Genomic DNA, 70,992 nt, shown 5'->3' on the forward strand with positions numbered 1-70,992 from the left:
ATAACCGTTTCAATTTATTTGATATAAAGCAATTCCAAGCGAGCCTTAAGAAATCTCTGAGATTTCTTCTTTCTGTAGAGAAAGTCCTTCTGCCTGGGGTTTGCTGGAAAGAGCTCATACTGTGTCATTCTGATAGATCCAGGGCATAACTGAATTTCTAAAATAAATATGACAAGAACAACCTGAATACATTTAGAGGTACATCTCTAATTAAAACCGGGAGAGGTGGAAGGCAACTTCACATTTACAACCATAAAAATCAAAGATGCTAGATGACAGGAATTAGTCTGATACTTCTCTTAGAATCATGTTCCTATTTTCTGCAGTTAAAGACTTCAGTCTGTTCTCTGTTGTAACTGGCATCTTATTAATAGCTTGAGAGTTATATAATGTTAATAAAAAGTTAGTGTGAGATTGAAGAACAAAGCATTTTATTTCAAAGCTTCATTTTTCAACTTACAGGGAATGAGAACTTTGGTGGAATTTCAACTGATGATTTGTGGTTGCTATTCGGGCATGATCCCTTTCTAAGGAAGCTGAGATCAATCATGACAAGAATTTAACAACTGACAGGGCCAAATTCATCTTGGGTGCAACTCCAAAGTTAATGTAGTGACGTTACATTTTGGACTACAAACTCAGGATGACACAAAAACACAAAACGTGCCCTTAGCGTTGTTTTACAATAAGCAAAATGCCCACGTGGACTTGAGCTGGAGAATCAAATCTATGCACAATGTGTGAATCTTGTTTAATACAAGAATGAAATACGGATTCTGTTTATGAGAATCAGAAAACAAATTTTGTTCTGAGCTCTGCTCATCTCCTCTATTCCCTTTTATTCATTCTAAATACAATAGGAGCTGATAACCTGAATGACTCTTTTGCAAAAGGATATTCCCCAGATGAATAGGGGAAGCCTCGGGAGAGCCAGTGCTCAGCACCCACCCACCCAGGAGCAGTTCTGCTGAAAGCTGCAGGGCAAGACATGGGGAAGTTCTCAGCCAGAGAAGAGAGATGTTGGTATCTCCCTTCAAAAGTACTAAGCCTGAGAAAAATAGAAAGGAACAAATAAATTTTAAAAAATATATAGAGACCTAAGAAGAACAACAGCTGGAGTGATCAATCCTGTTTAATTGTTGACATATCTGACAAGGTAGGTAAATGCTTACAAAGAATAAATAATAGGAAAATAAACTTGTTCTCATTAGAGCAACAAGTAGAGCTGGAAAAGGTATATAAACTTTAAGCACCTCTATTTTGTTTGATTCAATACAAAGTATTACCTCTGCCCTCAGACCTTGCCTTGACTACATCCTTCAACCACCACGGCCACTGTGGCATTACCACGGATTCAGAGCAAAGACATATACAAATCCGGGAGTCCTAAAAGCCTTCCTGCCTATTCCCAAAGTCTCCTCAAGCAGGGTCTGGAATCGCAGCTCCTTTTGGCTGGAACTGCTTCTTTCTTGCAGAAGTATGAAGTTTATAATCCTGAAAACCAGACAAAATATCCAAATCTCTTTACTTTCAACTGTCCTGCACTTTGGAGTATTTGCAGGACTGAGAGAAGGATGTCAGCAGGTATCCAAAGTATTAGAGTAATAAAACCACTTTCTCTGAGAAAGGAAACAGAGATCATGTTCTCCAGAAAGATGACAAGCAGGCCTGGACAAATAAATATTCCTGTATTCTACACAGATCAAGAGAATTTTAAGATATAAGATAAATTTAGTGTCTTTGGTTCAAACACAGAAGCGTAATGATTTTTAACTGGGGTAAAAACATCCTAGCTATTACCCTACATAATTACTCTAGCAATTACCCTAGGTAAAAAATATCCTAGCACATTAACCATACTTACAGTTACGGCTCTTTTCACTGATATAAATTACGATCCTTTCCATTAATGGTACTGTAGAAATTTAGACATGAAAGCTCTCCAGGAAATCATTTGGTTTTAAGTCAGGTAAAAATGCTTTAATGCTTAAATATCTGCAATATCTTCAGTTCCAAAGTATTAATTACACTTTGAACCCAAACCAGCGTTCAGTTACGTCAATAAGGAAAGACACTACTGACTTCAGTCAGGCTTTAACACATCCACAGCTGCCTTTATTCATTACTGCAGTGCTGCCCCTCTTGAGAAGGGCACGGGAACTGCCTGCACTGCATAGAACCTACACCACAGGTCAGAGAGGGAAAAAGGTAGTATCTGAATCTGCAGCAGAACTGAAAACCAACAAATCTGAAATAAAAATAACATGTACATTTAAATATTAATGATAATTCTTCTGGTGAGTTCTCCATTACTCCATTAAGACAGCTCGAATCCCAAACAGAGCTATTACAGTTCAGGCAAGGGCTCTCAGCACCCAGCTCATGTGGTGCTGGGCCAGATTCTCCCACCAGCCCTGCGTGGGAGGTCACACAAAGCCATCGTAATGGTCACTCTAGGTCTTCCACAGTCACCAATATGCAGCCTAGAGACTCTAAAGTTACCTAAAGGAGAGCTACTCACTGGGAAAACACTGTGGGATCGCATCTGATGCCAGGCGTCCTACGCAAGGGCCCGACGGGTGCCGCGCGCAGCAGCAGGCGCCCGCGCCGCAGGGCCTTGCTTGCCACCTGCTGGTCGGCAGCTGCTCGCAGTGCTCTGCAGACGCCACCGCAGGCATCTCTCCATCCCTCCCTTCAGCGTGCCCAGAAACTCGCCTGCGTTGAGCGTGATACATCCCCTGCTCACTCGCGGCACAGCTCAGAAGGCAAGAAAATCCTGGAGAGATACCAGCTCAAGCTGCAAGGAGATCTTTGCAAAACCAGCTGTGGCCATGGATGGCTCCCAGCTGCTGCTGTAGGTTTTTTTTTTTTTTTTTTTTTTTTACCTCTCTTTCCACAATCTTGAAATTCCTCCTGTAACCAGGAGTGGGAAGGTGCATATCCCGGCTAGCCACCTTACCACTGAGACAAGGTGCATCCGAGTAGGTTGCAGCCTTACCAGGCCTCCCTGCCCACCTCTCCTTGCCGCCGGCTCCCTTGCCAAGCACTGCTGTTTATGGCAGCAACCACTGCGCAGCAGGTATCGGTCCTGCCTGTTAAGGGCATCAGGCTGAACACTGAACTTGTGCTCAGCACCGATCCCCATAAGAGTCTTTGCTGCCTAGGAAACAAGACGAGTAAAAGGACCGTGAATGCTAAGCCCTATGGGTTGCTGGCTGGAACTTAAAGACTGGTGCCTAGTGCTGGTTGAAATATTTCCTTAAAATTGCTTTTCAACAGGAAATTGGATTTAAACTTTTCCCCCCAGTTTTCTCCCCCCGTAACTGTCTACTTTGCTATAGCCGCAATCCAAGTGCTTGGATTGCTTTGTGCTCTCATTTCCCTGCATGGTCTGCAGCTGCCCTCTCCTATCGAAGGAAAGGCCACATATCCCAGGCAACACAACAGCCAGGTGCTCGTGCTGCAGCCCCTCACAGCAAGGAGGCTTCTTCCAGACCACAATGGTAAACACAGCACCACACAAGGGCAACAGCAATACTGCCAACAGGGATGAGCTGGGTTTTCTGCTAATTTAGTTCACTACTGCAATTTCCACTGAAAAAGCTTGTTTGCCTTTCCAAATGCAAAAAAAAAAAAAAAAAAAAAAAAGAAACACGAAAAACAGCTAGCCCTTCTTTTCACCAGATGACTGTGTGTGCTGATGCCTGGGACTCTGAACTTTAAGTGCCATCTTAAAAAAGAAATAAAACATGGCCTTGCATTTCACGACAGTGCCAGCAATGTCAAAGAACAACCACCTCCAATGATACCTGCTGCCATCTTTGCTAAACCACCAAGAGGAAGGAATTACTTTAGTGGCTTTTGTGTGGATAAAATCTTCTCTGCAGAAGAGGCTGAGAGCTTGTAGGTAGCAGCAGAGTGCAAGGAGCTGGTCTAACTGTCTGTGCTATCCTCACTACTAGCATAAACAGTGCGTATCAAGGCAGAAACACAAGTGTGCACCACCAGAAAGAAACTCCTGTCAAACATCATCTTTCCTAATGGCCTTTTCTAATGGCTCCAAATTCCCAACGAGACAATGCTTGACAGGGGAGATACTCATGACATATATGTTACCCTTGAGGAGAGGGAGCAATGTGCCCCTACCTGCTATGTGCAAACTGATGAGAAAGTCACGTCAGGATTCAGCCCTGCAGAACACTCATCCTGAGGCTGAGCAGAGCCACGTGTCATCAAACTCCGATTAAAATAATGAAAGAGGAAGGCACTCATAGCCACTCACAAGCAGCCGGCCTTCGGGAGCGAAACTCATCTCTGCTACCTCTCAGCTGGCTGAGAAACTTCTTCTGTAGTGAATGAAGCAACCTGCACTTGCAGGGTACAACCCCTACACCTACTTGTGGTACCTGCTGTAGGGTGGTGCAAATTACGATAAACAAATTGCAGTTTCTCCCACTGACTACAAAGGCAGCCCAGTGTGACTGGGTCAGATATGAATATTTCGAAGTGCATATATGGAAATGTGAAGATTTTAAGAATTTTACATGAGACTTACTTCAAGCTGCAAGGGGCAGTCGTTTTGCTCGGGCCCATGGGCAAGGGTGGGAGGTAGAGTCTCTCAGTGAGGCTGCTTAGTTAGGGCCTATTGGTGCACTCAACACTCTGAAAAAATTAATTACAGACCTGATTTTTTTGCTGTCAGTCTTTGTTCACTTCATTTATTGTATGCATGAATACCTACAATTTGGCAAAGCACTAATAAGCTATATTAAGCCAGCAATCCATAGGTATATCTAATGATATAAATACATTTCACTCATGCATTTATCGGTCCTCACAACACACACCTTAAGTAAAGATTGCTAGAACCACTTTATAGGTATAAAGGCACAGAGTATTTTCTTTCACTTGCCAAAGGGACCACTGCCAACCCTAGTCTGTCATCCTACAGTATAATGTCCTGGAGGCAGCCAAATGAAGTCAGCAGAAGATCAAAACTGAGCTTGTGTATCACAGTTCCTTTAAATTTTATTACAGCATTGACAGTGTGGTAGCATGTAAACAGAGCCAGTTTTTGCTTCTCAGCAATACGGATGAAGTAATTTTTGTCACTAACGTTAAAGGATGGGGAAACCTGGCAGGCAGAAATGCTCTTTCTGTCACAGATGAGGAAATGGGAAAGCATGGCTCCAGGACGGAGATGAAAGTGGGAGCTGGTTCCTGAGCTGTGGGAAGGTGCCGGGGCTGCTTGCCAAGGGGCAAAACCCTCCCGCCGCAGGCAGCACCGCCGGATGGGATGCGCCCCGGCTCCTCCCTGGCACAGACGCTCTGCCAGGTCTCTGCACCAACTGCTGTCATTTCACTTGCTGCAGTACCTGACCTATTCCATGTTGTGTCCATTTTCTCATACCAAAAATAATTCTACTGTTGTTTGGTTAGACTAAACAGAACACATAAGCCTTTCTATTCACAATGTATCATTCCTCTTGTCATTCTATGTGACTTTGGATGGAATGTGAAAAGGATTTTCGAGTTCTGCCATTAGTTCCTAAGAGAACTTGCAGCACACTGTGTATCATTCAGTTAATTTATAATTAACATGTTCTGTACTAAAGGAATGGTCTTATATGGTCCTAGGTAGTTGTATAGCATTATATATAGCAGGATATTTTTGTGAGTGAGAAATAAATGAGCTGTCCTACCATAAGTAGTAACCAGAAATTTGGAATGAAGCCCAAGTTCAGTAACCACTTATGTTTCATCAACTTCCCTGGAGCTTTACCTTTCATTGTCCCTCCTACTACTTTACTATTAAAAAGACACAGTCAGATAAAATTATTTCTATATAGATTTTAGAGTCTAGACCTAAAAGGATTTAAGAAATTTTTTCATTGTAGAACAAAAAGAACAGATTCCCCCTCCAGCTGCCCTATATCCCCTTCGACATATTTCCTATGTTCTACAAGAAAAGGCAAGCATGGGCCACAACAGTCCCGTTGTACAGGTGTCTCTAATTCCATATGAAAACATTGTTTTGTTTTGTTTATATATACATATAATCTGTTATTAATGATGTGTAACGCTGTTTATATCACGACAATTTTAGCAGACAGCATAGATCTGCAGTTTAAAATCCCGAACATGCTGCTCTAACTATAGGGAGACTTTCTCCAAGTCCTGGCTTGCAAAGCTTTGACTTGAGCTATTTAAGAAAAATAAGAGAGAGAGAAAAAAAAGAGTCTGCTTGGCAAGAGTTTTAATTAGCAGAAATTTCCACGCTAGGAATATTATTCTGCATGAGCAGAAATTGCATAGCTCTTGCCTCTAGATGCCTTAGAGATGCCATTGATTGGCCATATTCAGAATAGGGGAATTATGTGACCCAGTGCTAATTTGAATTCCTTTACCAAACACATTTTTATTTCATCATCTCAGCTGCATAAAAGAGTCAAAGTACCAGAGCTTTAAAGACTTTGAATTCCTGCTGTTCTGCAATAAAATAAGGCAAGAAATATTAGCCATCCCTGGTTGATTCTTTAATTCCTTCCCAACAATGTCAAAGTATCAGTGTCCTACAGGTTTTAGTGCAGGTTAAAGACTGATACAAAGTGGATGCTTGAATAGCAGTTTGGAGTGAGTTAAGGGGAGAGAGAACATTTTAATGGGACATCAGTCCAAAATAGCCCAGCTTGTTCCTACCTCCTGCTGCCTCTTCCTCTTTTTCACAGGACCTGGATTGTATAGAAACAGCACAGACAAAAACACCAAACGACAAAAGGTTCCCTCACACCCCCGGCAGAGGCCATGAGCGCGCTACCATGGAGAAAAAAATAAAGCATCAAAGGACGGTTTGGCTTATTTATACGCAAAGATTAATTAACGGGAGGTTTGATACTTTAGCAACTTATGTTTGGACAAATTTGTATTTGCAAATTGTTCGTCTCATACATTCAAGGGGCACAGAGCAATGTGGCCTGCTGCTAATTTTAAAAATGAATCAAACCTTTCTTTACCATGATCCAAAAACTACAAACTTGTGGTTCAGAGGCTTTCAATAGTATCTGCTCAGATTTGACACTCCAAGGTTAAAAAATCACAAAAGGGTTGTGTTATACACAGCAACAGTAGCTTTTTCCAACAATTTTTCAATTATTGCATTGTGTACCCTCCAAGAAAAGTAACTGTCTTGGCTACCCAAGAACAAGCTTTAAAAAAAAAGGCAGAATGAACAAATTCCCTTAAAACATAACACTCTCCCTTACAGGTTGTCTTTAAAACTGCTGTTCTTTACAGCAGTATTTATACCCACCAGATGACTATAAACTGTATGATTCAGAACTACCTGTGTCATGTGACGAACATGCAGGACAAGCACCATTCACTTTTAAACCAACCCCACACTCCATAAGCTATGTGAATCCCTCAGAAAATTGCCCTGCCCTTGCCCTCCTTCCCAATACACATGGAAGCATCCCAGTGATCCAAGTTCATGCCCAGCCACTTCGACCCCACTGTTCAGCTGCCTGCTCGACGTTATTAGCGGCCCTTGCTGCACCGTGGGCAAGGGCGCAGCGGTTCTTCCCAGGCGTGGGCTCGCCGGAGACCCGGCTCGCCGCCAGGATCCTTGCAAGGAGCCCTCTTTAAAGCACTGCTTTCCTAAGGAGGCTTCGCTTGCAGGAATGGAAAAAACCCGCTCCCTGTCTTGCTGCGTGCACGGGTGCAATCCTTCCTCCTCCTCATGTTGGTCCTGTAACACTCCCCCCCCCCCCGCCCCTTTTTATTCTCCTACGATGGGTTTTCTGGCCCCCACCAGCCAAGGTGCTGCCCCGCTGCTCGGTGGGTCTCGGCTCCCCAATCAGCGGCCGAGCCCTCAGCAATTGAGAGCCTCTCCCCGCTCCGCTTTAAAGCGCGGAGAAGCCCCGCTGGAAGGGGGGACGCGGCTCCTGCAGCGCCCGGTGCCCCCCGGCCCCACTTCGCCCGGCAGCCCCGGGGATTGGCCCGGCAGCAACAGCGGCGGCGGCGGGGGGGCCACACCAACCCACCCGCCCGCCCCCCGTGCCCGGAGCGGCCGCCGCCCCCTCGGCGCGGAGCGGCGGAGCCAGGCGGGAGGGAGCCGCAGACGCCGGCAGCGCCCGAGCCGCCGCTCCGCGCTCCGCTGCCGCCCGCAGCAGCGCCCATGGCCGTCCGCCTGACCTGCTGCTTCGTGCTCTGGGCCCTGGGCCCCGGCGGCTCCGGGGCGGGGGGGCGCCCGGGCAGCCAGGCCCCCTGCGCCGCCTCCGCGCCCACACTCGGCGGGCTCGCGCGGGACGCGGCCGCCGCGCACATGCTCAAGCTCTACGAGCAGTACAACCGGCGGGGCGGCCGGCCCCGCGACGGCAACACGGTGCGCAGCTTCAGAGGCCGCCCAGGTAAGCGCGCCCCGCGGGAGGGCGTCGCGCGCCCCGGCAGCCCGGCGGACGGCCGCGGGGCCCCCCGCGGACGACACGTCTCCTGCGACGCCCCCCCTCCCGCCCCTTGCCCGGCTCTCCCATCCCTTTCCCCGGGGCTTCGCCGCCGAGCAGCGCGCCCCGCAACCCGCCCCTGCTGCAGGCACGAGTGCGACGGGAGCCCCTCTCGGTGCAGCCATCGCCGCGAGACACCCTGGCAGCAGCCGAGCAGCGGCTGTCCCGGCCCCAGCTTCCCATCTCGCTCTTGTCGCGCTCGCACAATTCGCTGCTACCAACAGTGCCGCCTGCGGGGCCGCCGAGGGTTGCCCGGCGCTTCGGTCCCTCAGGCTGGGGAGACGCCTGCCGCCTGCGGGACCGGCCCGCGCTCCCCTGGCCTCACAGGAGGGTGTGAGAGCAGCGAGTCTCCTCAAAACCCATCTTCATCTGCTCTTGATACTTCAGAATGATAGCCCAGTTCTTAATAACGCTCTCCAAACTTGTCCCTTGGCATAGAAGCTCCACAAGCTCCATCTCTGGGAACTGCCTTCCTTTCCTTAGCTCCAACAGGCTTACAGAAACTCGCTGCTTAAGACTCATGTCAACGTACAGAATATCATCTCTGTAATATTTCCATGACCTTTTATTTTTATAAGCTTATTTGATAAATAATTTCAAAATTTGCTTTTTAAGTTTCATTCCCATGTAAAAATTGTGTGCAAACAATGTACAGTGTTTATTAGTAAATGCTTACTAAAGCATCGCACATTAATTTGTGTCCTCCAGGGCACCCTAGCTTTGTTTTATGTAAAATTAAAAGGCTTTAAAAAATACTCCATAAAAGAGTATGCAGCTAATAGATTTCTAGATGTTTTAATGAAGTTTAAAAGTACATCCAGGCATTTGTGAAGGAAGTAAATCTTTAGTGCTTTGGTTCAATAGCCGTCTGTGAATGAACAGGGGTGAGGAAGGAACTTCCCCGGTGGGCAGGTTATTCCACGAGATCTTCCTCTTCCTCTGGCTCTTTTGTGACCCAGCAGATAGTGGCTGCTGCCTGAACAAGGCCCTGAACCAGCTGATCTAATAGAAATACAGGAATTGTCTGTATTTTGTGTGTGTGTGGGTTTTTTTTTCAAATTTTAGTATATTAACTGAAAAATGGCTTACACATAAGCAGCTGTATATTTTTAAAACACTCAACTAGCATGACATTTAAAGAGCAGTTTATCTTGCCCACCAATACACTCTTCTGCACAACAGATCAGTAATATTTTGCCCATCTTGCAGCTCATAAAATCAAGGCATAGAAAACTGGAAGTAACTCCTCCAGGGTCAGGCAGTGGAAATAAAGCACAGCCTGCCCCAAACCTGTCCCTGCTGTGTGCCCCTCCTCACCTTCATCCCACCTATGCCCTGCAGCACAGCACGAAAGCAGAAGCTCCTCTGCAGTGTTCCCTTGTTAGAAGGACAATGTGTTATCTCCTTGCAGTTCTTCAAATTGTAGATAAACAGCCTGAAATAAACCTCAGAATGATACAAACTGGGGATAGGAGGGGGCAATAAGATAATCCTGTATCTGGCGCTATGTTTTGTTTTCTGTATCTCCTGCAAGAACTTCTAGTGTTCTCTGCCTTGAAGTCCACCATTTTCCTCTAGCAAAACATGTGGAATGTCTGTTCCTTATAAAATACAGATGATGTTTCTGATATTATTGAGATACACAAAACAGGCTAACATCTATAATTTTGTTTTCCCAAGCAATGAGCTCTTTATAATTACGCCCTTCCAAAGATCTGTAAGGCCTTACATTTTGTGCCACAGGTTAAAGACGTTTCTGTGGGACACTCGAATATCACCACTTTTTCAAGACTGCCAAGACAAGTTCTCCAAAACTGTGGAGTGTTGCTGCAAGTTTATTTTGCTCTTTGGTCATACGCTATTGAGGGCTCCTTAACTGTAACTGCCATATAGTTCTTGCAGAATCTATACATCCTATACATGGCATGAACAGTCTTGAGTATGGAGGAGAAATGTTACATAATAACTCAGTCAATGTGGAATATTATGTGCTATATAAACTTTGCATGTGTTCCAAGTCAAAACTCTCATGTTTCTCTAGCAGCACTAAACTCTCAGGAGGACAGGCTCTAAATCTACAATCAGTTCCTTCTAACTCACCCCCCACGGTGTTCACAAGAGATCGTTATTGCTCAGATAATGCACTAATACAAAAAAGGCACTTGCAAATCAGTTGAGAGTCTTTTTCTTCTGGGTGCTTCCTAGTTTTCAGGTAATTCCTTATCTTCAGAAAACAGCACCAGTTTACTGAAGTTGCACTTACATCAACACATTTCACTGGCTCTGGTCACAGCTGGTAAACAAAGCGAAACATTAAGTTATTGTCTGTCATCATCCAGAAGTATGAAACAGAGGAATTTGCTTTCATAGCATGGCCTGGCCCACTCACCTGTCTTCTCTGCCCACCTCTTACGTGTATCCTTCAGAAATCTTGCCCATACTACTAACCTGAAGGTGTCTACAGCAACTAAAAGTAGATACAATCACTAAAAATATTAACATATTTAATGCATACAGCTTACACAGTTCAACTTGGTGTAGGCCTAAAAAAAGAAAGTAACAATTCTCAGTTTACAAGTTGGTAAAGGCCTGAGTGATCTGATGAAATCTGATATACGTGACGATGCTCCAGCCGAAACTCATGTCTTCTCAATTCCTAAAAAGCCAATGCCTCCAGTTCCTGGCTTTCCAGCAGCTGCAGATTCCAAAGAACCTATTCTCTCCTGCAAAGAATCTTGGTTTTTGAGGGGTTCGTTTCATTTTGGAATATAGAACAAATTTAGCTAAATTAAAATTCCCTCTCTCTGAGCTATGGCTCCAGATTCTCTTCACATCTAAAGGCCTGGCCTCTGGTGCCTGTACCAAGTGGTGCATATGCTCACCATTCCCATCTGCACAGCCAACGGGGCAGGGAGCATTCCCTCCTCTGGAGCTTGGCGTGTGCTACTGCTGACAGCCACATTTCAGGCGTACACAAAGCTCACGAGGGAGAGGTGGCTGGGAGCCTTTTCTCTTTTTTTTAACTATGTCTTCTGAAAGGCATAGACAACAGCCTGGTGTTCTAAAGGTGATATTATGATTAGTCTTCTATTTGCTCTGGAAAATAATCCAGCGGCGTAAGAATGCATGCTCTTGTGCAATTTCTAGACTCCAAAGACTTAAATCAAATTTAAACTCTGATTGTTTTTTTCATGGTGTATCTGTGCCTAAGACTACACTTTTTGTTTGACAAAAGTCCCATCCCTGATAGAATTAAGTAGTCTCCTCACTGAACCCTGCTCCTGTTTGTTTCCTCCCTGCCACTTGAGAAAATGTATGTGGGTTCCTGCAGCAGTGCAGGTCACTCCACTCTACTGCACCAGGAAAAAAGTATGGATGGGTAGGTGGTGTGGAAACTGTCTACTTGAACACTGGTGCTTTCAGACTGTATGCGCAGGCCTGGCACTGATAAACAGCCTAAACTGCTGTGGATTTGTCCAGATGATGGTTCCGGGCAGTAAGTATTTGAAATGGCAGACAGGAACCACTGATTTAGTGGGATATGGTACCCTAAATTTCCACATTTCTAATGAAACTGTGCTTAAAAGGAAGAACATTCTGCCTGGTGGCAGTTATCAGAGCTGCCTTTAGTTGTCAGCTGCCAGCGGTTCTGTGCTTCATCCATCCATGCAGAAGAAACCCACGGGAAGTGTAGCTGGTGGGGACTGCCAGAGAGCTTCCAGGTATGTCAAGAAGGGCTGCCAGAGGGTTTGTCCATTAGCGTGAAATAAAGGTGTAAGCTTACCAGCGGAAGTCCTTGAATGACTTCCAGGTACCACACTAAGCTTCAAAGTACGCGCATCATTTCCTGGTTTTGCCACCGTTTTCCTGTGTATTCTTCAGCAAATCATCTTTTAATTTTTTTTTCATTTGCCTTATTGAACTGTAAAAGAAGATGAATAATCTTCCTTTTGTTCATGTTGAAGCAATAATTTTTGTCAGGGAGCATCTGCTATGGCACACACAGCACATGTGTGTTTGCACTTGAGGCTGATGTGATGTCCTGGACTCCACACACACAGTGAAGTTCAAAGAACAAGGTGGACACTGCCAAAAACTCAACAATAAAGAGATGATGTCTCTGTCTAGGGATCCTATCTGTACTTGTGCCAAAGGGGAATTATGTTTAAGAAGTACTGCAAACATCATGTGTTCTGTGAAACAGAATTGGTGACTCTCGGGTGGACAACACTTGGATGACACTCTTGCCTCACAGCAGTAGCATTTCGTTATTCAAAAGGACTTTGGACTCGTTGTAGTTAGGTTACTCTGAGGCTCTTCCATAGCCTCAGACAGACTTAACAGAGAAAATCAGTCTAAATGTTTCTTTTCCCATCATGTTAACTATACTTTGGCATACTCCCTTCTCTCTTGTGAATGATACAGACCTGGAGGTGAGCATAGCTGTGAAAGTTTAGTATTTATGTAAGCTGGGGACATTTGTTTGTTTGTATGTGTGTTAAAATAAACCAAAGAAAATAAAACAACTCTTGGGTGCAAAATATACAGTGAAGGCATGGTCTTCTGATTCTGGGTTTACATTTTAACTTACTAAGAGGGCTTTCTACAGTTTGAATAAGCCTGCTGTAAACTATTACTAGTATATTTTTTTTCCTGCCCTTGAAGATGGGGCAAGTGTAACCTGGAGACAAATTGTTCAACTAAATAAAAAAGAAGCTATATCCAGTAGTTGGAATAATATGCTGGGAAGGGACTGGAAACATTCAGGTTCTGAGCTCTGACATGGGCAAGTTTGTTCTGCCTCTCCAGGCTTAACTTTCTTATTAACGAAATAGACCCACAGATCCTTTTCTTGAGTGTGTGGACCGAAACTCAGCCAGAAACTGCAGTCTCTGGGCACAGATTCATCCTTTACATATGCAAAAGGTGGGCAGCATGTTGGAGACTCCTGATGTTACTGTTATACTACTATTAAAGACTGAATTTTCTTCTTCTCATTCATGTAGTTTTAAGGTGAATAACTCAGATAAGCTCAGTATATTACCTGGTTTGAAGTGGGTAAATGAAAAGCAAAGTTTGTCAATCCACTTATTTAGCAATAGGTGACTTAACTAACACTTTGGGTGTAAGTATTTATCCATGTTTTTCTTGCTCTCTCACAGAATTCGTAGCGCAGAGGCCTGTGTACTGCTTCAACCTGACATCAATGCAGGATTCGGAGATGATTCTTGCTGCCACGTTCCACTTCTACGTGGACAAACGCCCGCGGCACCGGGAAGTGTTTTGTAAGCGGTCCAAGAACTCGTCCTGCCGCCTCCTTCACCTGCCCCAGGTTCTGCGGCTCAACATCATTTTCCGAAGTGTTCCCCAGAACTCTGCCTATGGACTAGTCAAAGGGAACATCACTGTGTTTCTCCAAAGACGAGGGGCTTGGCATGCAAAGGACATTTCACACCTTATAAAAGAATCAAAACAGGCTGGAGAGCTCATTCTCTGTGCTGAGCTTGATTCTGGTGAGAAACACCAGGGTTTCCCTGAAGAGGTTGCCACTCACTTGCCTTATATACTGGTTTATGCCAATGATCTTGCAATCTCCGAACCAAACAGTGTAGCAGTCACCCTACAGCGGTATGATCCATTTCCTTCCAATGATGGAGACCCAAATCTATCCCCAAATGCTTCTAATGATACTCGGGTGAAGAGGGACACATACCTCAGTAGCTCTATTCAGAATAACGAGTTGCCAGAAGTAGAATACAGCAACAAATACAATAAACATGATATATGGGAGAATGCCTACAAGTCCTTAAAACCAAAAGCCTCACGCAAAGATCGAAGGAGAAAAGGGCAAGAAAACACAGAAAAAATCTCAAAATCTCAGGTGCTAAATTTTGATGAGAAAACAATGAAGAAAGCAAGGCGAAAACAATGGAATGAACCAAGGATTTGTTCAAGAAGATACATGAAAGTTGACTTCGCTGATATTGGCTGGAATGAATGGATCATATCTCCAAAATCATTCGATGCCTACTACTGTGCAGGGGCATGTGAATTTCCAATGCCTAAGGTACTAAGTCTTCTCACTGTTGTTAACCTGCAAGCATAGTCCAACAGATCTACTTTCAGCGATTCAGCTACTTCACTTGTTAGATTTTACCTTGCTTTGCTCAGCTTAGTAATTTGAGTGATAGCTTTTCTGCCAGCTAATGCATCAGAGTGCAGAAAAGATTTCAAGTTTTCCCATAAGTGGAGTCTGAAAGAGAGAGATTTTGAATGTTTATGCCTTCTTATGAGCACAACAGTATCACACAGGAAGGCTGAAAGAACAAAAAGAGCGTGTTGTTTTTTTGTTTTGCTTTGTTTTTAATATAGAATAGTAAGAAACAAACTATATTGAAGACTGAAGCAACACTTTAGGTAAGAAATTAAATTAGATTTCCTGATAAATCAAAAACTCTTGAAAAATACTGCCCCCTGTCAATGCAGCACCTTCTGTTTGTCACCGTAAGGAAAAGATAGCTGAACCCTACAATTCTGAGGATGGATTTTACTTCTAATTTTGCTACTATTTGCTTTATAGACAGATTAATATACCAGCACTAACAGCTTGGAGCCAAAAATCCAGAGAGTTTTATAGCCAAATCACAGTTACAGGTACACAGATCTGTGGATTTTTGCTTTGTCTGTCTAGTTGGGTTTGCTTTGGAAAAGGTTTACTTTTTGTTAGTTTATGACTTCTAAGAGAACATAGGCTTAAAATATACAGATTCACAATTGTAACTTTAAAAAAAGGTCTGTCTTCAATTGAATAATGCCTAGGGTATCAGCAGCAGAGCATAAATATAATCTCGGCAGTTGTAAAAAAAAACGTTGTTCTAGGTGTAAATTTACTAATGTGCACTTAAGTAGAAGTAGATGGCGATGGGCACAAGGGAGAGGATGTGCTAGATGTACTTAATGATCCTCTGCCTTCGTTATCACCTCATGGTATGGCTAATGTTTCTCTACCATGTAATACTGTCACCTGGCAATGCAGCCCCTTCTGTTGCCACCGTAAGGAAAAGAGAGCTGAGCCCTTCTGAGAATTCTGAACTGGGATTTTGATCACATATGTGGCTGCTAGGAGGCAGCTCCAGCAACCAGCCAGGGTAAGGTTTGTTTATGCACAACATTTAAAATGAATTGCTAATGAAGACAATCAAAATTATTTGGGCTTAGCTAACAGATCTCTTAAATAGCTTTTGACTTATTCTTGGGAACACGTGGGCAACAGCAGCCCAGGGTTTGCCATGTGAAATTATCTTTACTCCTGATTATGAGAATGGGCTCCAAGGCTTTCATGCTTCTAACTCTTCTATAAACTCATCATCTTTAAGGAAGGTCTGTTTAGCAAATACTATCTTGAGCCATCAGTCTCTTCCCGATGTGAGGACACACTGCTGAAAGCAGCTCTCGGACCATGCCTCAAGATAACATCAGCCTAAGATTACTGCCGCATTCGTCTGAATGGTATTTGATTGACTTCTGTTGCTAGGTCAGGATTCTGGTTCAGTGTCCATGAGTATCGCTGGGAAACTGGGATTCTGAAAAAATGTTCTTCTCCTGACCTACAGCAATAGGAATACTCTTGATTTTGTCCTTTAAGAGTCCCAGTTCATGAGTTTCATTCTGAGTGCAGAGTTCAAAACTGAAAACAAAACTTTCCTGAAGCTAGTAAGTGTTGCTTATTAAGATGTAGGGGAGAATGTGTTGTTTTTTTTTTTTTTTTTCCCTACAGGTTTTAAAAGGAAAGGGGGAAAAAAGAAGGGAAGGAGCTATGGGCTATGGTATTTCAAACCTGCTGTTCAGCTGGTTTTCAATTTCATCCCCATCCTTCTGTTTTCTGAGGCCAAATCTGTTGCTGAACTAGGACTGTTCTGAAGGTTAGATAAGAGCAGAACCTGCCCTGCTGTATATACCTTCATAGCCAACATTTAAGACAACTGTCCTAGCACCATGACTACTGGGCATTCAACTCGTTCTTGCAGACTTTCCACAATAACACACTGGTACAGAGGCTAGTTTGAAGCTCAGCCCAAGAATCACTGCACACTTAGGCTCATTTTCCAGAAGACCCAGAAACTTCTGACTAGGTGAGGGACAGATGCATTAGAAATGTAATTAGTGTTATCTCTTTGTAGCCTGATTTATTCAGACTGGATTATTTTGGACAGGTTTGACAGTTTCCAATACTACACCTGTCTCACATCTTACTTGCTCTTTGCAGCCTCTCTGGCTGTAGAGCTAGAGAGCCTCTTACTGGGATCTTTGCAGGTGCATCCGCAAGATTCCCAAAGGCCGGTAACTAGGACTAAAGGCTGTGTTTGCTATCCCTTGCCTGGGGTCAGCAAGTTCTCTTTGAGTAGATTACCCAGATCTATGGATGTTTAAAAAAAATCAAATAATAAGGAGCGAGGAAGATTTTAGGATTTTTTTTCATAACAGTTAAAACAAGAGCTAGATTCTAGAAGTGCCACTTACTTAAATTCCCAAAGTCTGCAACTGCTCATACACCTGCAAATTACTTTTGTCTCCCTCTCGCTTTCCCAGTTTTCTGACATGGGCAATGTGGATAGGAGGCTATTTCTCCTTCATGTTAACAGCTTTGAAATCTAAAGAAGAATAGAGGCATAATGCAGGACAATGCTGCTAATTATGCCAAGACACTTTAAATACAAAAAGGCTCTTTCCAGGAGAGGTCCCCTCTTGGGAGCTCGACATAGGGATGATCTCTTGAAGCCCAAAAGAATCAAGACTGTATTTCGCAGTTTTAGCCTGTGATGGTTGAAATGAGCACTCTCTAGTTCAGAAACTTCTCAAAATTTCAGCAGTGAGGTTTGATTCATATCTTCTGGTATGATCTTACTCTTAAGTATATCAAAATTGAATTATCCTTAAAAAATCTCATTTATGAAACCCAAGCATTATGTAACTTTATCTGTTGAAATGAAAAGTCAAGTTTTTTTCCTAAATGCAATCTTCATAATTGGAGAGATGCTATTACTCTCACTTGCTGAGACAGTTTTCAAGCAAGATGCTGCAGTGGAGGGTGGCAGGCAGGGCTCCTGTGCCAGGTGACTGGGGCACACGCGCTCTCTGCCGTGCTCTGCAAGGGCAGACACTGTCACCTCCTCTCCTTTCCCAGGGAAGCTCTGTTTGATGGTAGCTCAAGCAATAGCATTGCTGAAACCTCCCTAGTGCTGCTCAGCTGCTCAGACTAGAAGGGTCGAGTATAGCTTGTGAATAAATGCTAAAAATATCACTTACATCTAACTATTAAATACCATACACTATTTATACAATCTAAACACTGTTTTTTTTTTCTCAGTGTTTTTATACCTAATAGCCTCCATTTTGCGTTATTCTCAAATATTTTTCCCTGTGTAGCTCTATTGCATACAAATATCACCTGAATAACTTTGCCTAGTGCTCTCCAGAGCACTCCGCAGCTAAACTATAGTGAGTTCTGACTTTGTGCAACTGCTGTCCTCCCAGCTTTTATTATTTTCCCTTTACGAGGCTAGTTAGAACTCGAAGAAAAGCCTGGTGAGGAAGGCAGAGGGAAGCAGAGAGCCTGCACGTTTGTCATGATCAGAACAGGTCTGTGACGTTGATAGACCATTTTGGAGTAACTCCTCCCTGTGGACACTGTTCCTGAAGCACTTCTACATTAGAATTATTCTTTTAATACCAAGCAATTACTCTAGGGACAATAAACTAGTTGCAGGTTAGTGAGAATGAAATTTACTCCTGGACTATAGGAATAGTTATTTTGGAAAGAATTACAATAAACATATTTCCCACTCAAACTGTATGACAAAGAAGCAGTCACCTCAGCCCTTTTTGCCTCTAGCATTTAGTAACTGCGGTCAGGGACTCTCTCCTTCTTTTTAGGCTCCTGAATGCTGGCTGTGCCACCAGTGCCCTCCTCTGGTATTTGCAAAGGCAGCATAAGGACAGGGGCCTCCTGGGCAGGAGAGCTGGGAATGTGAGGGACTGACTGAGCTGAGCCGCCCTGTGACTCACTCACATATATTCACTTTTGGGGGAACAAAAAACTGTAATTTTCCATGCCCATGTCTGAAATTGACTTCTCGTGAATGAAGCAATAACTGTTTCCTTCTATGTTGCAGATCGTCCGGCCATCAAACCATGCTACGATCCAGAGCATCGTAAAAGCAGTGGGCATCATTCCCGGCATTCCAGAGCCCTGCTGCGTTCCTGACAAAATGAGCTCGCTCAGCGTGCTTTTCTTAGACGAGAACAAAAACGTGGTTTTAAAAGTATATCCCAACATGTCGGTTGAAACCTGCGCGTGCCGATAAGTTCACAGAAATGCATCTCTAACAAGACCTAAGTATCCTGCCCAACTACACTGAGAAAGCCGGGAATGGGAAAGGAATCCGCCGCTGCTGCTGGACAAACACAAACTGACAGCTCCTACAGCTGGCGCGCAGAGGGATGGAAGCAGCTCACGGGGAAGGATGCGTTTGGATGCCGGCATCTGCCTCACAAGCTAACACTGATTCACCTTCCAGGACATCAACACTCTGCAATTTCTTCTTAACCCATCTTGCCAAGAAACATGGTATTTAGTGCAGAAATCTAACTGTAAGGTTTTCCATAATCAAAGGACTAAAATATGTTTTATATGCTATTTTTCTGTTTTCTCTCTTCAGTTAACCAAGAAGATGGGAAGTGAATTCGCAAAGCAAGCTCATTCTAGAATATCATTTGGTACACAAATCAGAACTTTTTGCCTAGAACACTCATACTCTTAATCCACATATTTATACTGAAAATGCTGTAATAAAGGGCTTAATATGTATATATTCTTCAGGATGCAAGTGTAGTGCACTGTATAAGCTTTTATATATACAGTATGTTAATATAACCATTTTTGGTTACCCCTCCCTAAAATATAATTTGTTCTACAAAAGGCATATGTAATACCCCCACTCCTGGTTTGCTGGATAATTTCAGGTTGTTAAACATATATTCTCTGAATATCATACTATATAGTAATATGTTGAAATACTAAACATAAAATAACCAAGATTTATATTTTTGTAAATTATACTTTATCCCCTAGTTTGTTACATGCTTTTAACAAAAGCTAATAAATTAAAGGTACAGTAGTATCTAAATATAGTTGAAATGTCTTCCTACTATTCACTTGGTTACTTTCTGCTAATTAGATGGAAACATGTAGATGCACGTTAAGCTCGTCATAATGTGCATCAACAGATTAAAGCCAGAAGGGAATATTAAGCTCATCTAGACTGACCTCCCACACAGCACAGATCAAAGAGCCTTGCCCAGTAGTTCCTGTGTCATGGCTAAAACTTCTGTTTTGAGCTTGGAATTATCTTTGAAAAAAATGCATAAATTTGTCTTTACAGATTTCAAGTGGCAGATTATCTCTACTGGACTACAATCAGGCATTCTCAGAGTTAGTTATCTTTGTTAAAATGTTGTGGCTTATTTCTAGTCTGAATTTGTTGAGCTTTGGCTTCAATTCACTTAATCTTACTCTAACCTTTCTCTATTAATCCCTTTTGTCTAACTTATAAAATATTTTCCCTGTATATTTTTAGTATATAGCAGCAGGCTGAAATTACATCTTGGCTAAGAATCAATAGATACTTTGATTTCTTACTATTCCAAGCCCCAAAACAATTTCTCATGGCTCTTTTCCGAACTTCTTCCAGAAATTTCAATAACTAATTTTTCCCCCAGCAACAAAGAACAGACAAACAGGACATGGTATTTGGCAGTAGTTCCTCTGTAAGTCTTTACAGAAATAAATCTGCTTCCCTCCATCTAATGTATAATCCAATCTTGATGCAACCACAATAGTCCTCTTAACTGGAGCTCTCTAAGAGCTCATGTCCCCTTGCTGTGACTGTCACTTTTCCCTCCCAGGGCGGCTGCACACCAGGACACACTGACCGTGCGCTAGTCCCTTGTCATTCACAGGCTCCATGGTAGCAGAGCACAGGTGGGAGCAGAACAACCTGCACAGGAGATGGCATGGAGTGCAAGACACGGAGAGTTTACCCTTAAAGGAACAGTCAAAGCCAAGATTCAGTGTGCACACAGGTATCTGTACAGACAGTTATGGATCCAGGCAGGCATTTCTGCTTTTGTTAGTGATTTACAAAGGAACTGCTGGGACAGACCTTCATGTACTGCTGTAACTAAAGATCTCTCTGGGAGGATTTTGTGCTCTTCGCATAGTGACAAACGCAACTGAGGTTGAAAGAAGTAATACTAATTGCATATAAAAGTTCAAAAGCCCTCAGAAAGTCATCATTTATTCCTAAGTACACCCTGAAGTATAAAATCATTTCTAAATCTTAAACCATCATCATTTCTGTCCTCTATGAAGGAGAAGTCTAGTTTTACTCCCATTTAAAATCAGCTCTGAATGAAATGGCTACTAGGTTAGTGTAACAGTCTGCTCTACTGCATTTTGTTTTCTTTAGAGAATCTTTCAAATCCTGAGTACTCCTCAAGTGGAGAGCTGCTTTCCCAGATGTGCTCAGGCAAGCAGTTAGGAAAGAGAGACACCAGCCCTTGATCTGTTATTAAGCCTGCAGGATGTACATGAAACTGCCACTCCTACACCCAACAGGGAACCTTTAAAATCTCTGAAAGTTTAGTCTGCATGTAAAGAGTACTGTTGACAGAACTCTGTCATTTAGCATTAGAAAAAAACAAAATTATATCCACAAGTGGCATAGCCTTCCTGGCTTCCTTCAGCAGGACTATTCTCCTATTTGCAATATTTATTTTACTCACAGAAATAGTGTAACTTAGAGAAGCAAACTCTTATGTTTCTATTTTTTTTTTCTCATCTCCATGTACGTTAATGTGGACAAGGCCTTAACCTCTATTTCTTTAGAAGGGCTTACTACTTCTTAGGGCTTTGATATTTAGATGTCTAATCTATGCCTTTAGGAGAGACACCTTTGCATTTAATCGATTTAAATTGTTCTCTAAATGGCAGAAATGCAGTTGCAATACAGGGATATCCTCACTTGCTTCCTCTCTTCCAACAGATCTATTGATTTCTAGGAGCATCCTAGAAACCATTTCACTCAATCTTCATGTTACTTAGTTATTATGGACAAATACTTAAATTAGTAAGTCAAAAAAAATCCATTAAATAATCTTAAAAGAATTGAGGGTATATTAATATGAGAAACTAAAGAGGAAAAAAAACCCACAGTTGATGCTAGCCAGTACAGTATTATGGAAAGTGTTTTTCTAATGCAAAATCAGTTTCATTCTCGGAGGTCACCGCGTAATTGCTAAAGGTAACTACAACAGCAAGGAGTTACCCAGGCTTTTGCTGATTATTTTGACGCAAATGTACATGGCAGCATAATTAAGAGAGACCGCTGGACAATATTACTGTGTTTCATGAATTAATATATCACATGAATTAAGAACTGTCTCACTGCCAAATCTCAAAGAGCAGCTTTTGGAAGGGAACTGTCAACAGAAGAAGCTGCTACTTGCAGAGTTTCTGCAAAGATGACACTTGGCCTGACATCATTTGACATCTTCATATATGAATTGGAAGTCAATACAATAACCCAAATGGCATTCGCAGAAGACACTGCTCAGGAGAGAGATATTCATACAGAGTACTAGATCTGGCTGCACTCTACTTAGCCAAAATCCATTTCAAAGTAGACACAAATGCAGAGCTTGGTACTTGGGCACAAGCAATGGAGTCTGTTCCTACCGAGTAGAAGAGCATGACCTTGAAAGCCCTAACTCCTGGGACAATTTGGGTGGGTGTTTAGGACTTACAGTGCAGCATGAGTGGCCAGCATACTGCTACGTACAGAGAGTTGCCAAGGCTTTGGAAAGATACATAGCGGAGTTGTGACCACAGAACAGGGGGTTTCATTTCTACATGTGGCACTAGTGACTATCACTAGAAAACTATGCAGAGCCCTAGTGTTCTCCTTTTCAAAAAGGCATTGAAACTTAGAAGAGCTACAAAAAGAGTACCAAAACCAGAGAAAATACCTAATAGTATATGACTTAAAAAGCACAGGCTGCTTATTTTCACTAAAAGCAAACTGAGAAAATGCCAGCACTATGAGTCTCCTTAAACAGGCAGGAAATACAAGACATCTGCTACTGCCTAGCAGGTGAGGCCAGGCACAATGATATGGTAAGTACTACTTTCTTTAAGTGACAGTGAAAATTGTTCAGAATATATGCCACAAAATTGCAAGAAATCCTCCATTTTTGTTACATCTTCACATAAATCCCGGAGAGCTTTACAAAAGATGTTTAGCCAAACAAAAGTAATGGATAGGAAATTATTCTGTCAGCAGTAGAAAATACAAAATCCTTGAGAGAAACACAGCCACCTTGCAATTTAGGAAATTAGGATCAATGACAAATAGTCCTTTCTGACCTCATGCCATAGAAACATAGTTAACCAAAATCTGGGATCACCATTATCAAACAGAAACAGGAGTATCTAAATAGCATGGTTTCACTTGAACCACTCAGTGTGCACTTCTAAAAACCCGAAAGAGAACGACCAGCACTGAGATAGACGTGGCAAAATCTTTTCTTTACCTTTGCAGTGAGTATTTCAGTAATGTAAGAGCTCACAATATCATTCTGATCTAGCAGCACAGTCGGCTGTGCTTAGAAAGAACGATACGCTTACAGTTCAGATAAAACACCTAAGTATCACTGGATTAATTCATAGCAGATTCAGTAAGATAAATACAAAATATATTTTTGCCTATAAATAAACCAGAGGTTTCCTTTCTTGTTGCATGAGAAATTCTGTCAGTTCTATATTTTTGTCTTGGCCCATACTTCACATGAGTAACAGTTATCTTCACAGATAATTTTCTGTATCTTCATACAGACCTTTTAACTTCTATACAGGCTTAGAAGTCTTACTTCTGTCTTCATTCTCAGGTCACTGGAATAAAAATTGTGTGTTCTTGGCCTGAATTGGCCAACAATCTCATATATAAGAATATAAGAAATAAATGACCTAAGATGCTATAAAAATAAGACTGACTTCCCAACCACCAAAGGAATCAAACTGCAAATAGAAAAGCCTGCACATAGCATGAAGCAAACTTGACACAAAACAGATATTCCACTGTGTACAAATAACAGCTCTTTGCTGATAAACGCAAAGAAATTTTAAGGTTGTATGTGCTGTCATGAGATCATGTCTTGCAGAATCACAGGCCTCCATCAGATGACTGGAGGATTTCTGATGGTATATGAAGGGGCTGTAACAAAGATTTGTGAGGTGTTATTCACAAAGAGCTGAGAGGCTAATTTTGTTCTAAATCCCATTTTTCTCGTCTTGGTGAAAACAGAATAATACTTCACGTCCCTAAGAAAGTTTCTCTGTGTTGGCAAGGAAATGATAAAAGAGTGTAATTAAGCAATGATGACCCTACAGTGAAATGTGGATTCTTTACAATATACAGTGTCCTTCCCACCAGCATATGTGTTTGTCAGATGTTTATAGAATCTTCATTAACTAAGAGCTTTGCTAGATAACAGAAGCTAAAGCATGGCATCAATGACTCAGATAAGGGCAAGTGTACAACCAATCTGCTTGACAACTGACAAGAGGCTGGGGTTTGAAGCGGACTGCAAAAGGACTCAAGAAAGTGATCTGCAAAGGGCATCCCCATTCCCAGTGTCTGCCGTCCATCTAGTTTCCTCTGCCTGTAATGAAACAGGAGTTTTCATCATTTAAAATACAACTGTCCTCTTGTCTCTTCATCAGAAAGTAAATATAGAAGAAATGCACTATTTTGGGGTACTAGCTGCATTGTCTGTTTTCAATATAATTGCCTGTTTGACAAGAGGCAAGCCTCTGAAAGACTGGGACAAGCCACCAGCTCTGGGAAAATCCGATGCACCCTTTCGTGATCCTGGGCAAGTGGAAGACGAGACCCACGTCGACTTTAAAGCTTTCCTGGAGAATATGAAGATGGATTTACTAAGGAGTTTGAATTTATCAAAGGTCCCCTCACAAGAGAAGACCAAAGAAGAACCACCACAGTTCATGATTGATTTATATAACAGATATGCTGCAGACAAGTCCTCCATCCCTGCATCCAACATTGTGAGGAGCTTCAGTACTGAAGGTAGGAGATGTCCTAAATACATACACCAGAATTTTAAAGAAGTATATGAACAAGAGGTACTCAGATTCCTTTGTAATTCAGAGGGAATTGTTTTCCTAACTCCCACGGATTATTTAGAAACAAAATAGATTAAAATTTTGGATTGCAGTCTTGCTCTGTAGTTTCTTTCAATCTTTAAAAAATACCATTATCTTTAGTTTACTTCTTTCATATTTTCATCATACAATATCTCTTTCTCAAATGCACTGAGACACTGTAGTGAGTAACAAGGGTTAGATAAATGGTGTTTCCCAAAGTTAAGAGTTTTGGACTGAGTTTTAATGTTAGAATGGTCATTTTGATCATCTGCAACTGAGAATTTCACAGTTGGCAGCTCTTCTTTCCAGGGAGTTCCCCTCGTCCTTTATAAACACCCCATGCAACTGTTAAATGTGTTCCTGGCTCCAAACAAGGAACACTAGTGTTCCACCATTCTTGTGCCTGCAGATTTAGATGCAGAGGGGATTTCAAGCTTGTTTCAACTAAAAAAAAAAAAAAAACAGATCTCTGTATAATATTTTAAAAATAAAGCTTCATCACAAGAAGCAATAAAAAGTTGTAAGTAGATGCAATCCTTGCGATAGAAGTGAAGAAAAATCAAAGCTGTTCATTTAAAAAATACATAAAGCAACAGCACTACAGTGATATCCATGCTCCCAAATTAGTGTTCCAAAACCTAAGCTGGCCAGAACCTGAGCTGTAACAGTACAAACTAGAGTACAGTTTCCACACCCCACTCTCCTCTCTAACTGCTTTAGTGGATAAACATTGTGAAGTGCCAACAGCAGCCAATTAAAATTGCCCTAAAATCCCATGATAACTGACCATCAAACAGCCATCAGTCAGTGATGATTTTTAAACACTACTAGTTTGGTCTTCCAGCAAAACCACCACCTCTCCCCAGGCCAAACTGCTGGTAGTGCTCATACCTTGGGAGAATAAAGCTCTGCATAAGCCCAGGGAGCCTGGCCTGGGACCAACTGGGCCACTGGGACCAACGCATGAAAGTCTGAGTATCACCCAGTCCCATTTTAGACCGTGAAGCTTCAAGTTTGAGTTTTTCAAAGCATTTATGTTTCCTCTAGCTCCCAATAACCCAAGATGCTCTCAAAGTTATTGGAAGAAAACAACAAAAGCCTCATCACGGATAATTCTTATATAGAGACCCTCCTCTGTACCAAGGGGCCCTTGTCCATTGGTAGGGCAGCTCACCTGAGAGCATTGTGATAAATGTAGGAAATACACAGCTTTTTTAGGAATTCTTCTAGGTAAAACTTCTCTAGAAAATTGCTTAATGTAATTACTCTGTAGATGTCTTATTCTGTGCCTTCTACTGACAACAGTGCCCCCCATTTTTTTTTCTGGGCAGAATATTTATGCTGCCTTCCACTCATCCACATGCCTGACTATGCAGGCATGGCGAAACACTCCCAACACCAGGGACTTTTTACATCCTACCCCTAAAAATCTTACCAGAAACCTTTTCTTTTTTCTTTTTTTTTTTTAAGTAAGTTCTGGGGAGCCCTTGTCTTTGTGGTGTCTTTTACTCCTGCATCTTTAAAGATCAAGTTACCAGGGCAGTCAGAAGCACTGTAACCATATGTTTTAATTTCCTATTGCAGATGTTGTTACTTTAGCAACACCAGAAGAAAATCCATTGCAGAAACACATCTTGCTCTTCAACATCTCTATTCCACGATATGAGGAAATCACCAGAGCTGAATTGAGAATTTATATCTCCTGTCACAGGGAAGTTGGGTCTCTCTCTAGACTGGAAGGCAACATGGTCATTTATGATGTTCTAGACGGAGACCACTGGGAAAATCAAGAAAGCACCAAATCTTTCCTTGTCTCCCATGATATCCAGGAGTGTGGCTGGGAGATGTTTGAAGTGTCCAGTGCTGTGAAAAGGTGGGTCAGGACAGACAAACAGAAGACTAAAAACAAGCTGGAGGTTGTTATAGAAAGTAAAGCTCTGGGTGGTTTCACATGCGGGAAGCCAGACATCAGTGTCACTCCAGACACTAAAAATCTGCCGCTGTTAATAGTGTTCTCCAATGATCGCAGCAATGGGACAAAAGAGACCAAAGTGGAGCTCCGGGAGATGATTGCTCATGAACAAGGCAGCGTGCTAAGGAAGTTAGCGAAGAACAACACCCTGCCTCAAGAGGAAGATGAGAGGGAGGTAAAGGCCATTGCCAAGCCCCACCACCATTCCTCCAGAAGCAAAAGAAGTACCAGACCCAACCACTGCCGAAGAACTTCCCTCCACGTGAACTTTGAGGAGATCGGCTGGGATTCCTGGATCATTGCGCCCAAAGATTATGAGGCTTTTGAGTGTAAAGGAGGCTGCTTCTTCCCTCTGACAGATAACGTTACCCCAACAAAACATGCTATCGTCCAAACTCTGGTGCACCTCCAAAACCCAAAGAAAGCTTCCAAGGCCTGCTGTGTTCCAACCAAACTGGATTCAATCTCCATTCTTTATAAGGATGATGCTGGTGTGCCCACTTTGATATATAACTATGAAGGGATGAAAGTGGCAGAATGTGGTTGCAGGTAGTACCCAAGGCAGCATCCCAGAGAGCAAGAACAGACCGTTTTCTGCGCTGTGTAAATCTGTACATTAGTGATGTAAATGAAAATTCTTGCAAACAAGCTTTGGGGCAGGGCAGGAGGCTGGTGGTGGTTGGTGCTGCTGCTTGTTTAAAGGAAAACTGATGTTTAAAGAGCTGATGTTTAAAGCTATCATTGTAAATACCCATTATATATCATGGCTGAATGCTGGATTAAAATATTGAGATTGAAAAAAACACACATTATTTGATGTCAGACAGTGATACAATGTGAATAGCTTAAATATACTTTTCTGTTAAATCAGTTCCATTCACGTCACAAACAGAAGGATTTTCAGAACAAACTACAGGATCCAGAATGTCCTGTAAATGTTTAATAGGTTTTGGAACGCAATTCTCTCATCCAGCTCTGACATTTTCAACTTCTGTAAAACTCAGTAAAACAAATTTATGCTGCATGGTAAATCCAGGGGTAAATCTTGCAAGCATTTTCTTGTCAGCAATTCCAGAGGCTTTTACAGATCATTTTAATACAGATTATCTATTCTTACAAGTGAAGGTTTGCAATACTCAAAACAGTCGAGATTCTCACTCTTATTTCATTCCTGAGTTTCCTTCTGTGGGTAGCAGGTGCCTTGCTTTCTGCTTTCTTATCCTCAATGTCCCTATTTTTACCCCTTTATGGCACATACTTGAACGATAAGAAGTGCAGCCTTCCGCTTCTAAGACACTGTTTCCTAGGAGGAACAGCAGCCCTTATCTCTGCACAAAGATAAAAAGCCACTTTGACCTACTGCATATTCTTAGTATTTCTTTGCAAGAACATACAGTCAAATGATGTTTGGCCTGCAAAGTGGCTTGTTAGCAGTGGGGGTTGGCAGTGCTCAGCATTTGTGAAGAAAAAAAACGGCTGCTCATTTAGATGCCTAAATATGGTCTTTGGAGTCTGAAAGTGGGCTCCCCTTTTAATTTCTTCTTAGGAGATATTGAAAACTCTGTGTTCTGCAACACAGAGGTAAATACAGTACCATACAACAGTCCTCCCAACTTCAGTTGCATTCAGTCAGGCCCCTGACTAACCAAAGGCCCCGTCCTCCCTGCAATCAAAGCAAGTTTCCTTTGATTTTAATGACGCTTTTCACTGTACAGGAACAGATGAAGCATTTTGCATCGGCTTAAAGTGACAAGTGTAAATACTGTATAATGCAGTTATACTGCATCTCATTTCTACTACTCCATCTTACACACACACACACACACAAAAAAAAAAAAGAGAAGACTTTTGATCCAAACTCACAATAATCTATACAATTCAAACCCACAACAAAATACGCATCTGTTCAAAATGGTGAAGAACACTGATGAGGCAAAAATCTGAACAGTAGATTAATATATAGCAAGCAACAGGATTTAAATAGATACATATGTTTTAAATTAGAGCAGCCTGTGGGAGAGATGAATTCATTTGGTATGAATAGTTCAGCATGAAATCTAATATGCAGCTTATTTACTATTGTTAACTTAATACAGAGCAATTCACAGGTGAGTGCGAGCAAGGCAGTTGTAATTCCATGAAGAACTGCTGGTGACATCAGGAGCCACGAGAACAAAGCACGATTCACCTTAGCCTTGGTCTCATTTATAGCTCTTTTACAGATGAGATCGACGATCTGGGTCCATGCAAACCCCATAACACCCCTAACTGCCTGTCATTAACTTCTTAAGCTTCCAGTGATGGGTCCTCTTATTCTACCACTCCCTACTGGGTTCTCTCTTCATCTTCCAGTTGCTGTTACACCTTCCCCCTTTCAGAAACACTTGCGCTCTTTTCCTCCTTCACTGATGTCTCATGAGCTCATGCTATTTTGGCATCAGTTCCCTGCTCTTCAAGTAACAGAAACAACTAAACAAGCACCCGGCATGATCACATTTGAAGTTACTCACTCACACACCAAGGTAACTGTAGATGTGTGCCCTGAAGTCAGTTAAACACAAGGTTCTGGTCATATTCTGACTTCTGTGAATACAGCACTTTGTTCATAATCATGTGAAAGAGAGGGCATGGGGAAACACCAGTCTCCACATTTTCAGAGAGAAATTCTCAAGAATCAATGTTCTTTTTTCTCTTTTTTTTTTTCTTCTACACTCTACAGTCAAATGTTGATCTTTATTTCCCAGGGTTACAAGGGAAAAAAAAAGAGCCAATCAGAATCAAAAGCCATCAGAATTCAGGAAAAGCAGATTCCAGAATCTACAGATCCCTTCCCAGAATTGTAGTACAAGTCCCTTCTGTATTTCAACAACAAAAACAAAAACCAACTGCTCTTCCAACCATATTCCCATAGGCTTGACATTTCAGTTGGTATGAAAGCAAAATGAAACATGAATCTTTCCATAGGGTGATGATCAGGGTAAAGAGGAAACTGAAACCCAATGGCTAAGGTTTGTGCGAAACTGATGCTTAGTTTAGCAGCTTGATTCATGCAGTTCTGACCATTTGATTTAAACAATTGCTTAGATTCTTTATGTCTCTAGTTTTAACTCCTTTGGGACACAAAGAATCAGTTGAGTGACCAAGAAGCATTAGGAATTATATGGGTGGCCCCTGAAATACTGAGATAAAAGCAGCCTGCAACTGCTAAGAAGCAGGTTGGGGCTTGCTGCATTGTCCAACAGATGTTGAGATAAAAACAAAACACTTGAGTTCAGCATAGACCTGCGAATCAAACATGCCCTTCTACTCTGGATGCTTAGTTGGGTATCACCCTGTGACATCAGAACCACCAGCTGACCCCACAGTAAAGGTTAAGCTGCCCTATAGCACTTCAGCCTATATGATCCAGCTGATGAAAACCAGCCAGGATATAGGACCATTGCTACTTTACATAGCTTTCTATCTAGTCGGTATAGGCAACAGGCCCAGTATCATCTGACCCAATCCACTGCTCCGTGTCATGTCCAAACACAGGGCACCAGATGCCACTTATCACTTGGCACCACAATACTTATCATTTACTGGCAGTCAGAAGAGTCCCATTTCCGATGTTCTTTGCCGCAGGCTGGAAGCCACTACCAGCATAGGAATCAGAAACTTCACAGCAACTCAGCAGTCTGGAAGCGTTCAGCTGATATCTGCACAGGTATCTTTGAACCGAGATTTTCACATAGAAATGCTGACCCAGTATTGCCAATTGGAAAAAAAAACAATAAAGTTTCAGACAGCCCACAGGCTACGGTCTCAAGACACCACAGGTTACGTGCTCCCAGAGCAAAGCTGAGGCTCGTGCCCAGTAAAACCCAGCAGCATGAGGCTCCATGCACACATACAGGGCTAACACTAGGCTAACATCAATTCCTCCCAGCAGCTATCAACACCTCATTGCAGCAACGAACTACACAGAAACTGGCAGGATATGGAAGGAAACGTAGAGCAAGCTGATAAAGCCAACAAACCACAAGTGAACAGTGTCTGCCAAGCAAGACCCTCAAATTGCTCAACAGTGGCTGTCTCAGATGCCCCCCCGCAGCTGCCATAAAGACATGCAGGACCATGGGTCAGGGGAACCTGCCCTTTCTCATCATTTTTGTTCCCTGACTTACCCTTTGCTGTTTAGCATAGACGAAACCAATGCTGGTCTTTCTGAAATCCCTGTGATACTCAGCCTGCCTATGGGGCAGGAGGCTCAAGCTGGGATCACTCCTCAACACTCAGATCTCCTCCATGCTGCCTCACAGTCATCCTTGGGTTCTCTCGGGCCTTTAGCAATATTTCTAGGCTGTGTCCCATCTTTGCCCTGCCTTGGGGCTGTCTCTGGGCTGCAGACTCAGCACCTTCTCTTGCTGCATAGAACCTCTGCACCATCTCAGCACCGTCTCTCGTTGCATGCAGCTTCCATGCCGTCTCTGGCTGCGTGCAGCTTCTGCTCTACCTCAGCACTTTTGCTGGCTGCATGCAGCCTCCATTAAGCCTGCAAGCCATCTCTGGCTGCACATGACCTCTGCGCTACCTCAGGAGCATCTCTGCCTCCATGCTGACTCCACGTAGCCTCCACATTGTCCCTGGCTGCATTCAACCTTCACTCTACCTCAATGCCCTGTTTGGCTGCATGCAGCCTCTGTGCAGCCTCCGCAACATCTCCAGTTGCATGCAGCCTCTGCATCATCTCAGCACCACCTCTGGCTGCGTGCAGCCTCCATGTCGTCTCTGCCTCTGTGTGTCCGCTGCCTTCTCTAGCTGCCTGCAGCCTCCATGCAGTCCCTGGCTGTGTGCAGCCGCCCTGCCTCAGCACCATCTTTGCTTGCAGCCTCCGTTCTGCCTCCGCGCCCTCCCAACGCCGCACACCATCCCGTGCGGCCTTGACTCCTGCTGTGGCCCCGTGTGCAGCTCCGGCCCCGTGTGCAGCTCCGGCCCCGTGTGCAGCCCCGCCCCGTGTGCAGCTCCCGTGCGCCCCGTGTGCAGCTCCCGTGCGCCCCGTGTGCAGCCCCCGCAGCGCCTCGTGTGCGACCCTCGCAGCGCCCCGCGCCGCCCTGTGTGCAGCCCCGCGCCGTGTGCAGCGCCGCCCCGTGTGCAGCCCGCGCGGCGCCTCGTGTGCAGCCCCGCCCCGTGTGCAGCCGCCGCGGCGCCTCGTGTGCGGCCCTCGCGGCGCCCCGTGTGCAGCCCCGCCCCGTGTGCAACCTGCGCGGCGCCCCGTTCGCGCCCTCAGCGCCCCCCGTGCGGCCTGCGCGGCGCCCCCTGCCGTCGCCTTCCCGCCGCTTGCCGGGCGCTCTGCTCGTCCCCACCGTGGCCTCTGAGGCTTGCCGCGTGCCCCGCTCCCCTGGCCGTTGCGAGGAGGGATTTCAGCCCCGGCCACAGCAGCTCTGGGGTGGATGTGGGGTAGCAGGAGCCACTGGCCCATGTATGCTTTGCGCAGGCCAGCAAGAACTGCTTAGAGCGATAAAAATAACCAGGGAAAGGGCTTCCTGAGGTCGCCTTTGCTGGGTTGTAACTTCAGTCGGACTGTTATGCCAGGCCCATTTGGTGCAGTTCATTCCTCTTTTCGAGGCCAGGAGCAGAACGAAGCCTCGTTATGTTTAAGGCAACCTCATTTTGAACTAAATGCCCCTGGCCTCACGGGTGCACAAACCCTGGCCCCTCTGGCCCTGTCCAGCTCCCCATGGCCAGTGTCACACTGGAGGCTGCCAGTGGCTGTCCTGCCATGACAGCCTGTCCTCATGGGCCTGCCCGGCCGCGCCGCACACCCCAGGCCTCCGGAGCGGCTGCCAGGCGCGCCTGGACACGCAAGCAACGTCCCGGGTGGCAGCAGCCGAGGCCTCCTTGCAGAACAGCGCTGGAAATGAGTGCAGCTGAGGTGCCACTCGCGGGTCCTCTTCACTCAGGTCCTTTTCCCCCACATTGGCACAGCGGAGCCCGGCACCAGGAAATGCTCGTGCTGGTGTTGGAGCCGGACGCGTTTTGGTAGCGCGCTCGCCGGGCAGTGCTTTGTTGGCCGCTATTTGCCGGCACTCAGCCTGGCAACTGGACGAGATTGCGGTGAGTTTCTGCAATTCCCCTTGTTTCTAATAACACACTTAGGCAAGGAGACCACTTGATACAGGAGATAATATAAACTCCTGTTTATTACTGGCTTGCTCTGGTGCTCTGTGCTGATCAAACAGGTAGGTCAACCAGCAATGCAGGATCTAGGGGATAGCAGCAATATAACACAAGCACATCATATCCCAGCTTGGCAAGGGCCGCACAGCAATAAAGACTTAATTGGCTCTTTCTCCTGAAAAATTACTGGCCAAAATTCAAAACTATGTTCCTAAATTACTTCAGTCTGGATAGCTGCATTGCATTTACCCAAAGCCCTCCCAAATCTTTTGCTTACCTAGAATAAGGCAGTTCTACTGCTTCGCAGAGCTGTTCCCTGGGAGTTCATTACAACTGTATTCTGCTGCATTCTGCAAGCTGCGATGACTTCCCAGCTGCTCCGGGTTGTAGCATGAATCCTGGCTGAAATCAGAGCTGTTTCAGAAATGGAATATATATTTTCCACTCTTGCCCAGCATTTTTCAATAAAACGGTAAATTATTTTCTCATTCTTTTCTTTCTTCCCCCCCCCCCTTTTTTTTGGTCACTGTAAAAAGAGAAAGAAAAGGAAAGGGAAAAGGAGGGAACGGGAAGGAAAGATGAAAAAAGAACATTAATGAAAGAAAAATGAAAATCCAACCCATTTTGGTTTTAAAGTTTTTCTCATAAAAATGTAATCATAAAAGTATTCATTTTCAGTGCCATTTTCGTAAAGTGGATAGCTTATTAAAAAAAGTTTTGAAAGGTTTTGACATTTTTGTAGAAATGAGAACTAAAAGCCTTGGGGACAATCTCCCCATGCACCATTAGTTTAAGAAGTTTTGCAGGAAAAACCTAACCTGACTTCTTTTAGCTTGTGGGTTATACAGTAATCTAAAGGAGATATTATTATTCATTATGTGTATTACCAAGGGGGCTAGAAAGCTTAGTCCGGGACAAGGTTCCCTTTGTGCCAAATGCTGCAAGAACAAGACGAGAAGAGACAGACCTAGGCCATACCTATGCAATCCAGCCCTGCTTGGTGCAGACAGCCATGAGGTAGCGCTGACCCAGACTTGTACATCTATAAAAGGCAGTGGAGGTTTGTCTAGAAATACTTACTGAGTCGTGGAAACATTAAATTTTTCATTAGCAGAGTCCCATGTTTGAGCTAACAAACCCTGCCTCTTGGTATTTAGGAGCCCACCAGATCTTTTCTCAGAACTGACTGTTCTTTTTGTCCATCTGGTGATGAATTTATATCACTGCCTCATTTCTGGCATTTAATTCAGTGCCATGGCACTCCCTCTTTATTTACTTGTCCATTTCTAATTCTTAAACATAATTTTAAAAACAGTTGCATTAAGAGGCTGTTATAAATCAAAAAGTACTTTGTTTCCAGATTTTGCTATTATCCTGCTGATACAGTTTATGAACTCAAAAATCATTTCCAGTGCTGAAAAAACCCTACTCTTGCTGCCACCTTCAGGTAGGCTTCTTGCTACTGCACTTGATCAATGCTCTACCTAACCCTAGTGAGAGATCCCTACCTATGGTAGCAGCAGTAGTACTGGAGGAGTTGCAAAATATTTAAATCCACTATTGTGGAAACTTTGGAACCTGTGAGTGATGAAATGCAGACCACGCATATAGAATAGTGTGGGAAAGAGGAAAGAAAATACCTCTTTGCTACATATGAGGGAAGTTCAAATGCACAGGAAATCAGAAAATGAAATACGTGTGGATCAATTTTAAAGAAACATAGATTTTATAAACAATAAATACTCAAAACTAAGATGAAAATCAGAGTTTGGGTTGGGTTATGTTAGAAATTAGAACTGACTTTAGAGTTACATTCTGAACACTGAGGGTTCACTGAACAGACTTTACATTAAACAATGTATTTGAGAAAAAATGAAAGTTACATATAGCAAGAAAAGACAGAGACATTCTCCAAAGCTAGAAGTATGCATCCCACGTAAAGAAGGAGTCTACCACCTTGTAACGCTATCAAGTACGAAGAACTGCAAAGGTAAGAGTGAGTGATATAGATTCCATTGGATTCAAGGCACGAGAGATCACAGACCAGTGAACGAATCCAGTGTGGAAAAATACTATTCAGTTATTCTAGTTTTAGAGTCATGTATATTGGGAAAAGCATTTGTTTTGCTTTTATATTGTGAAATCAGCTTATTTCTGTGTTCTAGTGAACAATTGCAATAGCAAGAGGCATGAGGGAGAAAATGTTTTTGAACCTGAGGAATAAATTGAGCTGTGAAGTGTTGTCATATTTTGGCTTTTCCTGGTTAAAGCTAATCATAATCCTGGGTATATTTCTCAAAAGCCTAGCTTAGTAAGAATCTCAGATAGTTCCCTTCCCTTCTGATACAAAAATCTTCAGAACATAATACAATGCACAATAAATATTAGAAAAATATGTATTTTTAATTTCTTGACTTTACAACATCACAGTTTGGCAAGAAAGGGCTATTTCATGATTTTAAAACCCTAGAAAATGTAACATTGAAAAAGAACATTGTGCTTCTGTTCAAATACTTCCTTAAGAGATAGGAAAAAAAAAGTAATGAATTTAACAGTAGATAAATAGAAATTATTTAGATATGAAAGCTAATTGTCTGGCACATACCCTGATTAAAAATCTGTGCCTTTTACATTTATAGTGAAATGAGGTGACTGTTAACCTTCTTTTCACAGCAATTTGAAACTGAAGTAATTTGAGTAATCCTCTGTTATTTTCAAGTTATATTAACTTGTCCAAAAGCACAAAGTGGCAGAGTGAAAAAGACGTTTCCTCTAAAATAATTTAAGATTTGTTGCAATTTAGATAACAAAAAGAAGTTACTACCTTGAAACCTAGAAATGCTCAATTTCTTCAGTTTTAAAGATAGTTCATTTAACATTTCCACCATTATCCCCATACTTTGTAAACATTTTAATATAAATATAGATCTCCTTTATGTACTGTGTACTGAAGGATTAAGAAAGAAAGTACTATAAATATTCCATAAACATGCAGTGTCATTATTTTCCTGCCTTAGAAAGGTGTGTGCTTAGAGTAGCTTAAAGCTACTCTACAGACAGACAGAAATAGAGATCCATCCTGACATATTCTTAGGGACATGGATTTTTGTGCTTTTTTTCCTGATTCCTGTCACAATGGATCCATTTTGTGACCCTGCTCCATGGCTCATGGCCATGCTTTCCTCTAGCACCATCAGGAATAAAAGGAAGAAATAAGAAACAAAAAAAGAGGAACTGTGAAATAACCCAGCCCCCTAACCCAGCAGGCAAAATAGCGAAAGCTTTTATGTTTGGACATTTGTACTTCATTGTTTCAGATCATACATACTTTTTTTTTTTGTCATCATGCTTTGCTTTTCATAATTGCATTTTCATAATTATTTAATCTATGTCTTCCCTTCAAAGTTAATTTAAAGATGCCAAAGCAGAAAAAAATATTGCCAATAGTCAGTTGAGGCTACAAAGATAAGCAATGGGGGAGTGAGAAATGTCAGAATTAAAATTGTCTATGCATCCTCCTCTTCTTGACTGTATGCATTAATTACACCATTAAAGCACATAATGTTTTTTTCTACAAATCCCCTGCCTCAGTCTATGCACAGAGTGCATAGAGGGGCTCCGTGAAGTACGGTATATTATTTATTGAACTGATTGAATTGAGAAATTATTCCTGTGGTTGCAGCACATATACACTATCTGAGCATGGAAGTAAAGGTAGGATATGTGAAATCTCTGTCCTAAAAACTTCACAAACACTTTACAGAATGGATAGACTGGAGAGCCGCAGGCAGAAAAGCAATAGAAATCAGTGTGCCCAAATTCATTTCAATATTGTAGTGGCAAAGCTAGAAACACATCCCAGCTCTCCTGGGGCCTTGTCCTCTCCCTTGGCCACACCAGGAATGGGAGAAAAATTAATTAATGCAGCTCTGGCAATAAATCTTTTAGATGAAAGGGCAACTTCTTCTGGACAAAACTCTTCTGCTAGAGAGTTTTTGTTCCAGCTACATGTGCCTTGCAATGTCAGATGATTCTTTGCAGAAAGAAAGCAAGAAGAGCAATTCAAGGTGGTGCTAATGCCCTGCAGTTAGCTCTGTGATGGGTATTGCGCACTGGCACAGCACCCAAAATGAGAGGAAGCTGCAGAGAATGTGAAACTCCCTGCCTGCTAGGCACACAGAAAGTCTCAGAGCTGATGTCCAGCCTGTTTACTTATGTATACATTGTCAGCAACAATTTCTGCTATATCCTAGTTCTCTTCCTTGATAAAGAAAGTAGCTACATTTTTAAAATAGTTTTTTATTTGTTTGTTTTGTTTTTTACAGATGATACCTGTACCACCTTTTACGGGTTTAGCGATAGAGCAGTCCTTCCTCTAATGGATTCTTAGAAAAAGGTATTTGCTCTTTTCTCTGTTGGATTTTTTTCTTTAGCACAAAACCAACACAGTCATCATGCACAGATGTGGGAAGCATCATTAAAAAAATCAGAAATCCTATCACTTTGGATAAATACCACAGGCCGAGAATTTTGTGAGCAAACTGGAAGCAGCACAAAAGGCTAAACTGCTTAAATTGCTCATGAGCCCTCCAGCACTTATATTCACCACTGTACAGATTATCTGTGATTTAGGTTGGCACATCTTGGAGTGCTACTGTCATGATAACCTAAGCCTGTTTGCAGTGTGTTTATAGCAGAGCCAAAGTCTTGAATAAGGAAACACTCAACTGAAGTCCTGAAAACCTTATGCTGATGAGAACAGATTTTCTGCAAGATTACAGACATACTGTATTTGTTTTGTTTCTGCTCTTAGCTGTTTTCTGAGCCTCTCAGCATTTTAGTGTGCTGTACATTAGAGTCTTCTAGATGTAGGACTTGCACCAGGGCTGTTGTGCTGAGTTTAGAAGTGATGAAACTGGGGCAATTGGCAGTTTTGCTGTCAGTCATGCAAGAAACCTATGAAAGAACAAGAAATTGGGTGTCAATCTTTCTGTCCAACAATGGAAATTTTGAGCTGCTCTCCCCCAGACTGAGAGCAGCCTTTCTCACATTATTTCAGTCTCCTAGTAGTGATTTTTCAGGTGAAAAGACTAAACCAAAAGTTTACCTCAACATTAGCAAATGTCTTTGAAGCTCCAGAATATTGATTGATTTCTGAACACATGCCAAGGTTCAGTGAGTTCAGTTACTGAGGATACGATGGGTAGTTGAACAGAAAAAAAGCATAAAAGCAAAAAATCTTACGTAAAATGTAAGAAAGGTTCTGTGGCAGAACTTGCATTAGGTTTTCTCTAAAATGGAGTCTTATCTCTAACAGTAACCAGCAGGGATGCTTAGGGAAATAAAAGCCTAAGTGTAAACTGGTCCTTTCTGTAGCATGATATTCCAGCTCTGGCCGCCATTTGTTTAGGAACTCACTAAGCCTGAAATTGCATCTAGTCTGAGGCCATAAATGAATCTATCCTCCATGAACTTGTCCAAACAATTTTTTAGCCCATGTACTTTTGGTATCCACAAGTGCCGTAGCAGAAAGTTTAAGCAATTAATTATGCATTGTATGAAAAATACTTCCTTTTTATTAAAAAAAAAAAACAAACTCTGCTATCTAACAATTTCATTGTGTTCCTTCAGTTGTGATGTTTAAAAATTTGTCAAATAATTGTTCTCTATATAACCTCTCTATCTGTTTTACGGTGAACCTCTACCTAATGTCTCTTTTTTGGGTTGTTCAGCAACAATGGATTGTTCTGAAAAACAGTAATTAAGCATCAAATAGTTTTCTCCCCGGAAGACTGCTGTGGTGGTTGAGATTTTCTGCATATTAAAAAAATATGTGACCATATTTAATTTTCCATCCTTTGCACATTTACATGTACACAGATACACCTTAAACATGGAATAAAATAGCACGTGCATATATGGACTATGCTAATTCTATACAGACATGTTAAAGAAGGGAGCTTCTTGAAGACCCTTAACTGGAACTGCTGAATGACCCAGAGAAAAACACTGCACAAAACTTTGCTCATGGGAGCAGCTCATTTATATTTCAGGCCTCTCTCCAGTGACACCAAGAGAGTGTGCCCAGCCAGCTTAGACCATCTTTAGGCTCTCTGCTCCACGTGGGTTCATATGTAGAAACAAGTGAAAGCAACATACAAGCTCGCTCTTCCTAGATTTCCTCCACCCTTCTTGCAGCTACCCCCAGCAAGCAGACTCACTGACAAAGTAGTTCATTCTAAACTTAAAGCCAGAATCTGTCCGTGGATGGATTCGGCCTGTCCTACGGGAGTGCTGGATGCTGACAATTCACATGCGTGCAGCCTGCAGCTGCATCCCACATTTACTGATCCTCTTTCAGACTCTTAATACAATGGAGTCTCAAATACATTGTGGGCAGAAGAGCCCCCCCACGTACACCCCCCACATTCTATTTTGGTATATTGAGCCTAAAGTCTATTGGCTGGGAGCTGTCATCAGACATGACCATATGTTACTCAATGGTATTACAAGTAAATCCTAATTGAGTGCAAATTATGAAGATTAAAGTCACCTCAGATTTAGTTGTATTATGTTGAGGCAAACGGATTTCAAAGTCCTGTTTAAAATGCTGGCAATTCTCAGCACGGAAATTAACAGGCTGTCATTACCTTGGATTTTATGAGCTGTTCCAAATGTCTGGAGTTTCTTGTTTGGAGCTTTTAGTTATAGAATGTGAGAACAACCCTTTGCAGTCCACAGACTGGAAATATGTTCTATTGTAAATGGCATTTGAAAAAAAAATATTAAAAGTGGATACAACTAAGTCACAGGAGAATCTCCTGCTATTAGCTTTTCTCAAACGATATAAAAGATTGAGTGACTGCTGTTCTAATTTTGGGTAAAATTAAACAATAGTGCATTAAAGCAACTCACTGTCAGGATAAACCAGGACCTGTTTATAGCAGGCAATGAGCTTTTGAAAACAGTTAAATGCCAGAAAGTATCACCTTGATGATTGAAGTTTATTACTGTTTAATAAGAGGTTTGTAAAGTGGTGTGAAGCTGAACTTCATCTATTGGTGCACTTTGGCTGATGCACTCCATTTTAATGAGATTAAAGGTTTAATGCAGATAAGGGATTTTTATCTCTTTGGTGCACTTGGATTCAATGCTGGGATCTCACTGGGATTCACAGAGAGGGTCAGCTCTCCAGCTATGTTCATCTTGATCGATAAGGACTTCTGACTTCTTTCCTAGATACAATTTATTTTCTATTCCACAGGATACAAAATGATGAGGATACATGTCTTCCTGTTTTCAGCCTTGATCACCTGCAGCATATCTGCTGAGGAAATCTTTCAGCCAACTCTAGTGCTGGACATGGCTAAAGTCCTTCTGGATAACTACTGCTATCCTGAAAACCTGGTGGGAATGCAAGAAGCCATTGAACAAGCCATCAAGAGTGGAGAGATCCTGGATATCTCAGATCCCAAAATGCTGGCCAGTGTCTTGACAGCTGGAGTGCAGGGTGCTCTGAATGACCCAAGACTGGTGATCTCCTATGAGCCATCGCCTCATGCAGATCCCAACGAAGTATCTGAGGCATCTCCTACTCGTGAGCAATTCCTGAGTCTTATTGAGCATGTGGTCATGTATGACAAGCTGGAGGGCAATGTTGGCTACTTGAGGATTGATTATATCATAGGCCAAGAAGTTGTGCAGAAGGTTGGTGCTTTTCTGGTGGACAAGGTGTGGAAGACACTGATAGACACCTCTGCATTGGTTATAGATCTTCGTCATAGCACTGGAGGACAGATTTCTGGTCTCCCCTTCATCATCTCATATTTATATGAAGCAGACAAGATGCTGCACATTGAGACTGTATATAACAGACCTTCCAACACCACCACAGAGATATGGACACTGCCAAAGGTCCTGGGAGAGAGGTACAGCAAAGACAAGGATGTCATTGTTCTGATCAGTCGCCATACCACAGGAGTGGCTGAAGACGTGGCTTACATCCTCAAGCACATGCACAGGGCTATCACTGTTGGGGAAAAAACAGCCGGGGGCTCATTGGACATCCAGAAGTTGCGTATTGGCCCCTCTAATTTCTACCTTATGGTTCCTGTGTCACGATCTGTGAGTCCCCTGAGTGGAGGTGGGCAGAGCTGGGAAGTGAGTGGCGTGATGCCTTGTGTGGCCTCTGAGGCAGACCAAGCCTTGCAGAAATCCCTAGACATCCTGGCAGTTCGCAGAGCAGTACCTGGTACCCTAAGCCGACTCACAGGCATTTTAAAGGACAATTACAGTTTAGTGGAGCGGGTGCCAGGACTTCTGCAGCACCTCAGCATGTTTGACTTCTCTTCTGTGCAGTCAGCAGAGGACCTGGCCGCCAAGCTCAACACTGAGATGCAGACCTTATCTGAGGATCCCCGCCTGGTGGTTCGAGTCATGCTGCCTGGTGAAGCTGTTAGTGCTCCTGCTGAGAAGCCAGTTGCAATGGCAGCCAACCTGCCTGACAACGAGCAGCTTCTGCATGCCTTGGTGGATACTGTTTTCAAGGTGTCAGTGTTGGCAGGAAACGTGGGCTACATGCGCTTTGATGAGTTTGCTGATGTTTCTGTGCTGGCTAAGCTGGGACCCTACATTGTACACAAAGTTTGGGAACCCCTCCAAAATACGGAAAACCTCATCATGGACCTACGCTACAACCCCGGGGGCCCGTCCTCCTCTGCTGTGCCTCTGCTACTCTCCTATTTCCAAGATCCTGCTGCTGGCCCTGTCCACCTCTTCACAACCTATGACAGGTGCACCAACCACACACAGGAGCACAATAGCCAGGCAGAACTGCTGGGCCAACCCTATGGGGCTCAGCGTGGCATCTATCTGCTCACCAGCCACCACACAGCTACAGCTGCTGAGGAGTTTGCTTATCTCATGCAGTCCCTGGGCCGTGCTACACTAATCGGTGAGATCACAGCAGGCAGCCTGTCACACACCCGCACCTTTCCCCTGCTGCAGCCTGGACAGGGAATAGCTCGTGGCCTGACAGTCACAGTACCTGTCATCACCTTCATCGACAACCATGGGGAAAGCTGGATGGGTGGGGGTGTTGTGCCTGACGCCATAGTGCTGGCTGAGAATGCACTGCAGAAGGCTGAAGAGGTGCTAACTTTCCACAGGATTATGGGGATACTTGTGGAGGCTACTGGGCAACTCCTCGAGGCTCACTATGCCATTCCAGAAGTGGCTGGGAAGGCAAGTGTTATGCTCAGCACTAAACAGGCCCATGGAGGTTATCGGTCAGCTGTAGACTTTGAGACACTGGCTTCCCAGCTTACCAGTGACTTGCAGGAGGCCTCAGGGGACCATCGGCTTCACATCTTCCATAGCCACGTGGAACCAACCCCAGAAGAACAGCTCCCCAGTCTGATTCCCAGCCCTGAGGAGCTGGGCTATATAATTGAGGCTCTTTTCAAAATAGATGTACTGCCAGGCAACTTGGGATACCTTCGCTTTGATATGATGGCTGAAGCAGAAATGGTGAAAGCCATTGGGCCCCAGCTGGTGCAGATGGTATGGAACAAGCTGGTGGACACGGATGCCATGATCATTGACATGAGGTATAACACTGGGGGTTACTCCACTGCCATCCCAATCTTTTGCTCCTACTTCTTTGAGCCTGAGCCTCGGCAACACCTCTACACCGTTTTTGATCGCAGTACCTCCCACAGCACAGAGGTGTGGACTCTCCCTCAAGTCTCTGGCAAGAGGTATGGATCCCTCAAGGACATCTACATCCTCATAAGCCATATGAGTGGCTCAGCAGCTGAAGCTTTCACTCGGTCTATGAAGGATCTACACCGGGCCACAGTTATTGGTGAGCCCACAGTGGGTGGTTCCCTCTCAGTGGGCATTTATCGTGTCGGCAACAGCTCTCTATATGCCTCCATCCCCAGCCAAGTGGTACTGAGCCCGGTCACCGGCAAAGTGTGGAGCGTGTCTGGCGTGGAGCCCCACATCACCATCCAGGCCAGCGAAGCCATGGCTGCAGCTCAGCACATCGCTAGCCTGCGTGCCCAGGTGCCACAGATGTTACAAACCATGGGGAAGCTCGTAGCAGACAATTATGCTTTTGTGGACATTGGGGCTGTGATAGCATCCAAGCTTGCCAAGCTCACCAATAAAGATAATTATAAAAGAATTAACTCAAAAGAGGAACTGGCCAGGAAGGTGACTGCAGACTTGCAAGCTCTCTCTGACGATGAGCACCTGAAAATGCTCTACATCCCTGAACACGCCAAGGACAGCGTCCCAGGGATCATGCCAAAACAGGTACAGTTCCCTCATACCCAGTTATAATGATGCCAGCTAGAATGGGACCACTGAGCTGGGTGTCTCACCAAACCTTGGTCCCATATCATCAAACCACCATGATTTATCTGTGTGCACTGGAGAAGTCAATTCTGCAGTGGATTTTGGAGAGTGACCCCCACTGGACACTTGGGCAAGTCAGGGTAGGGTGTAGCTTGCAGATGGTCCCTCTGGATGTGTGTATTTTGGGGACACTTCAGGCTGTGTCTCTCAGCAGCCATCTGCGGCAAGCAAAGATTCTGATGCAGAGCTTCAGTGTTACAGGGTAGGTGTTTATTGTCTCTGTGATCCCCTCTCTTTCAGTACTACGGCTTTTCAGTAAATTAATGCAGAAACCCACTGCTACTGAGTTGGTAATTTGAGGGAAAAAAAGGGTTGATCCAGATTTGAGAAAAGAACAGTCATATAGTTTTAAATGGCTTTTTATATATAAAATTGTCATGCCTGCCTTCTGATTCTATTACACCAGAAAAACAAGCAGCTCCTTTGGTACTGACAACAGAAAACTGCTACCTCTCCTCAGGCTCTTGGTCAGCATCTGTTGGACTAAGTACCTGAGTGGAAGTCGGGTGACCCTCAGGGAGAAACTGATTTTTAATAACCCACTTCTGCCCGTGTTGTGTGGTTTGTGTAACAGTCTGTGCTTTGTTCTGAGAATATTTACACTCTGGTATGCCTTGGCAAGCTTTCCCGTTCATTGTTGTGCTGGAGGGAGCTCCCAGGAGCACTTGTTAAAATTCCACCTTCAAATTAAACAGAAGGTTAGGATAACCTGATCCCTGCCTTGGATGGAGCTAGCTCTTTTTTGGCTACTGCTCTAGCATGGCTATCAGAGATTTCTTACCCCAGAGACTCATAAAATTGCTGTTTGAAGAGCATGAATTTGCCTTCGCAATGAGCCAGATTGCACTAAGTGTCAGGTAACTATTAAATGTTTCCTGGGGGAGGAAATCGGTGGGCTTCCACCCTTTGAAGTTTCTGGCATGCATGATTTAAAGTGGACATGACCTTTGTGGCATTATCTCCAGCATTAAGTTCAAGGACAAGGTCTAAGCGTTTCCAAGAGGGCATTTTTTTCAGGTTTATTAGCCTAGAGACTTTGGCCCTATTCTCGGATCTAAGCTTAAAATGCGCTTAAATTGAAATAATTAATTAAAGGATTTTTCTATTCCATCACTCTCTTTCGCTCTTACATTTATTGAATGCAGAAACCTTCACCAAAAAAGTTTCAGACAGACATCCCTGCTAAGTTATTAGTAACACATCAGTAATGATACACTGTGTTTTCTCTACAGTCATCTGTTTTTTTTTGTTGTTGTTGTTTAAACAGTCCTATACTTTGACATAGTGGCTCTTTTAGTCCACATCACATTTGTGCACATTTCTTATCACATTAGAGCTAGCTTTCCTCTTGAGCTGCCAACCTCGCAAGCAACCCCCTGTCTTGGCAGTGGGAGTTTCTTGATAATGACCTTGACAGGGAAGCAGATCCAACCCAATTAAATGAAAGCGATGATGAATAACTGCAAGGAGGATGGGATGGGACATAGTAGACAGAGAATTGAAATGCATATAGACTTTTGCATCTGCTACAGTGGCATAGCTGCTGAAGCATTGTACAGGAGAGTGGTTATGTCTCCTCTGTGACAGGAGCAAGGTCAATGCTAGCTGGAGTTCTCTGCTGCATAAATGTTGCTTTCTAAAGTCAGACTTCCCAGAGGCTAATCCTGTATATGTTGCTTGTCATTCTGAAAACAGTCTTTTGTTTCTAAGGCAGACGTCTGTAAACTTGCTGTTGCCTAGTTCAATAATCCCTGGTGCTGCTGCCGCCTCTCTCTCCCTCCAGTAATACCATCCCTTTCCATACTGAAACACTTGCGTTAATGTATATCACAGCACTGTAGATTAGCGATGGAAGAACTGCTGCCTGATTTGGGCAAATGTGATATGTCAGTCTCAAGTGACAAGAGTATCCCCGAGGGACTCTGCAGGCCCCTTGATGTTGCCCAGAGACATTTAATGCAATCTTAACACCTCAGGGAGGTTTTGTCTTAATGTTTTGGTCATGCAGCTGAAAATGATGAACGGTGTCTCTCTTCATGGCACTGCATATCACTAGTAAAAGACAAAAGGGGATTCTTTATAAAGAGAAATTGCTTTGAATTGGAAGTCTTCTGTTTCCCAGACAAATATTGTATTCGTATTTTGGAGTATTATCCTTGCTATCAGAGACAATAGAGTTGCAAACACTGCACTAGAAATTGGTGTCATTTTCTTATGTCCTTTCATTAATGAGTGAAATCAAAATGGTCAAAGTGTCAAGACAGAAAAATCTCATTGATACATACAGTTTATCAGCTGCAGACAAGCGAGAATAAAATGTTATAGGCCCGTCCAATGCTGATTTATATCAGCATAAACACACAGAAGGCAGTGGAGCCATACACGTTTATGCCAGCCCCCAAAATATCTTCTACAGAACTCTCATAGACTTCTTGCAGTTCACACTTGATCTTGTAGTTAGTGAAGAAAAGGAAAATGTTAGTACGTTGATCAAGTTTGGTTTTTGTTTCTAGTAGATCTTGTCTTCTAATTCTGATACACAAGCACAATGCAGCTACTTCTGCAGGTCTCAATAATCCTACCAGTGATCTATTTTTTCTCGTTTTTTCTCATTGTTTGTCCACTAGTTTTATGGATTTTACATGGATTTTGGATGAAACCCCAAATATAGCCAAGAATAACGTTTCCAGATTTTCCTTTCCAGGGGTATTGGCTGAGAAATAACTCCTGGCTTGTAATGAGTGTGTTAGAAGCTGCCTGTTTTGAGGGGCCAACGTGCCAGGATGCAGTGCGGCCCGGTGTGCTGTGAAAATGTTGCTACCTTCTCTGCCCCTTCTCTGTCCCCCACAGAGCTCAAATAACCCCTCGTAGTCACTTCCAGAGCACCAGCCCAGAGGGTCCTGGCTTGTTACTGTGGTAACACCCCATCCTGGCCATCTCGGTATCCTGGAAGACAGTGTTAAATTCAAAGCTACGATTCTGGCAAAGCTGGACATTGACCTGAAAAGAAAGGAGGCCGAGGATGCAGAGTTCACCTGCAAGGTTCTTGCACAGTTTTAACAAAGAGAATAACTGCTGGCACCACTCTGGGAGTGCAGTTTACTGTGCTGTAAAGAGGACACTGAAAAAGAGTTGAACAACACTTGAACACTTCAACGCTTGAAGAAGTTGAAAGGATATGAGTTGTTTATTCCAGAGAAAACTGAGAGAAGCTGTGAAAACAGTCTTCGAATATGGAGAAGGCTGTTTCAAATATGCAGAGAATGATCTGTTTCCATCTCCATGGTGGTTAAGCCAAAAAGTAATGCACTTAAACTGCAGGAAGTGGTGAAGTTAGACAGTTTATGCTAAATGTTAAGAACATATTTATAATATTAAGGACAGTGACGTGCCGAACTGGATGGCCTGGAGAAGAACAGGAGATCTCCATAACTGGAGGCTTAAAAGCAAGTGAGACTTAGCTGTCGGCAGCGGCATAGCTGTAGTTAATCTTGCCTTGAGATGGAGAGACAAGCTAGGATGGACCTTTGCGTTCCGGCCTCTGAGGGTGTGGATAGAGCTAAAAAAAAAAAGGAGGAACAACATGCCCACACCCCTTCCTAAAATGAAATTTTATGTTTTTCACTGAAACTCGGACTCTGCAATGGCACAGTGATATTGGCTGGTGATTTTTTGACATACTGGGTTTGACAGCAGTAGCAACTTTAATGAAGATCAGAGTTATATTATGATGATGAGCCCAAAATTATCTGTGAAAAGACCCTTTCCATCTAAATAGACAGAAGAACTGAGAAGAGAGGGAGAAAAGAGATACAACTGGTAAAGGTAGTTTGCCCAAACATGGGGGTTATGTTACTGGAAGAGCCGCCGATGAGAACCCCGCATGAGACCCAGGGCAGTCTTCTAGGTGCTATTTTGTGTCACACAACTAGTTCCAGTTAGACCTGTGAAAAAGAGACTGCAGAAACAGGCTGGAGACGTTGTACAGTTAACTAGTAGCATCTTCCTTGCCTGAAGTGGTGCTAGCTCAGAGGTCCCACGTTGCTTATAGCGTTCTCCTTGCTAAGGCACCTGAGCGTTGATGTTTAACAACCAAGTCATCTGTGTGTAAACACTGCCCAGCCAAGCAGCAGCGTCTTGCTCTCAGCTGCATCCTGCCACAGTCTGTCCTTGGCCTGCAGAGAGAGCCCTGCTTCCCGGACAGAGATTGCTGCTGCTCTCTGGAGCTGGGCTCCTCCCCAGGTGGCACCTCCTTCGGTGACACCCAGCCCCTGTGTCACTCGCACAGCTTGCGCTGGGATGGCACAGTAACTCCTCACTGCCATTCTCAGCCTCCTCCACTCCTTTGGCTAAAAATTGTAAAACTTTTAATCTGACTTCAGATGCTCTGACTAGAGCCTTTAGAGTAGATGTGCTTTCATACCTCCTCCTGCAGCCATAAAAGTGGGGAACAGGTTTTTTTGAGATCCTCATTTACTCCCAAATTGCAGAGCCTTTAGGGGGCAAACTAGCCATGTCAAGACTTGCAACAAACCTGCAAGAGTTAGCAATGCTGCTGACAAGCCCCAAAATCCTCAGTGAACAAAGATTTGATACAGAACTGTAAAAGAACAAGTAGGGGAAAAAACACATTACCAGACATACATAGAATGAAGGGTTATTCTTAATCAATGTGCTTATGGGTATGCATATAGCATTTATTTTTGGAGATGGAGATAAGAAATCTGTCAGTAAATGATTGAGAGCGATATATCCATTTTACTTGTAGATGTTACCTATGAGTGATTTTTTTTTTGTCCTTCTGGGTGGACCAGCATTTCTGAAATACATATAAGCTCTGTCAGGACAATGTAATTCATGGTGGACATGTTCTTCAAAACTGTGTTTTGTTAATCAAAGTACACAGGCAGATCAAGCAGCATTGCTGCCACTGGGAAGTGGATTGGAAATGACAAACTTCATAGTATTGAACTGATGTGTTCACAGTCCAGATGCAGTGGTTATTTGTACAAGGTACAGTGAGAAAGAAGGATGCAGAAAGGGTCTCACTAGAGTTCACTCTCACCATCTTGTTAAAAACTGGCAGCAAACAAGGTTTTCGAGTTAGTCTTTGAAATTTTGGCATGCAGAAGGCACTGGATGACGATGGCAAATATCATCATTGGGAAAGATCAGGGAAACCAGATGTGTGATCTGGTAGCTAATATTCGGCTAGGAAGATGTGCTTGAGCAGCGTCAGGCACAGCAAGATTCATACCCCTTGCAAATCCTCCCTCATTAGTGTAGGGCTGTTAGTGGCAGTGGTGCAGAGCCCAGGCCCGGACACAGCACATGCAGCGCGATGTCACCTGCCTTCCCTGCAGCCAGGAGGCCAGAGGCTCCCAGGTTCTGCAGCTTGCTGCAGGTTGGAGAGCGCCCTTAGCTGACCGCTGCCTGCCCCCTCTTCCTCTCTTTCCTGTAAGATTTTGGAGCAGCTGAGGCTGAGCTATAGCAGCAGCCAACTGCTTAAGGTGCAAGTATAAAAGTTTCACTGCAACCATGAAGTGAGAAGGCCAAATTGCTAAATATATACATTGCTTATATGTAGTACTGCATATATAATATATATTCCAGTCTCCTTAAGCTGAAGGAAAACTTTCCTGTTTTAGACACATGCATGCAAAGCATCTAAATCTGGCAGTAGGAGCTGTCTAGGTCTCCAGTGCGTATAGGGGTTACTGGGATAACTTTATTAGTTGGCTACACATTACTATTAAAGAAAAAAAAAACTCAAAACTCTGCAGTTTAATAACATCCAGATAAACAAGATGTAGTAGATGACAGCTGAACATGTGAGATTCCAGGCACATGGCCACCATGTATGAGCTGTAACACGTGGCCAGCACATGCCTGACAGATGAGGCCTGACACATGAGGCTCCTCCAGGCCCAGGGAGCAGCTCTGTAACGGGGGCTGGGGCCAGGCTCACCTGTAACCAGCAGCTGTTCATCAGCTGAGGCTCATCAAGAGATTATAAAAACCTCAAGTGACTTATTTAAAAAGAACTGCTAAAGGAAACAAGTAAGTTTGGGAGGCAGGCCTGGGATGGCAGCAAAATGTGTTTGGGGCAGGGGGCTCTTGCAGCTTTTCCAGCTTTTTTAGCTGAAAGAATTCCTTTTTGGTTTTACATAATAAATTGAGCACTGACCAGTAAGGGCCTGCTCCAGGTTCTGAGCATGCAAGTGATGCATCCTGTACTAGGTCCTGCTTTGTGTCATAGCAGCTGACATTAACCCAAGTAATAGGCAAAAAATTTAATTCATGATCACTAAATGATATTCTTAAAACATGGTCACATTTCTAACATATGTCCCACCTAGGCTAAGCTTGACCCATGTGATTCCTTTCAAATCTTGTGCCAAGCTATCTGTGCCAGCAAATGTTTTTGTTTTTTTTTTCTGAACTCTTTCAGATTCCTTCCCCAGAAGCATTTGAAGATCTGATTAAATTTTCATTCCACACAAATGTCTTTGAAAACAACATTGGCTATCTGAGATTCGATATGTTTGGAGACTATGAACTTCTAACCCAGCTGTCCAGCCTTCTGGTCGAGCATGTTTGGGAGAAAATTGTCCACACAGATGCGCTGATCATAGACTTGAGGTAAACCTTTGAATGGCGAATAACGAAGGTTCTTTTAAAGTAGCATTTTATTTGTAACAGTGAATTAGCTTTACATGGCTTGCTGTCCAGTTTACAAGCAAACGTTGCTGGGATTAAATGAGTAAAAGGAAAACTGTCAAGGAAAACACTAACAGCAGAGAAACATATTTTAAGAGAAATTGTACCATGACTTGAGATATTTAGAACAAAATAGGTAAATCTAGGGAATATGTTGCAGAACAAAATCCTGGACCTCACATCTGTTGACCACAAATCTGATAATCTAAAAAAGCTTCTGAACTGTTACTCACAGTAAGGGAGATAGTTGACATTTGTTTTTCTTTCAAAAGCTTGTACACTTAGTAACTGAAGACCATGTGGATATGCATGTCAGGGCAAGCAGCTGCTCTGTCCTTTTGCTGCCTAGCTCCACTCTGGCTACATAGTTTTGTATTTCTACCACCCAGTGAGATGCCCTTGGTTGGCCTTTCAGTAGCTGAAGGTACATGGGGTCCCAGGGATAAACCTTATTGACCTCCTGCCTAGTACATCAGGACACTTCAAGTTCTTGGCTCCATCTGGCAGTCCAATAAATCCTGCTGGAGGAGGGTGACTAAAGAAGGAACAGCACGAGTTCCAGTGTTTCTCCATACAACCCAGCACTGGGAGAGGAGCAGGACCCCGCCTGTGCGCTGAAGGTATGCAGCAGATCAGAGCTCTGGCCTTCACCTTGTTGGGAGCCCAGGTGGTTGCTCAGCTGCCGGGCTTGCTGGCCGCCTGTCCCGCGCGCTGGCGGCCGCCGGACTCTGCAGGGCCCAGCTGCCTCCCGCCTCGTCCGGCTGTAGCCAGGCAGTGTGAATCCAGCACACAACTCCCAAGCACTGCAAAGTAAAGAGCAACGTTTCACTGTTTGGGACAGACCCAAGGGTCCCTTCTGGATTCTCTTAAATAGTTTCATGAAGCTGAGGAAACTGTTTTTGCCTTCATCTGTGCTAACACCTCAAACCTCAACTATAGAAGGAGAGCGCTGCGCTATCTCCTGCTAACGAGCAAAGTACGAACATTGCCAGGACCATGTGAGCGCTGCGTTAGAAACGACACACATGAAAGATAATCTGGTGTTCCATTGTGCATGTTCATAGGAGGAGGTTCTATCATGACATTTGCTCACTTCAGGCAGGCTTAATCTTCAAAGACTTACGAAATTAAACTGCAACCAAATTTTTCAATCATGACTGTCCTAAATGAAGTATCTAAAACAATCCTTAGGCACAAAAAGAAATGAAATGCAGCATGAAATAAGAACTTTTGTCAGTTCCACAGACATATTTTCCTTAAACTGGGATCTACATTTAAATACCAAGATTTAGATGTCCTCTTGTTCTTCCTATGTCAGTAATAGCATGCGTTATTAAAAGTAGAATTACAAGAATCAAATGTTTTTCTGCAGATTGAGATTCTGAATTTATCAATTTTTTTCCAGCTGACTCAAGAAAAAACATATCTTCATGCTTGTAGTCAATTGTGGGCAATTCCAATCCCAGATTCTTGGATGGGATTTTGCACTCTGGTAAAGGTACAAGTGCTGCAAAGGGAGACTGCCCTCTGTAAAAGTATTTCAGTGGACCATAAGCACTTTCCGTGTGGTTGTTAAGGAAGGAAACTTGGGAGATTTACTATCTGCTGCAATTTTTTTTGTTTCCTAATATTTCTTAATTTTTGAAAAGGTACAATATTGGAGGCTCCACCACTTGCATAGCAATCTTATGCTCATACTTTTTTGATGAAGGACAGCGAGTTCTCTTGGACAAAGTTTACAGCAGACCTGACGACTCAATTAAGGAAATATGGACACAGCCACAGCTCAAAGGTAAAACTAGTTTATTTTAAGAATAGCTTGTAATTTCATGTGTTGAAACATGAAATGCACCTGCTTGTGTGTTTTAGAGTGAGCCATTAGACACTACATCTGATTTGGTGAAAGCACTTGCCACTATTAGTTCAATCTGTGCAGAGAGTGTAAAAACAAAAATCTCCATCTTAGCTATATTTCCCAGTGCCACCTATAAATACCAGTTTATGGCTCCAAGGAAGGGGATATTTTAGGCATTGCGGTTTGTAAACTGGCCTCTGAAGTTTAGCTGATTACAGTGTACAGCAATTAATGACTTGCAACTTTTAAAAGCTGTCAAAATCAAAATTAATCCCATGCTGCTCAAATTCCTAGTAACAACGAATCCTTTCCATTATTTGTATGGAATTTCATATGTAGTTCTTCATTCCTGTCCATGTGATCCATCAGTAGATGAAAACACCCACAATAGCTCATCTTGTTCAGAGAATGAAAGAACAAAAGAGGCACCCTATAAACTTTGCACTTCTGAGTGAGTTTGGAGCATTCAGCAGTGTGTTACTTCCCACTGCTGCCCATGTAAGTTGAAGCAGTGCTGCAGTGTTCAGAAACAGACTTCTTCAATGCTCACAGAACGCCTCTGCAGTGCTAAGGAGTCTTGAACGCGCCTTTTGTTCTGCTCGTACTTAACACCAAGATAATGTGAAAGAGGTGCCACAGCAGTGCCTGCAGTTCCAGGTTTGGAGCAGTCTGAGATGGTCACCTCTGTGTCAGGCTGCAGGGCCCCAGTATTTTCCAGTTAGAGGTGAGCTGTGCTAGGGAGCGTGATTATGGACACGTTTCAGTTCCCATCAAAGAGAAAAGGCCGGCTCCTATCAACTTCAAAGGAGCTGGATCTGGTACTACTTTATATAAAATCTACTGCGAAGAGGATATTACATCTTCAGTGAAATGAGATGACCAAAGATGGTGTGATAATTAATTACCATGATATTGGCCCCTCGCAAACGGTTTAATATGAGAATTAGATGTCATGTGGTAAGTTGCCTGAGGAACCAGACTTTTTAGGAAGTTCAGAATTAATTTTCAAGTGATCAGGTCCTATTTCCAACATATTGGCCACATTTTCAAAGGCTCTCAGCTCTTGAAAAGTATCCAGGTTTTTCTGATATATTGAAAATCAGATGCAAGAAAATGCTGATTCCTGTAAGAGTATTTTTTAAAGAGAATAAGACAGCTTGGCTCAGATCAGTAATAAAGGGGCGTTTGAAGGGCTTGGGATGAAGGCAATGTAACCCTTCTATTAATAGACTGTACCAAGCCTGTGGGAATCCTCTTCAATTATAATTTCACAAAACGTCGCCTGCTCTGTTTGCAGGCTGTGCACAGACAGCCATGTTCCTACACCAGGGATGAAAGTGAAATGGAAGATGCCTTCATCTGAGCTTTGGGTATTCCTACTGGGCAGTGGCAAAGGTTGCTTCCCTCACCTGTCTATTCCACCTCTCTGATGGGGTCTGGAGCTCCCGTGAAAATGAAAGCCACAGAAAAGTCAGGAGCAGTAAACGTGAGCTGTCTGGAGTTCATAACCAGAAACTGATGAGATGAGCACCAGACAGGGTGTCAGATTTGTTCAAAACATAGCAGCTAGGCTAGTTAAAACACTTCAGTAGGATGAAACAAAATTTCGGACTTCTGTGGTTGCTAATAGCAGGTAGGGAATAAAGTGTTTTGTATCTTGGCTTTTCTTGCAGCATTATGCAAATGAATCTGTGAAAATGGATGTGTTTTGCGACGTTCTCTCTCTTTTCTGGCAGGAGAGAGGTATGGCTCTCAGAAAGGGCTAATAATCCTCACCAGTGCTGTGACAGCTGGGGCTGCAGAGGAGTTCGTGTACATAATGAAGAGGCTGGGCAGAGCTTTCATCATTGGAGAACAGACTAGTGGTGGCTGCCATTCCCCACAAACATATGAAGTAGATGGTAGCAATTTGTACATCACCATCCCCACCTCCAGATCAGTCATCTCTGCAGAAACTGCTTCTTGGGAAGGGAAAGGGGTGCCACCTCACATGGAAGCCCCAGCAGAAACAGCACTCATCAAAGCAAAGGAGGTGTTCAGCACTCACCTGCACAGCTCTAGATAGCCCAGTGGGGGATGTGCTTCTGGACAAAAAGGTAGGCTGTAATTTTCAATGAAGCCCAAAGAACTTAGACACTCAGGGGCTGAGCCAATAAAGGGTTTGGAAGCCCAGTGCAGGTTTCATCCATAATTTGGAAAATTAATGCAAAATTGAGATCCAAAAAAATCTCACTCTGTGTGTGTGTCTGTTCATGTCCATGTGAGGGGATGGGCAGGTGTTTATCTCTGTGGCTCAATATATTATGGGTCATGCATCACTCACTGCAGCCGGGCTCAGCTCCAACAAGTACATTTTTTCTACCCAGAATAATTCACATGCCTTGGGAATGGTACTCGGATCCCCATAGTAGCAGAAGTGAATTTGAGTTCTCAACAGCTGAAGGAGGCCTCAGTCTCATTTCTTGTGTGAGTTTTCTAGTAACACAGTTCTTAGGAACACACTTCTGCCATCACTCAGGTCTTTGCAGTTGCCTGTTATCGAGGCATCTATCAAAACACAAACCCTACAGATGAGGAGAATTCAATTCAGTTCAATTGCTATGGTCAGTGGCTCCTGACTTGCTCTTCAACATGCTGGATTTTTGACCCTGTTCTGAGGAACCCAGATCTTTCTGAACATTGTGGAGAGACTTGGAAAATTCAGTGGTGTGTCTGGATTCCTCTCCTGGGGTCCAATATAAATGCTAGTTGTTGGGGTGTCTGTTTTTTAAGATTAACTTCAAACACAGGGATTTCCTTAGGTCCCACAGAAAATCCCAGCTGTCTGTGTTGAACACATGAACAACCCCAAAGCATGTGTGGAAAAGTGAATAGGGCACCTATTCACCTTTGGAAAATGTGCACGTTCCCTTTTGTATGTCTGAAAGAAGAATTAACAACAGTTGGAAGATTATGCTTTTCCAAACTGAAAAATTACTGGAAACTGCTAACTTAAATCACTTTTCTGTTTCATCATTTAGATGTACTAAACTCTGGCAGGCTTTCCCAGTCTCCTGCTATTTCTTAGATGCATCAGTGCATCTCTGCCTCTCCCCTAGCATCTAGCAGAAGGATGGGGAATGTGCAGGAGAAAGGCAGTGGATTGTCTCTGTCACTGAGTGCTCAGTTCAGCAGAGTTAGTGACACCAATCATATGTTTTTAGTTAAGGTCAAAACCAGGTTGCTTTTTGCCCTGCCAAAGACAAATAGAAAACAGAGAAGTATCCTTTGCTCCCTGATTTGAAGAAGGAAAAAAAAAAAAAAAAAAACCTCTAATCATTGACAGTCTATTCCAGGGCAACCGATAGTGTTTTTGACATAGATCTATTTAATGCACAGCATTCTCTCTCTCTCTTTTTTTTTTTCTCTCTTTCAAAGCATGACTGTACATCTGTATTATTCGTAATCACTCAGAAATACATACAACTCTGAATTGGATCTCAACATTTGCAATCTCTATTTAAAAAAAAAAAGCTGTAAGACACCTAAGTTGGGTGTCTTACACCTCCAGATTTAGTTAGAGCTGCAGTACTTACCAGTTGTTCTTTGCTTGCTCATTTGTATGTTACTATCCTTTTTTTTTACATGTTTAAATATCTGACTGCATCTTTTTCTGTATTTATAGGAAAATAATTTTAACAGCCAAAGAGATTTTTCATCTTTTTTACTAATTGTTCATCTTTCTAATTACTCGCAGTGTGATTGCTGACTGAAGCATTTTCACACCCTGACTTTTATGCAGTAATCAGTTGTTGAATTTCTCAGTATTGTAGAAAATATTTAAATTAATTAAAGCTCATGCAGAATTTTGTGTAAAGTGATATATAAATGAAGAATATTAAAGATATTTAATCCAGTAAAGATTAGTCAATGAATGAGTAAAGAACATTAACATATATATTATATGTTTTTAAGCCTCTTTAATATCTAAGTGACTGAGATATACTGCTTTTGTTTTCCTAAACACAATCTGTTGTTCTGTCATGTACAAACAATAATAGTCATTAAACCCAACACTTAAAAACTTCAACCATCCGTTCAAGTAGCAAAAGCTATAGAGTATCGGCACAAATAGGAAATAATTTCTTCCACTAAGCAATATAGTAAGTACTTATGAATAATAAATGAATTTAGTAATTGGAATCTAGTGGACAAAGCAGATGCATTGTAATTGGAATCCGCAGAACAAAAGCAGATGCATTTGCTAGTGAGTCCATTTGTAATCAGCAGTGCTGTTAGTTCTCCGAAGTAACACCAAATTCAATTTCCCTGGAAACTTAATGTGCAAACTTGACAAACTCCATTAATTCACAAATTATGATTTCCAGTTTGACTGGTTATCTAACAGCTAATCCGTATTGAAACTATCAATTGTAACAAAGGCCAGTGTGTTTAAATTTTTTTTTTCTTCTCTTCACTAACTGCCATGTTGTATTTACTTGTGTCTCAGTGAGCTTAGAACCTTCTCATGCTGTAAACTGTGATGGTACTTTTCGCTCACAGAAGAACAGGGTCATGGAATATCTCTTGGTTAAAGACACTGGGATTGAATGCATTCCTTCATGCATTCCCCACTCCCTCCACTTCTTCAAGGATTCCCTGTTCTACTAACGTGCCTTTCCTCTAGCGGGATTTCCTTTCATCTGCACCAATTTAATTCTTCAGACTTCTAGACATGAGGAAAAAGTGCTTCCAGCATGACTCAATTATAGGAAGTTTATTTTTCTTTGTCTCATTAGGCTTCCTTCTGCCTGTGCAATACTTGGTTCACTCAGCTCTAAGACCAACACATTGATTTTTGAGAAAAAAAAAATCTTCAGAATTTTTGTATAAACCCACTGCTTTATGTAACCCAGCTAAGATGAGGCAGGAAGTTAAGCCTGAGCACATAAAGCACATGCTCCCTGCCTGCACAGGGGGCTTTACGCAAAAGCTCGTTTTACATGTAAGGAGTCAAGTTCTGGTTCTGCTGCCATTTGTGCCATTTTACTCTGATGTCAACATGTGTGTTTTAACAAGCAACAGAAGTTACACTGGTGAGTGGTGTGTGCAAACAGCTCTAGTTCACAGAACACTTTAGAGTATAAGAAGCAGTTTCTTTATTCGGTCTCTAAGCCATTGGCCACCTGCAAATGGGCAAGGGCAGCACAGCACCCATTTGCCTGCAACAGGATTTCTGTGTTTCAAGAGGACCAAACTGCACTGCCCTTTCATCTGCAGGAGGTGAGGACAGTATCAAAAATAAAACTGGTTAAAAACCTCTCCTCTTTATTTTTGGATTTTAACTCAGTCAAAATCTGTCACTTTTTATAAGGGGGTGTCTTGCCTTGCAGGTGTTTGTACAGTGCTTGTCTTCAAAGTATCTAAGTGGCTGTGGCTAAGATACTCCCACAAAGAAACTGGGTAAGAGTTCATTTTTTTTTCCAAAAAAAACCCCAGCTTCATGACATAAAAGAAAGCCATCCTGCTCCATAGCCTTGCTCCTTGCTTAAGAGCAGAGGGAGCCGTTTTAATTACTGGAGAGAGACCTGAGGTGGTGGGTTTAACATGCTGGTGAATAGGTGTTTTTTGAGATTCAGTAGCTGTTTTATTTCTGTCATTGGCTGATTTTCCCAAAATCACTCGCACTAACACAAAATCAGTAAAAACATGTAACCAGACGGATTTGGTAGTGCTTTGGTCTGATTGAAATGATACCCCAGGTATAGCACACTAGAAAACGAAGCCCTTGGATTAGGACTGAAGCAATTCTTCTACATAATATTAGGCAGCGTTATACAGATGGCCATGCCACTTTCCAGAGGAAATCTGAAGTTAAGTTTCTAACTGTACCAGTTTGTAAAAAAAATGGCATCTTTTAACAAGCACAGAAGAGAATATTTTGCTGCAATGGTACCAAAAATGTTAAGTCTTGTTTATTCTGGGCCAGACTGATCATAAAGTCATGGATGTTAATCAGGAGTAATAACATGGAGTTATTCTGGATTTGTGCTGGAATAAGTGAGATCACGATCTGGCCTAAACGAGTAATGGGAGCTATAACCCTAACCACATATGCATGCAGTCACACTGTGGAGTTCTTCATTACACTTTATGGACACTGACTTCACATTAAACTGGCTGGCACCCAGATAAAGCCAGATGGAGTTAAACTTGGGCCATAAAACCTTGCCATAAGTAAATTCCTTACACAGTAAATGTTGTCAGACAGAAAATAGAGATGGAAAGATTAGGAGGAAACCACATCATCCCCTACTCAATGCAAGTTTGTTCCCTGTGCTACATGTTTCAAAGCTTTTGTTCACTTTGGTTTTTAATGACTCCAGTGAAAGAGCTTCCACCACTGACCTCGGAAAGTTGTGTTACAATCCAGCCAATCTTCCATTCTCAATTTACGTCTACTCAATCCTAAAACATAATGTAACAGTTTCATCACTTTATGTTGGGAAGAAAAGCTGGGGGGAAGAGCCAGTCTTTGGCCTACAATAAGCCAGATGTTTATGCTAATAGAAAACAGCCATGTTCAACAGCAATATACTGGAAAATGTGAAGCAAAATACTGGAGTACAATCCTGATTTATAGAAATCTCCCAAGAGATAAAAAATAGTGTTATTTTGTTGATCCTACTGACAGCCTAGCATTCTAGGGCTTTTTTGTCACTCAGATATATCTACCTACTGCCCGTTACTTCCAGTATCAACCCTGACATCATCATGTGAACTCAAAGTGTGCAGCAGACATGCACTGGACTGTATCATCAGCATGATGGAAAACAATAAGGAGCATATTGCAATGACCCACTCAGATCCATAAGACGCCCGCAGGTAGGCAATGGGTGGTTTCTCATCATTCTCTCTGTGACACAGAATACCAGCAAATGAGGTTCAGAGTCAGGCCACAAAAAACGTAACTAGCCTTAAAAAAATAGCATACAAGAGAGAGACAAATGCTCACCTTGAAGAAATCACTGTCATGAGCTTTCAAGAGCAAGCCCCTAAGTGGATTTAAAAAGTAATGAAAAGCTAATTAGACGAGCTGCAGTAACAACTGACAGGGTTGGTTTGTGGGGTTTTTTTTTTCCCTCCAGAGTGATAAAAGCTCATCTGCTCCTGAGATTATGCAGAATACAAACCAAAGGAGGCAAGAGAAAAAACATTTCCTGTGTACAGGCTACAGAGAGACCTCAGCACCCTCTTTAGAAAAAGTTGAAAATGTGCAGTAGCAGAAACCAGATAATAGACTCACTGCAGTGCAGATGCAATGTATAATACCACTATCCAATGCAATTCATATATGTCTCTGTCATTTTTGAAGGACATATTCTTCTTTTAGCTATTAGCAGAACAGAGCCTATAATCCTAAATTAAGCTGTAAATTCTATCAGTAGCTAACAATAACTCAAACACTATAGTTGCTTATTTTAGTATATCCAATAGGGAAGAAAAAAAAAACCACATAGGCCAAACTCTGCCCCATTGGATCTGTACACCCATCAAAATCACGCAGATCTAGTGAACACACCTCTGGGCAGAATTTGTACTTGCTATCTACACAATAATGTTGACAGCAGGTCAAATTTTGATCCAAGTTGGTTTGTTTTTTTAAAAAAATATATTTCAAAAGTGGTAGAGCCTAGATCAGAATTTAGGTGTACTGATTTACAAATCACATCCTCTTTGGCTGTGCTTTTGTCTATTGCTGCCAGTCACAAATCTCAGATAAAGTCAGAAGTGTAACTCCTTTCCAAGGCCAAGGGATAATGAGATATAAGGTTTTCCCTCACAAATCTGATCAAGTGTGCTGATCCAGCCAACATAATAGAGTAAGAGCCTGCCAAAACTGACAGAAAACAGTTACTTCTTTCCTTCTAGCACACAAGCACTGTGTTTTTTTAGTGCTTAAAGATTCTAGATTCAGTGAGGATGTTGTTACTTCTGTATTTACATTATATTTCACAGGCACCAGCATATTAAATACAAGCAAATTCTGTATGCAAAACAATGGCTTTGTTCCCAACTCTTTGCAAATTAATACTGCATGTGCATTCATTTCACTATTTTATTTCCTCAAAAATAGATTGACAAGGACCAGGTTGAGTTTTCAGAACTTACAACCCACTCAGACTCTTGTAAACATTATATATATTTTTGCCAAGCATCTATTATAAATTATTGTAAACAGTGATTTGCTGTAAGAAATTAGTATAAACACAAAAAAGAAATGGATACAAATGAATTATGTTCCCCTTCTTTACCCAACCTGCCCAGTCTCTTGGTGACACCAGCGTTGACAGCTCTAGTTATGAGAAGTCATGTGCCGAGATAAATGATGGCGTTCTCGGAAGTACTCATGACATATGGGGCATGTTAGCTTCTCCTCCCATTTCCTCTTGCACTGGGATTCACTTGAGGAATATTCCTTTTTGTGATGTGACCTCATGTGGAAGACTAAATCAGATGTCATGCGAAACGACAGGTTGCATTTGGCACACCAGTTCTGGGCAGCTACTCCAAATGATGTGAAGGTGGGAGGAAGGAGAGTTAAGGAAGAGGAGGAGGAAGCAGAGGAGGAGGGGGAAGTGGTGGTCGTGTTTTGTAACTGTCCTCCTGTTTGTTTGGGCCATGGTTCTGAGGTATATGGGAAAACATTGCTCTGAGTGATGCTCGTCTGTAGCATCTGAGAGTTGCACAGATCACTGACAAAGAACTTGGAATTCAGGAGACTGCTGCAGCACATGATGTCTGTGGTGGCAATGAGGCCAGACAGCTCCCCCAGGCTCTTTGGTGAGTTGTTCATGGGATGAGAAGAATTTACTGCAGCTCTTTCTGCTAGACACTTGGCGGGCTTGCTGAAAGCGCTCTTCTGTTCTCCTCGCGCTCCGGTGGGCCACACGAAGGAGAACGCACTGCCAGAGGAGTTCAGCAACGCTTCCTTTGACACCTGCTCTTTACCAAGTGGGACTGGGCCGTCCTCCTGTTCTGACTCCTTGGGTCTCTCATTCCTCGGCCTGTCCTTCGTTTTCCTGACCTCAGTGAAAGCACTCTGCTTCTGCTCCAAAGCATCCTTCCTAGCCAACTGCCTTCCTGAGCTCAGCTTCCAGAAAGAACCAGCCAATGCATTCTCTCCCCCCGTCTCTTCCTTGCCCCCACAGGTATGTTCTTCACTCAGATTATTTGTTTTCTCCAACAGCACTGTTTTCCTGTTCCTATTGTTCTCAGCCTCTTCTGATTTTGCTCTCCTCTCTCCTGTGAGACTGTGGGCATCATCTTTTCGAGCTGCCATTTTGACCTCTAGATCCCTTGCCAGACTGTGAAAATTTGTGGCTTGGTCAGTTAGGCTGCCTTTTGCAATCTTTGGGTCGTGGAAATTTCTCCAGAGCAGGACACTCTTCTCTGAGACACACAGGAAGCGGACATGGGAGAGATAGGAATGCTCACATTTAAAGACTCGGTTGCATTCTTGGCATCTCAGTTCTGCAGAAACAGACAACAGATGGTCAGTTTTGCAAAGTCAGAATCATGGATGGATGCAGATCCTGATCATTGAAATGGATAAAAACTAGAAGCATCTCTGGTATCATACAAGATTATATAGAATAAAACTTATGCCAGTGCAGAATCAGCCCCACCTTGCCACAGTGGAAAATGACTCAACCATATTTGCCTCCACAAGCAACATGCAAAAATTCTTTCATTTATACATGTAGGCCATGTTTCTATTAGATAATCTTATCAGTACACAACAGTCTAGATAAAACCTTACGAACTTTATGATAGTTCAAATTGTGAACCTGAACATGTTCCAGGTAAGTAACCATCTTTTAATGCCTCTGTCAAACACTAAATACCCATGTAATTTACAAGGTATTCTAAAGCTCAATCCAAAGATTTTGGCATGAACCTCTATTTTCCGCTTAGCATACTCTACCTTAGCATACCTTTTCACAAATCATCTGACTTCAATACTTCAAGCCCTTATTCATGCTCACTTGGCAAACTGCTATACACCTCAAAGCACAGCATAGGAAATAACGTTCTAAGTGAGACAACGCCAGTAGTGGACAGGAAGAAGGGAGAAGGTGCAGTGGCATGATAGCATCTCCTGCTGGCGCTTGGATAGACTGCATCGCTGATTCACTGGGATGATTGATTACCCACAGACAGCAAGGACACAACTCAGTGACCAAGGCGTACATGGCACATCTTAATCTTTGGAGACCATGCTACTTTGTTCCACAACACACCACAGTTTATGCATATGAATGATGCCAGATGCACCTGGGGCCTGGGATAAATAGGAAAGTTCCTGGCATCATTGGATTGAGCTACAACATCCTACTGTAGCTCAATCCTACTGAGCTACTCTGAAGGTTCAGCACAACAAAGTTCCCTTCCAAAACTATAGAAACTGTGTTCTTCATATTATAATAAAGCTATTGACTCGGGTGGGAGACACCCACTAGGTTAAAGTCTTAAGTCTACATAATGTGTTTCCTGTGTGGTTAACACTTTGCCCTGGTCAGTTTATAGGGTTGTATAGGCTCAGACTGACACAGTATGTCTACACAGAAACTATATAGAGTATGAAAATGCTCTATATATGAAATCAGTTAAAAACGATTTAGTGGGTTCCTGCTATGAATACATCTATATTAATTTACAGGTGAGTAGATTACTTTATAAATTTACCAACCAAGCTATGTAAGTTGTGTTTAAATCAACAGGAAGATTTAAAGAGTTTTTTTCCAGCTCAGCTTGATCTCTTGTAATATAGATTTGTATTCTTTCTACAACAGCCAAATTATTTTCTTTTAGAGCCATAAATTCCTAGTAACATCTCAGAATGAAAATCATGCTCTTTTTCTTGCTCCCACTGTGTCCTAGACCAAATAGGCAGGCGGTACTGTGTGAAATAGTGCTTGAGTTGTTAAGTATTTTATAGTCCTGCTCAGTTACAAGAGTAAAGCTGATTGTTAGCCTATACCTGATTCCAAAACATATTAAAAAAGCATATATCAAACTGATATGTTAGGCTTTTAGGAACTGAAGGGAGTCAGGTACAGGATGTCCCTTATACAGCTTTAAAAACACCAGCATTAATCCCTAGTGCACTATCCTTTCTTGGGAAGTAGCAGCAAAAATGGCATTCATGGCTCCATCTTTGTTCTTGCTCTCTGAGTCTGGCTCAGTCCCAAGGTAGAAAGTGTTTATCTTAGCTGACCAGCTAGAGTCAGGTATGGTCCATTTTCCTGTATTACCAAAGACGCTGTAGATTCTCTTCAGTCCTCGGTGACCTCTGCACGACTCTCAATTTCATACTCACCATTTTGGGGACTCTGGGTTTTTATCTCATTGAAACCCAGGAGTCTGGAAAGCTCTTCATCATACCAGACGAGGAGCTCCTCATTTTTGTTGATTTTCCTTGTGGAGCGATAATATAACTGGCTGTTTTTTAGGTATGCTTCCAAGTTCTGCTCTTTACTATTGGCAGCTGCTTGAACAAGTCTCATCCAAGGCAGTCCTGTGGGACTGTGTACAGATGTAACATCTACCTGTGAAACAGGATGCAAAAACAAGGGAAGTTTCAGGTCTTGGGATGCAAAACAAGGGGAATTACTTGGAATTTGTGAGCAAAGCCTGTTCTCTGCCTCATAGAGAGCCAACATGCCAAAGTCATGAGTCCAGCTCTCACACAGGTGTGATCAAATCCAAGGCCTTCTCCGGATCTAGTGCTGACTAAGCCAGCTGCCGTGCAAGGCAAGGAGCACGTACAGCACTGGGGAGTGGAAGTGTGGAACAGGACTGGGAGAGAGAGACACAGATGAATGGGAGTTCTGAGAACAGGCCTGAGCGGGAGGGAGAAGGAGACCCTGGTGTCCCCATGCAGCCTGCTCTGGCCTGGCACTTCCAGGGCTGGAGCACCGATCTTCCCCCGGCCCTCTCACGGCAAGGACGCTATCCTCTACTTGCTGTGGGTTGTCTCATGAGTGCTTGCCAGGTGTGTCTCACAGAAGCATATAGGTGGTTTGCTCCTCTGTAAGTCGGGATTTTGTTCCCATGGAGAAATGGGATATGAATCAGGAAAGGTGCCAGGTCATGGTCTGGTGAGTGAGAGATGTGCAGGTCCCTGGAACACTGCTGTGTGAGCCCAGAAATAAGCGCGGGCTCTGTCCAGAGGCACGTGGAGTGCTTCATCCCAGGGATGTGAGAGGATATGAATCAGCATGTGTAAGAGGAATTCTGATTATTTAAGAAGGCAACATTTGCACACACAATAGTTTGGCTAGATCTCGATCACATAAATATTATATTTTAATAAATACAACTAGAATGCACTTATACAAGGCCTTTCATTTTGCAGAATTAAAATGTGGCATTCATATTCCTGTACTTTATAAAACATTAAAAATTAATTAATTTCAAAGCATCAAAAAAGACAATTACTCACCAGAAGAATACTGTTCATTTAATTATTTCTCAGAGTAGTAAGGGCTTGTTTTACTTTCAGTATATATGCATTAAGAAATACCAAACAGATTAAGTTTAGAATGTTACTTCGGTTGCAAATTCGGGCACCCAGAAGTTAAAAAATTAATATTAAGTCTACTGCTGAAATTAAATTTCCCTTTTGTGTACATGTTATAGCATTGTCCTCAGTCCCATAGACTCCTTTCTCTGACAGACTTTTGAGTAATTTAGTCACCGGTCGAACAAGCTCTGGAAATAATATAACTATACAATATTTGTTTTTGTTTTCTTCATTTAGTTTGTGGCTCCCATCTTATTTACTTTATTGCATTTGCTCTGAATAGAGAATGATAAATTTCTTTATAGTTTTTCCTTGGTGTTTACCACGGCAGATTTGAAAGATGGGGAAGATTTTCATAGCTCAGAGGCAGAAACACAGGGCGATCAAGGGCAACATTTACACACATAAAAAGCCTCAACTAATTTTTGAAGCACTAAGTCATTGTTTTGAAAGGAAGAAGTTGGGAAATGAAAAATGTCTAATGACAAGCATGATCTAAATTTCACCCCAAGCAATGTATAGCTCTTTGTTTTCCACTAATTGTGAGGCAGCCATTCATGGGTGTTAATATTTTAGCTATTTCTTTCCTGTTTTTAACTCCCTGTAACTATTACCTACCATGCAAAAGTATGATCATATTAGTAACTTGAACACAAGAACAAAACATGAAAATGCCATTAGCACTAGAGTTAATTAGAATAAAGGAGAAAATAAATTAGCGTGTCTTGCAACTGGTTCTCTCCAAATGCCATGGTAATTAAGAATGATAGGATTGAGAAATACACAAGTCTGACAGTGACACAAGCACACCCACCCACACACGCAGCGGTTGTAACTAATAGCTATGACAGAGGCTGTCATTTATTAGTGTCTGTGTTTCAGAAATACCAAGCACCCACCCAGAGCTCTAAGCAAAGTCAAAGGGAACACCACTCCTCTGGGAACTGGGCCTTCAGAGAAAGAGCTAAACATACTTAGAGAGTTATGTGGGGAGGAAAAAAAAGGACAGAACATAAGACCCAGGTGCAGAAAACTAAAGACCCTTGACAGCTTTAGTTTTCATCTCTCAAGGCAAGGATGCTATCCTCTACCTGTCGGGCTAGGTAAAGAGGTTCTACGAATCCTGCAAGTCCACCTAAAGGACAAGTTAGTCCTTTAGATGAATCCTTTGTATCCATAAATGAGTCAAAGGTTTCACGGCCTGACAAACTCAATTACAGCTGTGCTTTAAGGAGATCTGGCTTCCTTAGAAGCCAGATAAAAGCGGGAGGAGAAGGGAGCGCAAGTCTCTTCCTTAGAATGTGAAGGACCAATCCAATGGAAGCAGTAAGGGCCAGAGTTGCTCCACGGGAGACACTGTTTTATAGGGGACTGGCTTGCTCTGCTGGGAGGAAATTATTGGCCAGAATGAGCCACATGTGCCCATGGCTGCCAAGGCATTTTCTTTGATCGGTGGCACCTTGTTGGCATTTCTTTGATCAATTGAAACAAAGAACTCAAATTAGGGTCTCAAAGTATATGAGAGAAAAACATACAGAATATCCTTTTCGACTAAACATGCAAGTCCAAGATGAGGAAATTCTGACCAGAAATAATATTCCCTGAATTCCTGTAAGATTGCTGCTGAACTGGGATGAACATGAACCTCAGTTGCAGAGACTCCACATGCCAAATCGCTCCTGTGTTTACCTTTTTTGTACCATTGCCAGCATATCAAAGTCTATTTCTTGTTTTGCGCCTCACGGCATTGTGACACAAAGAGTTAGAAGTTTAATACCAGCTCCTGAATTCTGGAAAGTTTTACATACAAGATATGGGACAGGAGATGACATCTGAAACAGTTATTTGTCAGAATTTCATGTATTTACTGCCAAAAGACAGAGTTCTGAGCCAACTCAGGCATCTGATTTCATGGCTGCATAACAACTACTTCACTCAAATGTAGCGAAGAAAGCATCCCTTTCAAGGGCCACCCCAATGCCCTTGAAGCTCTTTCTTGAGTCTACAGTCATTCCAAAACTCCCAGGAGAAATATAACAGAAATATAGCCTAATTCCAGGAGTGATCTTTCTCCAACGGGCTGCCAGTTCACCTGGGTTCTGCTAACACTGTCCAAGACAGCAAATTTGTACCAGATACCCAAATGAATATCAACCAAACCCTGAAGCCTCGTCTTCTCTTTCTAAACATGTTCAAGGCAAAAGTCTTAAAGTGTAAGTAACTCCAGACAACTGTATCTCCCTCTCCCCACTCCATATTCTCCCTGGAATTTTTCTCTGCCAGAGAACTGGATCCTTCCCAGATCCTTCCATGCTATGGTATGTATGGGAAAATTGCTTGCCTCAGGTTGTAAAGCACCAACTCTCTGTCTCTGTGTAGACCCATGATTCCCAAAATGCACTCCTATACCCAGAAGAATAAGCTGGCATTATTAGGAAAAATAAACATTGTCGAAATCAAAACGTAATTGCTCGAGAATATATTGCTTGGGAACACAGAAAGCTTGGGAATCAGATTTGGAGAAAGTTAACAGCCTGCACTCACTCCATCACCATCCTGGGACTTCTGGCTTTCCCTGCATGATTATTCCTTTTGCTCTGCAGACCTGTCTCTATGGCTTCATCCCCAACAACTGAAAAGGGGACCCGCACACAGACAGACATGTCTGAAGTCACTTTAGCAAGTCCATGTACTAGTAGCAATAAGTTGTGGCTGCCTAACGGTTGTGTGGGCCAGTTGCCAATTATTTGATTGCCGAAATCTTACACAGTTCATACAACCTGCACCAAAATCCCTGTTCCTTCAATTTCAGTCTTAAGGATGACTGAGAAAACTGTATTAAAGCTTGCTGAGATCTGTCTGCAAATGCTGTACATGCACTCCCTGCATGTAACAGTGCAATGCCACTCTCTTCCCTCTCTGATGTCCCACCTCATTTTAAGCCTTCTTTGTCCTTTGGTTGGAAAGACGAAACAGGACATGAGGATCCTAAACTATTTGTCCCCTTTCCTCCTTTTTCTTGTCAACATGGAAGCCGATCATAAACCATCAGCACAAAAATAAGACTTTGCATACTTCCTGGAAAGGAAGCAGTTCTCAATGAGATCCCTGAAATCTACAGCTCATATATCTGAAACGTACTGGGCTACTTCTCTCTTTTGAATGAGCTGTTAGTTGCGCTGAACAAAACAAAAATTTACCCCTTGACAATATTACCTGCTGAGGGAGGACGCAGCCCTTTCTAAAATGACTAACATTGAAGATGTGTTCTCTTACCTTAAATACATAATGGATGTTCCTTCTATCAGAACATTTGAGAGCAATAGAAGCTACAGTATCCAAAAGAGTGTTCTGGAGCAGGCAGGGTCCAAAAATCACTTCTTTGGGAATGTCTTGTGTGGTATGAACGGTAGCAAATATGTCCGGAAAATGGTGATGCAGAAGTTTGTTGTCACTTGTCCAAAGGAATTTAGGCAAGGATGTAAGTTCCATTGTAAATCTGTAAAATCAAAGGGAAATCACAATTGGGATACAGATGGAAATGGCAAGAGACATCACTACTTACAGTACAAGGACATTCTGTAACTGCAGATGAATTGTTACAGCATGTTAAGATGTTGCTAGTTATGGAGTTCACAGCTTTCTTAACATTCAGTTCAGAAAGAGAAAACTGACTTTGCACTAAACCAAATCTTAGGTTCGTAAATAAGTCAAATACCCTTTTCCGAAACAGTCCAATACTTAAGAGTTCAGCTGCTTCTACAGTGCTGCTTCCTATGGCCATGAACAAGAAGCGTTGGGCACAGTAAGCAGAACTGGCAATCAGTGGAAGTCAGAATGCTCTTGCTTAGTGTGTTCTCAGATACTCTTCTTATTTATTTTTGGTAATTTGTAGGGATGTGAAAGATGGTGGAAAAGGAAAATATAAATAGCAATGCATTTTGATTTAGCATGGCAACATCAATCTACGTTCTTGTTAGGCAGTTACGAAACCAGGAATACACTGAGCACTGAGTCTATTCAGCCTAACCCCACAAAATCTCTGGGGAGTTATAAAAGGTAATTTCATCCCAACTCAATATTTATGGGAGATCTAACTTATCTGTTGTTGTTAGTCAGATTGTGACTCATTCCATGGTGATATTTCCTGCATAATATCAGTAGAAATTGCTATACTTATGAGATGTTTCTAGGGGTTGTTTATTTTGCCTTTATAATGTAACAATATACATAAATAATATAACATTTTTCAGGGCAGAGACAATCTCGACAGTATTGTGGGACTCAATCTGGGAACTCTGAATTCCTAGTACCCTGCAGTGAGGAGGCAGGTTTGAGTTATTTGTCATTCTAAGCATCTCTGGGTCTTTAATAAAGATTTAGCCATCTCCAGCTCCCAGCTGGAGGTCATGGAAAAACCCTCATTTATGTCATCAAGAGCTGGATCAGGTCCATTAGGCAGAGAAAATTAAAGAGAACAGCAACAAGCCCTGAAGAGGCCTTAGCCTAATAAATACTGAGATAGAAGAGCTGAAGATCCAGTCTAATCTTTCTCATTCTCTGCCAAGAGAATTGATTTGTTACTCTATGATTCATGAATTAAACTGAAATGATATAAAGTGCTCAGGAGACTTGCACTGTTTAACTAAATCAGTGCAAATAATTCTGTATAACTTCCTCCACTAGGCAAGGTCTAAGTCCCGACCCTGACAATATTGAAATACATGGTTAGTTATGCAGTAAATAATAAACCTCTGAAAGATAAAAACCTAAAACAGACAAGCAAGACAAAGCACGGCGGGCAAAAGAAAGGGAATAAAAAGGTCAGAAGGCTTGCTAGGGATTAGTACCTGAGAGGAGGATAAAACGGCCGTGGCATTCCATTAATAATGAATGTAATTGCATGATTACGATTAATCTCCTGAAGTTATTGTTGGTGTGAGAACAAAATGATGGCTTGTACATGTGTATATATTCATACGATATATATTTACTTAAATATATAGAACATATTTACACATATGTGTGTATTTCCACTCAAACTATACTGACTTTAATACATGGAAACAGTAGACTGATAATTATTTTTAAATAGTACCAAAAATGAAAACTCCAACCCAATATAAAATAAAATTATAAAGTTGGCACCTACAGTGGTTAGATGGATTTAAAAAAAAGAAAATCCTAATTTCTATCTGCAAACTAGTAGTGTGTTGCCCCTTGGCTATGTGAGTGCTAATCCTGAGGCCCGGAGGCTGAATTTGCAATGAGGAGTCACGAACTCTGGATTTAAGCACGTATATTTGTTTTAGAAAAGGGGTGGGCGCTCCCAGTTTGCAGCCAGCCCCTTGCTCCAGATCCCGGGGTCCAAGGAAGCTACACGAACACCCAGACTGGTGCCTAGTGCCTGCCTCTATTTCAGCGTCTTGAAGGGCCGTCGTAACTCCAGAGCGTTTCTCCCGCAGACTGAAAGCGGGCTGCAAGGATGTGCATTATGTGTATTAGCACCACCTAGTGACTTCTGCCATTCCGTACATCCCCAGCAAAGATTCACAAAGGGCAGATGAGCCGTCAGCTCTGTTGCCCCACTCTTTTTGATTTCTACACAGCGGATTTTGGAACCACTGGCTCCCAGAGAGCCGCCTAAACAGATTTCTGAGCCTACTGGTTAAAGTGAGTGCATCAACAGTGCCCAACTAGGTGTGCATTGCTAGGTATGCTGCCTGCTCCCCCTTCCTGCATCATGAGTGTGGATGGGCAAAATCCAGAATACTTCCAAAGGCCGGGGCAGGAAATAATGCCCCAGACATGGGGATATCTCTGCTGTTTGCTGTCCCACAGAAGTGCCTGCAGGGTTATCCCTCCTTCTGTGGAGGGGAAGGGAAGCTACGACGCCTCATTAGCAGCACTGCCCCAAGGCAGAGGCAGGGGCCTCTTCCCCGAAGCTGGGTGGGTGCTCACACACCTTCAGTCCACTGCATTCTTCTAGATTAATGGATCAGGGAGAAATGGAGCCTAATAAGGAGTACCAGGTGTTTCTGAATAGCACGTTTTCTTGCATGCCAGCCCAAGCATTCCTCAAACTCTATCCGCCTTTATTGCTTGCTTGTTTCTAAGTAATTTGTGAATTAGATTAAGATTAGTGATGGAAAAAGAAATTCTCCAAATCTGCAGAAATAATTGCCAGAGTCTCACACTGACAGCTACAGTTGCATTTCTCTCTTGTACAGAAGGATCAGACTTGTGAAGAATTGCAAAAAATGATGCACTGTGCATACACACAAATGGGCTTGTTACAGTAAGCCTTGTATCAGAAACTTTTAGCAAGTCTCCAGCTATTGGCAGGTGAAATGATTTGTCCCATGCACCGCCTAGTGTAACAGCTCAGCATAACACAGCATCCATCCGGAGTGATAGCAGGATGCGTCCCAGTGCTGTTTGCTTGCTGCATCACCACAGCTTCAGAGCACCTGCCTGGCATTAATCACTAATGATAATTACTAATTGGTAGTAATC

General features: G+C 42.7%; 4 protein-coding genes across 4 annotated transcripts; 3 read left to right on the forward strand and 1 right to left on the reverse strand.

The window, feature by feature from the left end:
* Nucleotides 1–8,112: 8,112 nt before the first annotated feature.
* On the forward strand, nucleotides 8,113–18,921 carry GDF10 (growth differentiation factor 10). The gene is made up of 3 exons (XM_088528904.1): nucleotides 8,113–8,408; nucleotides 13,664–14,568; nucleotides 18,674–18,921. Exons 1-3 carry the CDS (start codon nucleotides 8,177–8,179, stop codon nucleotides 18,863–18,865), a joined length of 1,329 nt encoding a protein of 442 aa, XP_088385030.1. The 5' UTR covers nucleotides 8,113–8,176; the 3' UTR covers nucleotides 18,866–18,921.
* A 5,436-nt stretch (nucleotides 18,922–24,357) lies between these two features.
* On the forward strand, nucleotides 24,358–27,305 carry GDF2 (growth differentiation factor 2). The gene is made up of 2 exons (XM_010220828.2): nucleotides 24,358–24,703; nucleotides 26,365–27,305. Exons 1-2 carry the CDS (start codon nucleotides 24,358–24,360, stop codon nucleotides 27,303–27,305), a joined length of 1,287 nt encoding a protein of 428 aa, XP_010219130.1.
* Nucleotides 27,306–40,183: 12,878 nt separating this feature from the next.
* RBP3 (retinol binding protein 3) lies at nucleotides 40,184–54,129 on the forward strand. Its single transcript, XM_010220829.2, has 4 exons — nucleotides 40,184–43,231; nucleotides 49,785–49,975; nucleotides 51,703–51,845; nucleotides 53,645–54,129. The coding sequence occupies exons 1-4, from the start codon at nucleotides 40,184–40,186 to the stop codon at nucleotides 53,971–53,973; spliced, it is 3,711 nt and encodes a 1,236-aa protein (XP_010219131.2). The 3' UTR covers nucleotides 53,974–54,129.
* Nucleotides 54,130–59,992: 5,863 nt separating this feature from the next.
* ZNF488 (zinc finger protein 488) lies at nucleotides 59,993–67,982 on the reverse strand. The gene is made up of 3 exons (XM_010220830.2): nucleotides 67,753–67,982; nucleotides 63,271–63,499; nucleotides 59,993–61,421 (listed from the first exon to the last, which is right to left on the reverse strand). The coding sequence occupies exons 1-3, from the start codon at nucleotides 67,966–67,968 to the stop codon at nucleotides 60,244–60,246; spliced, it is 1,623 nt and encodes a 540-aa protein (XP_010219132.2). The 5' UTR covers nucleotides 67,969–67,982; the 3' UTR covers nucleotides 59,993–60,243.
* Between the last annotated feature and the right edge of the window lie 3,010 nt (nucleotides 67,983–70,992).

Source organism: Tinamus guttatus, unplaced genomic scaffold (assembly GCF_059628265.1).
Source record: "Tinamus guttatus ecotype Peru unplaced genomic scaffold, ASM5962826v1 Tinamus_guttatus_pri_ptg000314l, whole genome shotgun sequence".
Classification (NCBI taxonomy): Eukaryota; Metazoa; Chordata; class Aves; order Tinamiformes; family Tinamidae; genus Tinamus; species Tinamus guttatus.

What these genes read in the sequence shown, in the direction of transcription:
- GDF10 (XM_088528904.1), top strand. Translation starts at nt 8,177, where the DNA reads ATGGCCGTCCGCCTGACCTGCTGCTTCGTGCTCTGGGCCCTGGGCCCC. An exon ending in CAGCTTCAGAGGCCGCCCAG is followed by an intron (nt 8,409 to 13,663) that starts GTAAGCGCGCCC and finishes GCTCTCTCACAG; the next exon opens with AATTCGTAGCGCAGAGGCCT. An exon ending in GTGAATTTCCAATGCCTAAG is followed by an intron (nt 14,569 to 18,673) that starts GTACTAAGTCTT and finishes TCTATGTTGCAG; the next exon opens with ATCGTCCGGCCATCAAACCA.
- GDF2 (XM_010220828.2), top strand. Translation starts at nt 24,358, where the DNA reads ATGCACTATTTTGGGGTACTAGCTGCATTGTCTGTTTTCAATATAATT. An exon ending in GAGGAGCTTCAGTACTGAAG is followed by an intron (nt 24,704 to 26,364) that starts GTAGGAGATGTC and finishes TTCCTATTGCAG; the next exon opens with ATGTTGTTACTTTAGCAACA.
- RBP3 (XM_010220829.2), top strand. Translation starts at nt 40,184, where the DNA reads ATGATGAGGATACATGTCTTCCTGTTTTCAGCCTTGATCACCTGCAGC. An exon ending in CAGGGATCATGCCAAAACAG is followed by an intron (nt 43,232 to 49,784) that starts GTACAGTTCCCT and finishes GAACTCTTTCAG; the next exon opens with ATTCCTTCCCCAGAAGCATT. An exon ending in GCGCTGATCATAGACTTGAG is followed by an intron (nt 49,976 to 51,702) that starts GTAAACCTTTGA and finishes ATTTTTGAAAAG; the next exon opens with GTACAATATTGGAGGCTCCA.
- ZNF488 (XM_010220830.2), bottom strand. Translation starts at nt 67,968, where the DNA reads ATGGAACTTACATCCTTGCCTAAATTCCTTTGGACAAGTGACAACAAA. An exon ending in ACATCCATTATGTATTTAAG is followed by an intron (nt 63,500 to 67,752) that starts GTAAGAGAACAC and finishes CCTGTTTCACAG; the next exon opens with GTAGATGTTACATCTGTACA. An exon ending in AACCCAGAGTCCCCAAAATG is followed by an intron (nt 61,422 to 63,270) that starts GTGAGTATGAAA and finishes CTGTTTCTGCAG; the next exon opens with AACTGAGATGCCAAGAATGC.